General features: G+C 42.1%; 4 protein-coding genes across 5 annotated transcripts; all 4 read right to left on the minus strand.

Annotated features, from left to right (window-relative positions):
- Positions 1-26,696: 26,696 nt before the first annotated feature.
- Positions 26,697-30,152, minus strand: LOC140120625 (protein kinase C-like 1B). 2 transcript variants are annotated; one of them, XR_011853915.1, is made up of 3 exons: positions 29,435-30,152; positions 27,294-28,714; positions 26,697-26,876 (listed from the first exon to the last, which is right to left on the minus strand). XR_011853915.1 is itself a non-coding variant. In XM_072139590.1 (2 exons), the coding sequence occupies exons 1-2, from the start codon at positions 30,144-30,146 to the stop codon at positions 27,441-27,443; spliced, it is 1,986 nt and encodes a 661-aa protein (XP_071995691.1). In that variant the 5' UTR covers positions 30,147-30,152; the 3' UTR covers positions 26,908-27,440. The 2 variants fall into 2 exon arrangements, 1 of the variants encoding a protein (XP_071995691.1); XM_072139590.1 differs by lacking the exon at positions 26,697-26,876 and having other exon boundaries at positions 26,908-28,714.
- An 8,365-nt stretch (positions 30,153-38,517) lies between these two features.
- Positions 38,518-42,326, minus strand: LOC140120626 (protein kinase C-like 1B). Its single transcript, XM_072139591.1, has 3 exons — positions 41,580-42,326; positions 39,440-40,860; positions 38,518-39,022 (listed from the first exon to the last, which is right to left on the minus strand). The coding sequence occupies exons 1-2, from the start codon at positions 42,310-42,312 to the stop codon at positions 39,587-39,589; spliced, it is 2,007 nt and encodes a 668-aa protein (XP_071995692.1). The 5' UTR covers positions 42,313-42,326; the 3' UTR covers positions 38,518-39,022; positions 39,440-39,586.
- Positions 42,327-51,224: 8,898 nt separating this feature from the next.
- LOC140120627 (protein kinase C-like 1B) lies at positions 51,225-55,550 on the minus strand. Its single transcript, XM_072139592.1, has 3 exons — positions 54,804-55,550; positions 52,664-54,084; positions 51,225-52,246 (listed from the first exon to the last, which is right to left on the minus strand). Exons 1-2 carry the CDS (start codon positions 55,534-55,536, stop codon positions 52,811-52,813), a joined length of 2,007 nt encoding a protein of 668 aa, XP_071995693.1. The 5' UTR covers positions 55,537-55,550; the 3' UTR covers positions 51,225-52,246; positions 52,664-52,810.
- A 7,373-nt stretch (positions 55,551-62,923) lies between these two features.
- LOC140122329 (uncharacterized) lies at positions 62,924-68,762 on the minus strand. The gene is made up of 3 exons (XM_072143082.1): positions 68,016-68,762; positions 65,876-67,296; positions 62,924-65,458 (listed from the first exon to the last, which is right to left on the minus strand). The coding sequence occupies exons 1-2, from the start codon at positions 68,746-68,748 to the stop codon at positions 66,023-66,025; spliced, it is 2,007 nt and encodes a 668-aa protein (XP_071999183.1). The 5' UTR covers positions 68,749-68,762; the 3' UTR covers positions 62,924-65,458; positions 65,876-66,022.
- Positions 68,763-72,089: the final 3,327 nt, after the last annotated feature.

A 72,089-nucleotide genomic window follows, 5' to 3' on the forward strand; every position in this document is an offset into this window, starting at 1 on the left:
TATCTGATTACTCTTTGTCTTACGATTCTGTACCTCCTTGTCATCTTGATTTGAGCCAGTTATCCTGATTTCGCTTGCACCTACCTGTCTAATTGTCTTTCTCTGTTTGTTTGTCATTTGGTCTAAGCATAAGTCAAACCAGTTGTCCTTGTGGGTTAGAGCAGGGCCTGGGAAGAGGTAGTTGGTTAGTTTATTGAATGCACCTTTTTCTCTGTCTTGACATTTAGGTTTAAAGAAACAAGAAAAAATATTTTTACCAATCCAAAGGGCCTTGTAATGGAGACATAATAAAGTAAGATCTAAAAATATTTTGTATGAGGTGTAATGCCATTTTATACAATGTAATAACTTTTTATTCTTCCCTACAATTTAGACATATTAGGGCTTTCTTTTGCTGAACCTTTTGTACATTTTAATGACACCATTTTAGACTATATGAAAGCCATTGATTACATTTTATAAAATGTTTCTGCGAAGAAGTGGGAAAAAACGCAAAAGCTGTTAATGATGAAGTTGGAAATATTCAACATGAAGAATAAAAAACTAAATCTTTATTTTCAAGGTTAATATTATTATGGCAATACCAAGATGTTGATTTTTATTCTTAGATTTATTCCCGAGCTAAGCTCAATATACTGTAATTAATTTTTATAAAAAAAGAAAATTTATTTCTGGGTCATCTCCTTTCAAGACCCATAACATTTTTATTTTTCCATTCGTGAAGCTGTATGAGGGCTTGGTTTTTTTGCTGAGTGAGTTTTTATTGGTTCTATTTTATGAGCGCCTAATAGGTTAAAGGTTTTTTGAAGGTAGATGCATAACAAATCCAAAATCTTGCAGTTTTTTTCTAATTATTTTACTTCTTAAGCAACCCCTTAAGCAAAAAAAAGGATTCTTTTTTTGTAATAACACTAATCAACCTGGCAAGACTACAATAAATACATGAATGGAATCGCTTAGGCCTCCTGTGCACAAACAACTGTAATATCAGATATCAAACAACAGACAAACAGCAGACATGTGATTTATTGTTTGTGACCCAAGTATCATCAGCATGTGAGGTAAAAAAGGCTCCATGAGCTGCAAACACCTGCTCTATAATTTAGAGATCTGTCAGTTTTTACAAGGAACTAAAACTTGGTGCAGGAGCCTGTGATGCAATGTCAATCAGCTGCCTCTAAAGCCAGCAAGATCTTGTCATGTATCAAAAGTGTCATGGGTTCTCTGGATAGGGATGTAATATTACTACTGTACAAGGCATCGGTTCAACCTCGCCTGGAATGTGCCTTCCACTTCTGCCTATTTGTTTTTTCATTTTCATTTTTTACTCCCCATGATCAAAAATCCATAACTTTTTTATTTTTCCATGTAAAGAGCTGTGTGACGGCTTATTTTCTGCGTAACAAATTGCACTTCATAGAGATGGTATTGAATATTCCATGCCGTGTACTAGGAAGTGGGAAAAAAATTCCAAATGCAGTGAAATTGGTAAAAAAACGCATTTGTGCCGTCTTCTTGTGGGCTTGGATCTTACGGATTTCACTGTGCGCCAAAAATTACATGTCTACTTTATTCTTTGGGTCTGTACGATTACGGTGATACCAAATTTGTATAGGTGTTATTATGTTTTCATACATTTAAAAAAATTAAAACCGCCTGTACAAAAAATTTTTGGGGGATTTTGCCATCTTCTGGCGCTAATAACTTTTTTATACTTTGGTGTACTGAGCTGTGGGTGGTGTAGTTTTTTGCGAATTTTGATGACGTTTACAATGTTATCAATTTTAGGACTGTTCGACCTTGTGATCACTTTTTATAAAATTTTTTAATTTTTTTAAATGACAAAAAAGTACCATTTTCGACTTTGGGCGCGATTTTCCGTTACGGGATTAAACGCAGTGAAAAACGGTTATCATATTTTGATAGATCGGGCATTTTCGGACGCGGCGATACCTAATGTGTTTATGATTTTTACTGCTTATTTATATTTATATCAGTTCTAGGGAAAGGGGGGTGATTTGAGTTTTTAGGGTTTTTTATTATAATTTTTTTTTTTTTAACTTTTTTTTATTTTTAGTACTTTTCAGACTCCCTAGGGTACTTTAACCCTAGGGTGTCTGCACGATCCTATCATATACTGCCATACTACGTGAGACCCGAGGTTACCATGGCGACGGATCGCCGCTCCCCGATGACGTCACGGGGAGCGGCGATCCTCGAAAAGATGGCGGCGCCCACGCACCTCCATCCTTTTGAAGCCGCCGGCAGCATTGCCGGTGGCAATCGAGTTGAAAACACCCGCGATCGGTGCTAGCAATATGCAGCAAAGACTTACCGGCTATGGAGAGGGCTCAGCGCGTGAGCCCTCTCCATGCACCCCCGGCCGACCCGTGAAAATTGTGCCGGGTATACGTTCATTTAGCCCTAAAATTTACACATTTCCAAAAGATAAAAATAGAAAACCCACCATACAATTTGTTCTGCAATTTCTCACAAGTACAGACACCCCCCCACGTTTGTTTTATGGACACACAGCAAGGCGGGAAGCTGCCAGGATTTTAGTTTTCTCGTTCCCTCCTTTTGTAGGCTATAAAACTTTCGCTTTTTTGTTATTGGGGCCATGTGATGGCATTTTTTTTTTGTGGGATGATATATTTTTCCAGTGTTGTCATTTTGGGGTTGGTATCACCTATTGTTGAAAATTTAGGAACTCATTTTTGAGGGCAGGAGTAGAAAAGCATCAATTCTGTACTGGATTTTTGACTTTTTTTTTTTTTTCGTGTTCACCGTTTAGCCTAATAATCATGTTATCTTTATTCTATGGGTCGATAAGATTATGGGGATACCAGACTTGATTATATTTTCTTACATTTTACTAAATTTGTCAAATTAAACCTGTAATGTGGGGAAAAATCTATCATTTTTGCATTGCCGTTTTCCAAGTGGCATAACATTTTTACTTTTTTGGCTATGGAGCTGGTTGTTTTTTTTTATCACTTTTTTTTTACAATTTTTGTAAGATTGAATAGGTAAAAATGATAATTTTTGGTGGGTTTTCAACAGTTTTTTTTTACGGCGTTCATCGTACAGGTTCAATAATGATTTACTTTTATTCTACCGGTTGTTACGGACGCGCTGATAATATATATGTGGGATTTTTGTTATGATTTAGACTTTTGTTGGGGATATATTTAGCTTTATATGTTATGGGGCTTATGGGCATTTTTATTGATTTATTACTTTTTTACTTTTTCACTTGTTCCACCATGGGACATGAACAAGCAATCATCTGATTATTTCCCTTGCTTAGGCTGGTACTGTGCCAGAGCTCACTCCGATCGCGGGTGTTACACTGGGGTACCAGCTATTAGTTACAGCCGGCACCCCGTGTTTCCCGATGCCGGTTCGGCTCCGATCCCAAGCTGAGCCGGCATCAGCTCCGTGGAGGATATATCCGCCACTGAGAGCTAAGGGGTTAAACATATTGCAGAAATGTGTGCTTTTTACATGTTCGGCTGGTTTGATTGTGATTTTCTTCATCGCTAGAAGTGTAAGCAGCTGCATTAACATTGTTACAGCAGCTAAAAGCGCTTTTAAACATGTAAAATGTTTGATCGCACCCTGAAATTACTAAACCTGGAAATTACAACTTTCATGAACAAATGCATTTGAGCAACAAAACAAATAATTGAAAGCAAGCTGAATTTAGAAGTAACCAATACATTTCAATGGACTATGAATGCAAAAATGTTTAAATTTTTTAAAAAAGGGGCAGCACAAACTTTCAAAGTCTGGCAGGTTTGTGTGCATAAGTTTAAATATTTAAAGCATGTGAATTAATTACAATTTACATACTGTCCAATGAAAACATGCTGTGCAGCTGTATTTCAGTAGTGCACACAATCCTTCCTCTGTACCTGCTGTAAACAAGGTGCAGATTTGTGCGTGAAAAGTCACAAAAAATAAAGAACAAAAATGATACATAAGACACTGCACAAAGTGCAGACTAAAGTGTATTTGAGGAACAACAGCAAAAGTGGCAGTGAAAAGTAGCAAAATAACTTAATGTCTCAAAAATAAAGGGAAAAAATCAAAGCAGGAATAAACATACATGTAGGGAGATTTACCATTACTTTTCTTTTAACCCCTTCCCGACATTTGACATACTATTACTGCATGGCGGGAGGTGCGTTCGGAGATTTCACAAAAATGTTCCAAAAAGTGATAAAAAAAAGTTATGTACACCAAAATGGTACCACTGAAAAGGACAACTCAACACGTAAAAAATAAGCCTTAAACCAACTCTGTCAACCAAAAAATATTAAAGTTATATCTCCGAAAAGATGGCGATGCAAAAACAAATGAGATTTTCTTTATATTTGTTTTTTTCCTGTAAAATTGTAAAATATATTAAAAAAAACTATATAAATGAGGTATCACTGTAATCATAGTGATCTATAGAATAAAAATATTATAGTATTTTTAGTGTATGGTGTACGACCCCCAAAATTGACAAATTTCTTTTCCTTCATACATTAAAGAGTTAATAAAATTTCATCAAAACGCTACAGACCCACTAAAATGAAGTATTTGTAAAGTGCATCTCATGTCACAAAAAATAAGCCCTTATATGTCCAAATTGCCAAAAAAATAAAGATTGTATAGCCAATAAAAGGTGACAATGTGCAACCTGCTCTGAATGGCGCAGCTTCCCCCTTAATCCCCTGGAGTGTGCCCATACAGCAGGTTACCACCACATATAAGGTATTATTATACACGGGAGAGATTGGGTATCAAATTTTATGGAGCATTTTGGTATTTTATCCACTGAGAATTTGTACATTTTATGAAAAACACATTAATTTAGTAAAAAAAAAAAATAATTTCAAAATTGCATCCGATTTTGTTTTAACCCCTGTAAACCAATTAAAGGGTTAACAAACTTCATAAAAGTTGTTTTACATACGTTTAGGGGTGTAGTTTCTATAATGTAATTTATGGGGTTTTACTTTTATATAGCCCTCTCAAAGTGACTTCAAACCTGAGCAGGTCCCTCAATAGCAGGATTTTGCTTTTTTTATGAAAATGGGAAAAATTGCACCTTACGTTCAAAGCCCCATAACATCTTACAAAAATGATAGTATGTATAAAAAACCATGGAGGTATAAAGTAGACATTTGATGAATGTTAGTTATTATGTTTTTTGGTGTTATGACTCATGTGCGTAAAAAGTAGAACATTTTGAATTTCGAAAATTGAGAATTTTTCCAAATTTTCACCAAATATCTGATTTTCTCATAAATAAATGCAAAACATACCACCAAAATTTTTTAACTAACATGAAGTACAATGTGTCACGAGAAAACAATTTCAAAATCACTTGGATATGTTAAAGCGTTCCAAAGTTATAACCACTTATAGTGACACAGGGCAGATTTGAAAAAATGGGCCGTGTCAGGAGGGTGAAAAGTGGCATCGGCGTTAAGGTGTTAAATGTTGGTGCAAAAATGTCTTATATTTGTGAGCAGTGATTTTTTTGCACATTTTCCACCACATTTGCACCACAACTCCTGGTGCACTGTTTTTTTTATGGATTTGCTGTATTTATCTAATGAATTTAGATGTTTATATCCCACAAATTAATTTAAAATATAATTTAATGTTTGGCATATAAAACAATATATCAGTGTGAAATCACAATTGCATTGAGTCTAAATATGAATCTAGTTGTTTAGACTAAAGTTAGCTTTATTGGCCATATGCAACTTTTTTAAAAAAAATAACAAAGTTGTGCAGAAGCTCGTCTGGTCTTGGGTGGCAAATTAAAAAAATTAAAAAAAGTCACATTCACCACACCAGCCATTAATTTTAGACTAAGGGGGATGCCACATGTCACTTTTTTGGACCGTTTTAAAGCATGCATTCTCAGTCATTTAAAAACGGATGTGTTTTTGAATGTTTACCATGCGTTTGGCTGGTTTTAATCTGTTCCACGCTGCCTATGTTTCTAGCAATGAAGATAGGTTCAAAGCAGCCAAATGCATGGTAAACATACAAAAACGCATGCGTTTTAACAAGGCATCCGTTTTGAAACTGACTGAAAACGCATGTTTTAAAATGGTCCAGAAATGTGACAGGCAAAGGTGCAATTTAACGTAAGGAAGATATCCTCCTAATACAAAGTAGACTAATAAACAAGACAAATAAGGAACTAGAATGACTGGAAAACTAGAAAAAGTAAATATAAATCTCCCCCATATTATTATACCATGAGGAGATTAATCTTTTGTCTATCTAGTTTTTAGTTGTCTAGTTCCTTTTTGTGTTGTCTCTTAGTCTAAGGCCCGTTTTAGACTTGCGAGTGTGATGCGATGTGACATGCTGAGTTCAGTCCCGATTTGCAGCGTTCGGGCCGGGAGATCCTGGCAGCACACGCTGCAAGTGTGATGCACGTTCATCACATCACATTTTCAAGTGTAGAACAGGCCTTAATTTTCTGGATTCTCTTTGTGTTAAATTGCACTTGTGTCTGTTAGTCTAACATTGCTCCCTAGTGTGGAAGATGCAACCTAAAAAAAGTGCTAATTTTTTCACAAAGAATTCTCACAGATCCTATAAATCTCCCTTTATATAATGTTTTGGTTATATTGTCTGCATATTTCAGCTGCAAGACAGTTCACTGGCAGGGTTTTATTGTGTAAAAATAAAAAAGTCTTTCCACAAAAAAAGAATTGCAGTTTTGTCCATTTATCCAAATTTGCATAACTTTTTATGTTTCTAAAAAATGCATTTTAGATTCAAAGTGATTTTTATGGCATTGACATTGAAATAAAATTTAAACCTTCATTTTAGCAATCTGAAATATTTTGTGTTTTTGAAAAAAAAAAATGTAGTCTAAAAGACTTTAGCCTAAACAACTGGATTTGTAAGATAAATACAATGAATCCATTGAAAAATAGTGAATCAAAGTTGTGGTGGAAATGCGAAAAGAAGCTTCAAAAATCTATGCCTTTTTGGTTTTAACATTTTCAAGAAAGGTAGTGACAAATCCCCCCCCCCCCCGATAAGTTTATAATAAAACATCACAAAACCTTCTTATTTTTATGTCCAGGAAACAGAAACGTTCTGTAAATCAAGAGAAAATGTATAACTCTTTGATTCAACACAACATAAAAAATAACAGTGGCAGAATTACTGCTCCCCCACACACAAAAACCCCAAAAGCATAAAAGTTAATCAATCACTTAGAGCGACCACAAATTGGCAAATATGGAAAATAGAACACATTCCGTCAAAAAGCAATCTCTGAGAAATAGAAAATAAAAAGGCTCTTGAAATACAAGGATGAATAAAAAAAAATTCTGTATACATATATCACAAAAAGCAAAAATATGTCACATATTAGTAAAATAAAAACAATTGCATCAAGGAGTTTGGCTGATATAATGATAATGGGATTTTCGCTAAATATACCATATAATGTAGTGTGCCCTATTATGATGAATGTTCCACCCCTGTTTCAAAATGAAACGTCTCCTTTTTCCTTTGTAGAATTTCATTCCTACAACAGGATTGATGAATGTGCCCCATTATGTTCAATAATCAGGCATGACGAAGACATCTAATGTGTTTTGAAAGCTTGTATTTACTCTGCCAATAGAAGATATCGCTTTCACAACCATCGCTGTTATAACTCAGCTTTTGTTTCTACTGAAATAAGTGTATTGAGTACTTTTCCTTTGAAACCACAGAATCCCAACACTCTTAAGTATTCTGTGATTTACTAAAACGCTGCATCCTTGACAAATGCTGCAAACCACAATGGTCACATTATGCAGTGTACTGTATGAATGGGGATTGATACATTATCTGGAACTAATATTGCAAATCTCTCCAGTGAAAATGTTGCATGTAAACAGAACAGTTTTCATTTTTTTCTAATAAATACTTAAAGGGGTATTCCAGGAATCAGCATAATTCATATACAACCTGGTACTTAAAATATAAGCTACTAAGTAAATTAGCTGTTATTTTAAAATTTTGCTCCCCTTAGCAGGCATACAATCTAATTAAGAATTAAAATGCTACTGGCCCCTCAATCAGTCTGTTGATTTTCTCCACGTGGAGAAGACACAGGACAGAAGATTGCCACTGGTCACATGTCCACATCACATGGCCTGCCCCTGCCTGGGCAGCCCATGTGATCACCACTATGTTTGGCTGTAGTGGGTTGGTTGCAGTGCATCCAGTATGGCCAGTGTTGTGGTGAGACGTCATCTTAGTGCGGAAATGTGCAGTGATGGCAGTTACACATCATTACTATAGTAACAATGCAGGACAGTCTTGTACATCATCACTGGCAGCAGAGCATAAGAGGGAGGAGCAGTTACTGAGAACTAAAGGATCATGGGTAGTTTCCAGTGGCTGCCATCCTGGTAATAACTTCACCTACTTTAGAAAGGCCATAACATTTTGTGTATCACAAAAACAAACTATTTAAGCTCCATTTTGTGACTTATGACATTGAGTTGTGTTATATTCATTAATTTATAGCATTATGGGACACTCCTATTCTCGGAATACCCCTTTAAGGGTCATTTATTTTTTCAGGACATTTGTGTATGGAACATGTCTTCCGGCAGAAATCTGCATTGAATAACAGTGTTTTTCTCAGATAGAGAACATTACAGGAAATCTAACATCAAAATAAAGCATGATAAGCCGGGGTCCTTTAGCACCGTGACTGTGGTAATCTTCATATATTTCTAACATTTAGAAGAAAGGTAGTGGTAAATATCCCCCAATATCGCTTGATTCCTTTTAAAAATAATGTAATCTTCATTGATCAACAATTTTTGTCGTTCATCTGTAATACCTGCTGCTGGAGGGTTTCAGTCTTTTTGGAACAGCACAAATAGGGTTTGTCAGATAATTAAGGATATCAGCACCAGATGCCAGATTGACACCAACAACTTAAATTTATTTAAAAATTTTCTTTAATATTGATTGGAGTTCTTTTTTCATTAGTTTTATTAGCATTTTTGATCTGTGCTTCAGACTATGTACAATTTGTGAAATAAGTATTGTTTTTCTTTTATTAATGTAAGGATATATTCACATAGTACTACACAAGGACCTTCAAATGTAGGAAATTGTGTGTTCTCTAATTGTGGTCTACAGTTTATATGTGGTCATTCAGTTGTTATTCTGTGAATTACAACCTTTAAAGGGATTTGTAACTCCAGGACTGCTGTGGCATGGGGTATGTGACAAAAGGTACTTTCCTCACTACGACTCTTCACCTCCAGCTGGCTTAGAAGTTTCGGCAATCATGTGTTACATGATGCCAATCCGTGTCCCACAGAGAAAGAACAGTGATGTTATTGCTGTACATTACTATTCTCACTCCCGTGGTTGACTCTATATGGGATGCACCATGGGAACAGGAAGCCATAGTGAAGTAACCTTTATTTAGTTTTATTTGCCAATGCTTCCAATGCCCTGCTAAAGCACCTACCTAAAATTGCATTGTCATAAGCCGTGGTGACTTATTAGTTATATCAATCACTCACTATCAACTTTCAATATTCTTTGGTAGTTTCTTTTCCAACTACAAATAAATACCAATTTTACTGATGAAAACTGACTAGTGAATGTTTTCCTTTTTTGTAAACAGGAACAAATAGACGCAAAACAATTGAAAGTTGTTTGTTTTTGCGCACAATAACAGTTTCACACCGACTTCAACCTCAGCTTTACATGAAAGCCACTTTCTTTCTCTAAAGTATGCAGGACATGCAGCGCTGCCCTTATTTCGCTTAGAAGTCAGGATCACAAAAACATGCAAAACAAAGCTTTCTTTTATATTGCTGACATGATAACTACAGACACATTTATAACAGCAACTTTGTATTGTCTACTGGAGAAACACTGAGTTCTAAATCATTAATACAGAATGAAATAAGCTTTACTTTATGTCTCGTTTAGTCCTGAATGAGGCACAGACCAGAGCTGCTGTAAAAGTGCAAAATGGCAAAAATTATTTAACATTTCGCTATCTTTTGCAAATTAAACTTTTTGATTTATGGAACATACACTACTACTTAGAGGGAACCCAAATGCATTATAACAGCACCTTATGCACGCCCACCATTAATGCGCCTTAGTATTAGCACAAAATAAGTGTTGAGGATGCCAGTAAGACACCGCCCAAAAAGCCTCAACCAATTCTCTTATTACAGAAGTACCTTAATTTTTAACACCTTATCCACCAACCATGAACACTATTACTATGTTTTAAATTCCCATGCATTGTGATAAATAGAGGTCGCCATATTACAATCTTATCACCTTGTGGGCATTTATCATTGAGAAACTGTCCATTTGGGTCGATCCCAGACCACGTGTATTATTTTATATGGGATCAACCTTCTTATAAAGGAAATAGTTTAGACACAGGACAAAATAGAAGGAAAAATATAAAGTAAAACCAAAAAAATTTAATTATTTCATGATAAAATTTGATGTGATCCCATACAAAATAATATGGTGATAATTTTTGGACTGTTACTCACAGTCCTCATACCAAATCTGTGATGTAGGAGATAATGCAATTACTTGGATTCATTTTATCTGTTTGATAGAAATTCATAAAGAGCTGTAAGTGATTTTCGAGTATTACCATAAGCTGAGCCTTTGCCATGAGTATGGATGCAAATTGTGTCATCTGGTGTTTTGTGGCAGCATAAAGAAAAAGGAAAAAAAAGAAAAAATGGGAAACACAGAGGACGGCGCCTCGTGTGATAACGTTTATCAACAGTGCTGCAAGAGTAATATCCAGTATTTGTTCATCTTATGAACTCTTAAGGTTTTTTATGTACTATGTTTATATTTATCTTTGCATTTACGTTCCATTAACCCTTATATCAATTAACTTATGGAGATATATATTTCCTATATACATGTATATACTGTTTACACACACACACACACACATATATATATATATATATATATATATATATATATATATATATATATACATTTTATACACATATTTTAATGTCATCCACAGGACTTGAATAATTGCATATTTATGGTTCGAGGTATTTATGTATTGCTTGAGTTTCCTCTTATATATGTGTATATGTATATTGTAAGTACAGCCCTTATTCTAGCGGTTGTGTACAATTGTTACTATGGCTACCATTCACTCACTCCCCTGCACACCACTGGCGTTACTTCCCTGGACGTTACAGCGGCTATATACATTGTTACAATGGCTACCCGTTCCACACTTTGCTACCTCACTATATTGCCAGTTCCCATGCATCTTCTATTTGTCGCGATCTATTACACACACTTACATTGTGGGTAATACGCAGCACCGGCCACTGCCACGTGCCACTCTTTAGTGCGCATGCGCACAACCAACTTATTGCAAGGTACTGTCCGTACGCGTTGTTTATCTTTCAGGGCGCAGGCGCGAGACCCGACAACAGTAACCACGAGCGCTTTGCGCACCTATACTTCTAGTCTTCCAACATTCTCTCTTGTCTTGTCCTTCAATTGACGCCAGACCGACCAATCGGCATACACCCTGTAGGAGACTCCACCCTCTGTTTCTTTGATTGGTCAGAATTTTAGATATAAGGCCAGCAGCAATACCACAGTACATTTGGTCCATATTTTGAGAAAGGGTCTACGACCCAAAACGCGTTAATAGGACTGTAATATATGCTACCACATTGTAATGTAAGTCTTAATATGTTTTATTTTTATTTTACATTAGAAAGAAATAGGATTTTTTAGACACATTTTGGCTCGCACTTGATTGCACCTATAGCACTCCATCAGTGCTCATTTTTTTCTTTATCCTTGATACATCTGGTGTTTTGTGGAAATTAGAATAAATAGAATATTCTGTGGTTTCACATAGTGCTGTCTAAGGTCTAGGATTTGTAGTACACATGAAAATTCCTGGTAAAAGTACTCACCCAAGTTCTATGGTTTGTGTAATTTCAGATTTTGCTCTCCTTTTTATGTAACATAATACAGATGCTATTACTGTAAACGTAAAACATTATAAAACACTGTTGCAAAAAAGAGAGCTTTGTGGTCATAATCCAGCATGCTAAAGCAAGTTATCAGAGTTAGATTAATATCTATAAGTATCACATGAATGATAGGATGGATACACCAGCTAAGATTGGCAGCTGAGATAAAGAGACAGAGCCATCAAGTCTAACCTATACATCTACCACATTGATGCCTTCCTGACTCCAAATATGGAAGGATAAATCCTGGAATCCACATCCAAACAAATAAAATTTAGTTTCTGGGACGTGTTGTGTTTGTTCTCATAAAAACATCAAGGTCCCCTTTGAACATGTAGAATACATGAACCATCACTTTATCCTGTAACAGAGAGTTCCACAGTCTTTCTGCTCTTACAGTAGAGAATCCCTGTCCATAGCAATGGTATATGATGCCATTAGCCAACTCCTCAACAGATCTAGTAACATTGCAATATACTGTATAAGTGACCAGACCCCTTGGATTCAAGTACCTAGGGGGTCTAGAAATACAGTAAATAAAGAATAAAGCAAAAGTTAAGAACTTGAATCCAAGTAGAAGTTAAAATCAGACCCCTTTCCCTAGAACACAAATAATAAGAAACTAACATAAACATGTTAGGTACAGAGGTGTACCAAAAGTCTCACTCTATCAAATAATAAAACCATAAAATTGCTAAAATGTATTGATTTAAGTACAAGCCTTGGGTGTGAAATGCAACTACTCTTTAATGAAATGTCCAGCAGAAGAGCCGTCATTAATAATTAAATGTCCAGCATAAGAACCCCCCTTAATGTCCAGCAGCAGAGCCCCTCTGTTCAGTAGCAGAGCACTCTTTAAAAATAATAATTAGTACTTACCTCAAGCACTCACCCCCGGCATCCTCTTCTCCTCGTAGCTTATCTTCTCCCTTCATCTCCGGCTTCCCGGCAGTGCATGCAGAGGCACTATGATGTAATCAGGGGGCAAAACGATGCGTCATAGTGTGTGTCCTGGCTGAGAGCATAGACATGCCTCTGTTCTAACTGCCGGGTAGCCAAATATGCAGGGAGAAGCCTCGAGGAGAAGAGGAAGCCAGGGTTGAGCTCCAGAGGGTATGTATTCAAGTTTATTATTTTATAAACTGAAGTATAAACCAAGATGTTTTTTTTCAGCACATTGTGGCAAAAACCTCAGCTTATACTCGAGTATATACACTACTCATTCACTATATTATGGTAATCCAGCGTTCCTTCTTTATTCTATTCATCATTTTTGTTGATTCATTTATTTATGTCATACATTGAGAAATACCTTTCTTTAAATTCTCTGACACTGCTGTCCAGTTTTTCTCATTTGCATTTTTTTTATTAACATTTGTTTGTTGTGAATAAATTAAAGAGACAGCCCATTTTAAAGTTACATGACTTTGCAAGCAGCATGTAAGGGATAACACCTGTGATAGGTGCCAGTACAGATCGTGGATGTTTGGATTCAGGTTTGTGAGCGGACCCATACAAGATAGGTTCCATATGTTTGTTCTTAAGTCGAAACTATATTTTTTAATTGTGGCTCCAGACAAGAAATTTTTTTGCCCCAGTGACAATTGGAGTTTCAAAATTTTTGCCATAATGTGACCAATGATTATCAATAAAACTTTACAAACACTTTACAGCTGATTATTGCAGCCTGGGTCTAAATTAACATACAGAGAGCTTCACCAGAGATCACAGTGGGCAGAGGGGTCCGTATTTAACTAGGGGTAGTCTGTAAACCAGGTCTCCTTAAGTAGGGGACTGTCTGTATACTTTCTAAGTGATTTAGAAAATTCAACTATTTTCATAATGTTCTGTTTCTAGAAGAACTTAGAAAACTGGAAAACTGAGATCTGTGAAATAAGTTTTTCCTTAAATGTGAATATTTGAATAATAATATGGGGCATCACAGGTTACATGCAGTAGTCAAAGCACACACCAGATAATGTACTGATGTCTGATAATGGACTTATGCTTTTAACACTGAAGACTGCTATTTCTTTGCATGGAAAAGTGCACAGAACAATTGCTATCTTGTTAGCATTTTGCTATTTGACATCTCTGGCTCTGCTCTCAATCTGTGATGTGACTTGGTGACACCTATTATTGTAATTGTGTACATATCATTAGCATTCCCCTCAAATACGCTTTTCCCATTGGCAATTTCACTTTTATTCTCTTCCCCTACCCTGAAAATACATTGTAACCCTTGTCATTCTTTGATGTTCACACTTTTACTATCAGCTATGTAAATACTGCAGAGCTGCTTCAGTATGATAAGTGGATGCCCAACATTTTCTACAAGTTATCAGGTCTGTGTGATTGATGACTTGAAAGAGGAGATGGGGAATATGTATGGGACATGTTTCACTCACTTTCATTGCTTCCTCCATTCATAGAGCTAGAATTCATTTCCTTGCCTTTGAATCCTGCTGTTTCATATTTTGCGATATTACTTTAATTCCAAAGAGCGTGTCTCCCACTTCTCACCTTACCTAATATCTCTGGATGCAAAATAATCCTCACACTACTGCGATTTTCTAAAATGCCACCAAGCATGTAGACTAAGCGTCTGTTACTTTTCTTTAGACAATTTTTAGCAAGACTTTGTCAAGGTTATATATAATTTCTGATAATTACACATTAGTGAAGATTTTTAATGTTAATGCACAAGCAAAAAAAATACTTATTAACACACAACTCACAAGTAATAACTACTGTTCTCTTGATTCTTCAAATGAGTAAATTGAAACATACAAAGATGTTTCTGACATCCAAAGATGTTTCTGATACTGTTTCTGACAAACAGAAAAAATAAAATTATTCATTCTCTGCTAAAAAGATACAACCTTATGGATAGAATACAGCAGAGGTCCCCAAACTTTTTACATAGGGGACCGTTCACTGTCCTTCTCAGACCATTGGAGCCCTGGACTAAAGTTTTAAAATTAATTATTTAATATACTTCAACCCCTTGTAAACTATTTTATATATTGACCAAATGAATTAATTAATTTTGACCCCTTTCCATTAATTATTGAATATGCTGCCCCACCATTAATTACTAGACTGCCCCTCATAATTAATTATTTCCTATGCCCCCAACCGTTAATTATTTCCTATGCTGCCCCGCTACCATTAATTATTTTCTATGCTGCCCCCACCATTAATTATTTCATATGCTTTCCCCCACCATTAGTTATTTCATATGCTGCCCCTCATAATTATTTCATGTGCTACCCCTCATAATTAATTATTTCCTATTCTGCCCTCCACTATTAATTATTGAATATGCTACCCCCACCATTAATTATTTCATATGCTGCCCCTTATCATTAATAATTTCCTATGCTTCCCATCCACCACTAATTATTTCCTATGCTGCCCCCCATCATTAATTATTTCATATGCTGCCCCTCCACCATTAGATATTTCATATGCTGCTCCCCATCATTAATTATTTCCTATGCTTCCCCCCACCATTAATTATTTCCTATGCTGGCCCCCACCTTAATTATTTCATATGCTGCCCCCACCATTAACTATTTCATATGCTGCCCCCCACCATTAATTATTTCTTATACCCCCCCACCATTAATTATTTCCTATGCTACCCCTCATAAATAATTTTTCCTATGCTGTCCCTCATAATTAATTATTTCCTCTGCTTTCCCCTACCATTATTTTCTATGCTGCCCCTCCACCATTAATTATTTTCTATGCTTTCCCTCCACCGTTAATTATGTACTATGCTGCCCCCATAATTAATTATGTCATATATTAGGGCCCCCGGCCATCAAAATCTTTTTACTGCTGTTTTTTTTAAAAAAAAATCCTATACTCACCTCTGGCATTAGCTCCCGCGTCTTCTTTCTTCTGGCTGCTGCCGGACAGGAAGGGGTGCGCGGCCGCGTGATGATGTCATCATGCGGCCGCACATCCAGGTTCAAAGAGTAATGTGCTCCGGGTTTGTCTTCTGGCCACATAGCTTCACCTTCATCGTTTCACCAGTTGCTGTGAGTCTGCCTACACACCTCACTTGTTTTTCGGCTAGCTGATGTTTAATGTGGGATGTAGAATATCAGCAAAAGCATTGTTGTTTATTGAGGATCCAGTGATTTTAGCCTCTAACATTCACTGGCTCTCCTTCCTCTCATGGAGGTAGTCAGTACTTAGGGTCAACTTCACCACTGAATCCACTTCACCTCTCACTATCCATCAAAGTCACTTGTTCTAAACATTTATCTACCTAGTCAATTGAAGGTGATAATTGGCTAGTAACTCAGTGCCCACTCCAAAAGCATTCAAATTCTGATGACACAAACTGTATTTAAAACTTAACATAGCCCCCTCCAAACATGTTTCACTACCTTATGTGGTGTCTTCAGGGGTGCTCCGGCTGGCCCAAATTGTCATTTATTAATCATTCATCACACAAGAAATTATATTAAACTAGATCAAAAAGCTTAATGAACCCCAAATGTGAACAGATATCCAGTAGTATTTATTTATTCACATTAGGGGTTCATAAAGCTTTTTAATCTCATTTAATATAATATTTTAGTGTGATGGATAATTAAAAAATCTTGTGTCTTTCTTATTATCTTTATAAAATCAATCAAAAGACTTTTTAAATACTATGGGTATTTAGGCAAAAAGTTTAAAGTGTTACACGCCAGAGAAGGAAAGGAGCTTGTCGGAGAAGCAATTAGACAGAGCACACTCTCAGATGTGCCCAAAATACACTATAAAATAAATGAATAGTTCAGTCTGAACAATCAGAAATATGAAGACCTTTGGCGTTGCTTCGTATATTAGTCTCAATATATGATCCTTAAAGTCAGGCATCAATCCACCTTCATGTCCGAAACCGGTGATGGATCCTATTTAAAAGAAACAAATAGATTGTGCAGATCGCCCAAGTATAAAGATGATAGTAAACCTGGGATGTGGTGTTAACCGCAAAGTTCTTGCGTGTTAAAACACCGGGGGGAAAAGCAAAAAAGAAGCCCAGTCCCCAGCAACAAGTGCTGATCACTTACCTCCCTTCAAAACATCCTCCGCAGTTACCCTTCAAGTTGTTCACATTTTTGTCCTTCCACGCGATCCGTAGCTAGTACTACCAGCTGAGACACGCGTCACTACCAACCTGTCATCCCTGCAACGGAGCTTCCCTATACCGGAGGGCATCCTCTTCCCATCAAGGTTCCTTTTAGGGATTTCTTCTATTTTCAAACATTTTAATCACTTCCTTTTAACTTTTAACCTCATGGTGGTATATGTAAATATCCAGATTCCAACATCAGGGAGTATGGGGATTACCACCTCCCGCTCCCTCCATATAACTGCTCATCTACATTCTTCATTTATCCATTTAACCCAACATATCCTTTTCTATATGTGTTTATACTTTATAATGAGTATGCTACCAAAACAAAACAAAAAAAAAATAAATTTTTTTTTTTCATTGTCACATTTTTTAAATAAATAATAAAAAAAAAAAGGGGAACGTGACGTCATCACGGCATCCGGTTTAGCGCCCTTTTTAATGTATATATTGTGTATGTTTTGGATTCATTGTTATGCCTGATGAAAGCCCCAGTACGGGGCTGAAACACGTCGCAAGAATAAAGCTCTTCAATTGGAACCAGATTGTCCGGTATCATACACCGAACGAGCGCCTGTCCGCCCATCACTCACTCCACGGGATACCGTATTCCAAGTATAAAGATAAAAATGTTTATTCTTGTACTCAAAAAGTAGGTTAAAAGTTGTGCATATATATCTTAAAAATGTCAAATGCCTCGCCCAACCTCAGGTTTTGCCTCTTCAGGCTTTTTCTGGGGCAATTTCATTATATAATTATATAATAATATAATAACAATAATATAATGATATCATTACTATAATTCCATCATACAAATGAAGGTCATGTAAAAAGAAAAAATTGGTATTGCTGTATCTGTATTGAGCCAGCGAAAAAAAATGTTTATGTTTTTTAGGTTCCACAATAAATGTAGAAAATTTTAATGAGTAAAAGCAATATCAGATTTGTGTCCTCTTGAAAGATACTCTACAGTAAGAGTTAATAAAAGCTTCATAGTAGGACATACCCAAAATCGTGCTGTAAAAAACTACATTTTGTCCCAAAAAAAGCAAGACACCCTACAGCTAAGGTGACTAGAAAAAGGTAGGTTTTGTAAAATAATATTCTGGAGATTAATGTGGAAAATAGGTACAGAGGGGTTAAGTATATTACAATGTTTACTATCATCTGCTCTATTCATTACTTAAATTTTAAAATAATTGCTTCAAAGGTTTATATGTATTTTATATGTCGGGGCTGGGAGGTCAATGTAAGGCTATACTACTGTTGTGATTTCTTTAAACATATCTTCCAACTGAACCAAATGGATCTTGTAGTGATGTCCATTATCTAACAATGAAATTGTGACAATGCTTTGGGAGAGGTCAAAACTGCTTTTGGGCCCCCTAGTCTGCAATCACTAATAACCACTCATCTCCAGTTAGTAGAGATGAGCGAGCACTAAAATGCTCGGGTGCTCGTTATTCGAGACAAACTTTTCCCGATGCTCGAGTGCTCGTCTCGAATAACGAACCCCATTGAAGTCAATGGGAGACTCGAGCATTTTTCAAGGGGACCAAGGGTCTGCACAGGGAAGCTTGGCCAAACACCTGGAAACCTCAGAAAATGACGGAAACACCACGGAAATGGACAAGAAACAGCAGGGCAGCATGCATGGATGCCTCTGAGGCTGCTTAATCGCACTATTATGCCAAAATTATGGGCAACAGCATGGCCATGACAGAGTGACCGAATGAGGCTAGATAGCATCTAAAACATCCAATAATTGACCCTGACACTATAGAAGACGGCATGCAGAGGCAGCAGCAACAGCGGCAGGCTAGAGAGTGTCATGGCGACATACCCTAAATGGACTCAGGCTTCAAACCAATGGGTGGCAGAGAGGAACCAAAGGAAGTGAGCAAGAAGCTCTGAAATGATTTCCTATGTGAACACAAGGTTGACGGTATATTTAGTCGATAACACAGCATGGTGGCGACATAGTGACCAAGTTCCATAACGTATCTGGTGAAACACCCGAAAAATGAGCCTGACACAGCTCGTTTGATAAGGGGAAGACATGTGGAGGCAGCCATGGAGATGACTTCCATGATTAAGAGCGACAGTATGGGGCATTCATATTGCGCTGCTATTATTGCAACTTCAGGTCTCCAGCATGGCGACGACAGATGCGCCGAGTTCCATTATGTATCTGGTGAAACACCCAAAAATTCTGCCTGACACAGCTCGTTTGATAAGGGGATGATGTGCTGTATATCCTCTTGTGCTCCAGCGTTTGGGGTATAGAGAGTTGAAAGTTGCGCATGGAGACATTGGTGGATGCAGTGGAGGATCGTGGAGGCGAAATGGACAGGAAACAGGGGCAGCATGCATGGATGCCTCTGAGGCTGCCTAAACTTGGGATGGAGCTGGCGGTCCGCTGCCAGGCGAGCTTTCGCTTGTCCAAGCCCCTGTCTCTCGGCTCCTCCCCACCCAAAATGGGCCTGGGGGCCAGAAGCGTTTACATTGAAAAAAATTATAATTTTCAAAGCAGGCGGAGTCGTTTGAATATTTCATCTAGGAATAATGGAATAGCATAGCGCAGTGATGGCGTACCTTTTAGAGACCGAGTGCCCAAACTGCAACCCAAAACCTAATTACTTATCGCAAAGTGCCAGTATGACAATTTAACCAGAAAACTGACGGTTTAGTTTAGAATCAATTTACACAGGACTGTCTGAGCTCGGATGACAGCAGTCCTATACACACTGAAACGCCACTTTTACACCATTTTACATCACATAAAAGAGTAATAAAAAGTTATCACAAGGTCACGCAGTCCTCAAAATGGTATCAATGAAAACAACGGCTCATTAAGCAAAAAAATCACACCTCCCCAGCTCCGTGCACTAAAGTTATTAGCGTCACTATATGGTGACACCATTTTCTTTTTCGTACACTGTTTTAATTATTTAAAAAGTATTAAAACACAATAAAACCTACAAATCACTGTGATTTTACCGAACCAAAGAATAAAGGAGACAAATGATTTGGAGCGCACAGACAAAGTATTAAAATCCAGCTTCCCAGTACACGACATGGAATAATAAATGAGAAGTAAAATATGTTACGCAAAAAATAAGCCCTCACACAAATATAAATCTATAAAAGCACATATAAATATATAATATAATATGTATCTGGTGAAACACCCGAAAATTCTGCCTGACACAGCTCGTTTGATAAGGGGACGATGTATGGAGGCAGTAAAGTAGTAGTAGATTAAAGGTGCTGCAGTTAAAACTATGTTAGTTGGATCTTGGGATGGAGCTGGCGCTCCGCTGCCAGGCGAGCTTTCGCCAATCCAAGCCCCTGTCTCTCGGCTCCTCCCCAAACAGCACTTCAATGGCAAGGTGCTCCATCATGCTGGAAAAGGCATTCTTGATCACCAAACTGCTCTTGGACGGTTGGGAGAAGTTGCTCTTGGAGGACATTCTGGTACCATTCTTTATTCATGGATGTGTTTTTAGGCAAAACTGTGAGAGAGCCGATTCCCTTGGCTAAGAAGCAACCCCACACATGAATGGTTGCAGAATGCTTTACAGTTGGCATGAGACAAGACTGGTGGTATCGCTCACCTTGTCTTCTCCGAACAAGCTGTTTTCCAGATGTTCCAACCAATCGGAAAGGGGATTCATCAGAGAAAATGACTTTACCCCAGTCCTCAGCAGTCCACTCCCTGTACCTTTTGCAGAATATCAGTCTGTCCCTGAGGTGGCTTCTTTGCTGCCCTCCTTGACACCAGGCCTTTCTCCAAGAGTCTCTGCCTCACAGTGCATGAGGAGCAACAATGGAACCTCTCTCCTTGAATTCCTTGATGATGCGATAGATTGTTGACTGAGGTGCAATCTTTCTAGCTGCGATACTCTTCCCTGTTAGGCCAGTTTTGTGCAGTGCAATGATGACTGCACGTGTTTCTTTAGAGATAACCATGGTTAACAGAAGAGAAACAATGATGCCAAGCACCAGCCTCCTTTTAAAGTGTCCAGTGGTGTGATTCTTACTTAATCATGACAGATTGATCTCCAGCCCTGTCCTCATCAACACCCACACCCGTGTTACTGGAGCAATCACTGAAACGATGTCAGTTGCTCCTTTTATGGCAGGATTGAAATGAAGTTGAAATGTGTTTTGGGGGAAAAATTTCATTTTCTAGGCAAATATTGACTTTGTATTGAATTGCTGTTGACCTCATTCCTAATGGGAGCTGTGATTTTTTTATGGTGGAGACTCTTGGGTGCTCCCATACAACAACCTCCATTACTTGAATGTAATCCACTACCCAGCTGATGTTTGCTATGCGATTTGCCCACCTGTTGGCAGTCCATTTGCCATCAGCTGTCAGCTGCTCCTTTTAAGGCAGGACTGCAATGAAGTTGAAGTGTGTTTTGGGGGAAAAAGTTCATTTTCTAGGCAAATATTGACTTTGCAATGAATTGCTGTTAAGCTGATCACTCTTCATAACATTCTGGAATATATGCAAATTGCCATTATAAAACCTGATGCAGTAATTTTTGTAAAAATTAAACATTTGTATCATTCTCAAAACTTATGGCCATGACTGTATATTAGCTACTCTATCTATTATAATCTGCCCTTATGAAAACATCTATTCTGCATATAAGAACAATAAGGGCAGCAAGAACTGAATCTACAGTCTCATTGTGTACATAGAAGATGGGCCATTAGCATCAGCTCCTCTGGGGAGCCTGAGACACTGAGAACAATCATATGAATAGGCTGTAATGTACTCTATGGATGGTCAGCCTGCTTCAAGAGGAGAATGTGGACAAATGCCGCTTTTTCTTCATTTTTCCTCTTGCCACTTACTCTAAAATCAGGGCCTCTATCCCCACAGAGGGCCCCTGCCACTGCTATTTAGAGAAATCCATGTTGGTAGAACAATTGATGTGGGGGCTAAAATAATTCTTTGCATCGGCTTAAGAAAGATATAGATATGATTGGTGACGGTAGGGGCATGGCAGAGGTCCTTTCTCTACTTGATACAGAAGACATGATGGCATTTAATTTATTATATAATTTTGACCCACACCGTCAAATTATATGTAATATAATATATGAAGGGGATGCAGTGTATAAAAAAAGAGGCATTTGATATAAAATAATTCAATGAGGGTATATTAAATATGATATAATTCAAAATGGGGGTTGCAATATATAAAATAATTTGTAAGCAGTTCAGAAAATGTAATTGATTACTGGGTGCATACATATAATTTATTCCGGGAGAAAAGTGGATTGTTTTATAGGATAAGTAGTGAATATTGAAATACATATTGAGGGGGAAACCAAGGGCAAAATATGTCTTTATATACATGTAGGGTGCTCAGTGTGGTCCGTGTAATGAAAGGACCATTTCTTATTTAGGAGCACAGTGTGGATATATTTGTTATCCAGGGACTCTATACTGCAAGTGAGTGTGGTATTTTTAGGGGAGCAGTATGGAAATGTGCTGCAAATAGCTGATAACATCTGGAGGCAAATGGTGAAGGCATTTCTATCACGGCTGGCAAATGTCATCATGCAGTTCTGGTCAAGCAAAATACCTACTTCCAAGATGATGACTTCCACATCTGACAATCCACGCACCAAAGGACGCACCAAAAGTAAAGGTGACATGGGGGGAAAAGATTGGTTCATGTTGACCTCATTCCTAATGGGAGCTGTGATTTTTTATGGTGGAGACTCTTGGGTGCTCCCATACAACAACCTCCATTACTTGAATGTAATCCACTACCCAGCTGATGTTTGCTATACGATTTGCCCACCTGTTGGCAGTCCATTTGTGGTGGGTGAAGGAGCCAGAGGCTATTCTCTTCTGATTCCAATTCATGCCGGGGAGTGTGGGTAAAGCGGAGGCCACCATTACAGAGCGCAGCAGGAGAAACAGTGTCTGAAGGATTTAGCCATGTTTACGCCAGGCCCAGGAAAGACAGTTTCCAAGAAATAAAGAGGTCATGAATATCAGTGACTTTGTTGCATATAGAACGAACATTCCATAATGCTCTACAGAGAGAGGGTGGAGGAGGTGGTGGAGAACGGGTGCATAGTTTGTAGATTAGAGAGGTTACAAGATTTGGATGAGCTCTATGGCGGAAGGCTGGAGGAACAGTGGGGATATGTTTGAAAGGCCCTGGATTGGTGGAAATATCACCAGCAGCAAGGAGTATCAGATATAGAGATAGCAGGTGAGAGAAGGATAGAGGATGTGGTGGTTGCTCCTTTTTGCAAAGTAGGTATGTAGCAGTCAGGTAAGCAAGCATCAGCAGCAACCATTAAATGAGAGGCCAGAAGAGATGTTGATATAGAGAATTCATTAGTAGGTGGTAGAATATTGGGATAATGGTGGAGATATGAGAATAGGGCAAAGATGAAGATGTGTTACTTACATATAGTATGATCTGTTCAAATCCGGTTCAATCCTGGTTTAATTCTGCTCATTGCAGGAAATGCAAGATGCTACACTACCTGTTTGCAGTCCATTTAAGGTGGGTAAAAGAGCCAGAGGCTACCTTCAGAACGTCTCTGCCTTTCTCCAGTTTCTCACATGACACCATCCAGCCAACCCCACATTTAACTTCTTTATTTAAAGAAGATGTAAATGTCATATACCTTACTCCTATACAATACATTTGTTTTACATGATACCTTTATATTGAACCTCTCAGATGCTGAAGAGCAGCTTTGTCTCTTCTAGCCTAAGCTCTATGGACACATATAGTAGTGAATGATCTGGTTAATGAATGACAGAAATCATCAATTGTATTTAAAATCATCAAATGTATCTTTTATTTTATGATGGATCTATCTCCTGCTGCTGCTGGTGTTGTGCAGGGACGACCATCATTAATGTTTGGGACAATTTGGAGAGAAGCCAATTAACCTATCAGTATATTTTTGGGATGTGGGAGGAAACCGGAGTGCCCGGAGGAAACCCACGCAAACACAGGGAGAATATACAAACTCCATGCAGAGCTGTCCATGAGCTATCTGGACCCAGATGCTGCAAGGCCCCAGTGCAAACCACTGAGCCTCTGTGTTGCCCAAGGAAGGATTAGAAGATGTCTTGGTGGAAAATACCGCAGGTCTTTATGACTTCTTCATCTGCTACCTTCTTGACTGGGTCTATGCTCTCGCCGATGGTAGAGCCTGATGGTCACTGATGGAGGTTTTCATGAATGCTAGGCAAACATACAAGATGATTCCTGATGGCATTCCATTTGCGGTGTGTGAAGGAGCCAGAGGCTACCTTCAGAAGGTCTATGAACGCTAGGCAGACATACGAGATGCTACCTCTTGGCAGTCCATTTGTGGTGGATGAAGGAGCCAGAGGCTACCTTCAGAGGGTCTATGGACGCTAGGCAAACATGCGAGATGCTACCTAGTGGCCGTCCATTTGCGGTGGTTGAAGGAGCCAGGGGCTACCTTCAAAATGTCTATGGACGCCAGGCAAACATGCAAGATGCTACCTCTTGGCAGTCCATTTGCGGTGGGTGAAGGAGCCAGAGGCTACCTTCAGAAGGTCTATGAACGCTAGGCAGACATACGAGATGCTACCACTTGGCAGTCCATTTGTGGTGGATGAAGGAGCCAGAGGCTACCTTCAGAGGGTCTATGGACGCTAGGCAAACATGCGAGATGCTACCTAGTGGCCGTCCATTTGCGGTGGTTGAAGGAGCCAGGGGCTACCTTCAAAATGTCTATGGACGCCAGGCAAACATGCAAGATGCTACCTCTTGGCAGTCCATTTGCGGTGGGTGAAGGAGCCAGAGGCTACCTTCAGTAGGTCTATGGACGCTAGGCAAACATGCGAGATGCTACCTGTTGGCAGTCCATTTTCGGTGGGTGAAGGAGCCAGAGGCTACCTTCAGAAGGTCTATGAACGCTAGGCAAACATGGGAAATGCTACCTCTTGGCAGTCCATTTGTGGTGGGTGAAGGAGCCAGTGGCTACCTTCAGAGGGTCTATGGACGCTAGGCAAACATGTGAGATGCTACCTAGTGGCTAGGCAAACATGCAAGATGCTACCTAGTTGCAGTCCATTTGCGGTGGTTGAAGGAGCCAGGGGCTACCTTCAAAATGTCTATGGACACCAGGCAAACATGCTAGATGCTACCTGTTGGCAGTCCATTTGCGGTAGGTGAAGGAGCCAGAGGCTACCTTCAGTAGGTCTATGGACGCTAGGCAAACATGCCAGATGCTACCTGTTGGCAGTCCATTTGCAGCGGGTGAAGGAGCCAGAGGCTACCTCAGAAGGTCTATGGACGCTAGGCAAACATGCGAGATGCTACCTCTTGGCAGTCCATTTGTGTTAGGTGAAGGAGCTAGAGGCTACCTTCAGAGGGTCTATGGACGCTAGGCAAACATGCGAGATGCTACCTAGTGGCAGTCCACTTGCGGTGGGTAAAGGAGCCAGGGGCTACCTTCAAGAGGTCTATGGACACCAGGAAAACATGCAAGATGCTACCTAGTGGCAGTCCATTTGCGATGGTTGAAGGAGCAAGGGACTACCTTCAAAATGTCTATGGACGCCAGGCAAACATGTGAGATGCTACCTGTTGGCCGTCCATTTGCAGTGGGTGAAGGAGCCAGAGGCTACCTTCAGAAGGTCTATGGACGCTAGGCAAACATGCGAGATGCTACCTCTTGGCAGTCCATTTGTGGTGGGTGAAGGAGCCAGAGGCTACCTTCAGAGGGTCTATGGACGCTAGGCAAACATGCGAGATGCTACCTAGTGGCTAAGCAAACATGCAAGATTCTATCTAGTTGCAGTCCATTTGCGGTGGTTGAAGGAGCCAGGGGCTACCTTCAAAATGTCTATGGACGCCAGGCAAACATGCTAGATGCTACCTGTTGGCAGTCCATTTGCGGTAGGTGAAGGAGCCAGAGGCTACCTTCAGTAGGTCTATGGACGCTAGGCAAACATGCAAGATGCTACCTGTTGGCAGTCCATTTGCAGTGGGTGAAGGAGCCAGAGGCTACCTTCAGAAGGTCTATGGACACTAGGCAAACATGCGAGATGCTACCTCTTGGCAGTCCATTTGTGGTAGGTGAAGGAGCCAGAGGCTACCTTCAGAGGGTCTATGGACGCTAGGCAAACATGCGAGATGCTACCTAGTGGCAGTCCATTTGCGGTGGGTGAAGGAGCCAGGGGCTACCTTCAAGAGGTCTATGGACACCAGGCAAACATGCAAGATGCTACCTAGTGGCAGTCCATTTGCGATGGTTGAAGGAGCCAGGGACTACCTTCAAAATGTCTATGGACGCCAGGCAAACATGCGAGATGCTACCTGTTGGCAGTCCATTTGCGGTGGGTGAAGGAGCCAGAGGCTACCTTCAGAAGGTCTATGGACGCTAGGCAAACATGCGAGATGCTACCTCTTGGCAGTCCATTTGCGGTTAATGAAGGAGCCAGAGGCTACCTTCGGAAGGTCTATGGACTCTAGGCAAACATGCTAGATGCTACCTTTCGGCAGTCCATTTGCGGTATGTGAAGTAGCAAGTCGCAACCTTCAGGTGAAATCCAGGGGGTGAAGGCGCAAGACGCAACCTGCAGGTCGAGTTCGGTAAATGTCATACATCATGGAGGATACAGCGAGGCCTTGATCTGGAGCGGTGATCTACAGAAACAAAAGAAAATGTATGTAAGTGATTATGACTAAACATGGAGCTCAGGATACAAATATTCATGACACATCTTCTGCTACCATACAAATCCGGAGACCTCATAATTGATTAATTGAAGGCTCTGCTCATTCTAGATTTGGGATTTCAGTAGAGGATTCTAAATCACTAGTTAATTCTATGCACATTTATATAGCAATGGCTATGGACACCTATCATTTCATATTATACATCTTACAGGCAGGAGACTCATCTTATTGAGTGGTTACCCTCTGCCTGTCAGTGTGTTAAAATAAGGCGGCAGCAGATTATACACATTAATACACAACCTGAAGAAAAATCATTCATTATATACACATCATTGCCCTGCGCACTACAATGAGAAGAGTAATGGATGTCGTCCTACTACTTACCTGCTCCATTGATTATACTATACTGGTGGTCAAGCTGCAAGCTACATGGGCCTCTACATGGGGTTATGGAGGGATTAGGAGATTGGGATGAAGAATTAGGCTGGGAGCAATGGGCCATCCACCACCATTGTCCTTGGGTTGTTCTTACTATTTGGAAGACCATCTGCTAAAGACTGTGGCCACCCAGTTCCTGGTGATGACAGGGTGATACTGTGTTGACCATTCTGGACATACAAAGCTGAACTGGTTGAACATTTTTTGGTACTTAGATTTTATGTAGTGTGGTGGTTCAGCATAGTCCATAGTATCTTCCACATTGAGGTCAATGGCTTCTGACCTCAGGATCTCTGGTGGTGGCATCTTCCTAGCTTCCACATCTTCCCAGTTTATATCAGAGAAGAATTGATGTTCCCTGATGTCTCCTTTGACTCCAAGGCGATGGAACTGGTCTTTGCACAACAGTCCTTGTAAAATGCTGACTGTGTCAGGTGGAAGAGACTCTGGGAAGTGTGGTTCATGATTGAGGACCGATTGCTCCAAATCTCTTGGTCTTTCTCCAGGGAATGGATACCTTGCTGTCACCAGCCCATAGAGGATGACGCCAATGGCAAAATAATCCACGGCTCTCCCATGTGGTAAGCCAAGAATCATTTCTGGGGCTGCAAATCCTGCTGTCCCCCTACAGTCATCTGTAATCCTCTTAGCAACGCCTTTCACAGCCAGGCCAAAATCAGTGATTTTGATATGGCCTTCCGTGGTCAGAAGCAGATTTTCTGGCTTTAGATCCCGATGAAGAATCCCTTTGCTGTGGAGGAATTCTGTGCCACAGACCACTTCTGCTATGATGAATCTTACAGTCGCTGTATCAAGAGGACACATTTCTAGGATAAAATCAAGCAGGTCCCCTCTAGTGGCCACTTCCATCACGTAATACACAAAGTTAACCGTGTGGAAGGCACCCAGCCCATGGATGAGAAATGGGCTGGCATGGGAGAGTTGAAGGATGTCACGCTCTACAAAGCTGTAGCCAGATTCAGTGTAATCCCTTTTATCGATGACCTTGATGGCGACACGCTCTCTGCGAATCCTATCTGTCGCCAGGTAGACTTGAGCAAAGCCTCCTTGACCCAGTGAGCGGTGGAACGTGAAGGACTCCAGTGATAGGGGCACGGTGGCAGCGGATGCTTGGGCAGAGGTGCCGGCTTCTACCACAGAGGTTTCAGCTGTGGTGTCCTGGTATCCGCTGCTCGAAGATGACTGTGCAGACCTGGGGAGCTCCTCTCTGGTAGTAGGGTCAATAGAGCTGGGGTCACGGCGGACATCCTGCACAGATCTACAAGTATCCATCTTCTTTTTGCTAGATTGTATGGTGTGCTGTTTCTCTTCATCATCCTTCTGGTCTTCTGTATGTGACATACAGGCTGTAAAAAAGCATATATATATATCGTGTCAGTGGAATGAGACATGGCATATTATCACGATTTGTATCCAATGCGTGTCACTATGCATAAATGTATATATACTGTCAACCAATCATTGCTTCTTTTAATCAGTGCAGTGGTCACATGGTGTGAACCAGTGATGGCAAACCTTTTGGAGACCGATTGCCCAAACTACAACCAAAATCCACTTATTTACCGTGAAGAGCCAACATGGCATTTTAAGCAGTAACTTATTGCTGCCTGTTCTTCCACATCTTTCAATTGTATCGGCTGCCTGAGACCACCAATACAGTTGAAAGAAGGAAGGAAAATTTAGTCTCTCGTTGTAGCTTCCCTCCAGGGTCTCTCTGTAGAGAAAGAATGGTGGGTCCAGCAGGATGAGCTTCAAAGATAATGCAGTTCTGTAAACACCTTCTCACTTTTCCCGCATTTCCAAACAGCCAATGAAGTGTGGCTTAAGTTGCCTGGGAATGCAGGAAGATTTGGTCCTATTTAGTGAACTCTGTCCTGGGACGATTGTCGGAGTGCCCACAGAAACGGCTCTGAGTGACATCTCTGGCACCCATGCCATATGTTTGCCACCACTGGTCTAAACACTTCAGCCAACAGATTAAATATCCATATGTACTACATACACCGATCGCGCTATGTGCAATAAACACTTCTTTTACATAGAAATGATCCTTAGTAATTTCCTACCTTTGCTGTTGGCCATACTGTCCTCCATGTTGATACGACTGGGTCCAGGGATCACATTAGAAGGTTCCTCATTGACGATATAGGTCCCTCTGTGTTTGAGACCAGCAATCCACCTCTGTGGTCTCCGGAACAGGGCTAAAAAGCGGCTTCCTGCCTCTATTTCTTCATCCTCTGAGATTTTATTCTCCAGTTGTTCACCATTTTTGCTGTCCTCATTCTGTTTGCTGCAGTATTTGATGTACTCTTCATCCAGGCTGTGGAGCTGCTCCTGGATCTGGTTATATTCTTTCAGGATGACTTGCTCCACCATGTTGCCTGTCTGACGATCCATGTTGTTTCTGAAATTCCTACCTTTGGTGTCGGCCATACTGTCCTCCAAGTTGATATGACTGGGTCCAGGGATCTCATTAGAAGGTTCCTCATTGACGATATAGGTTCCTCTGTGTTTGAGACCAGCAATCCACCTCCGTGGTCTCCGGAGCAGGGCTAAAAAGCGGTTTCTTGGTCTACCCATAGCAATCTCCAGTTTCTTTGGTGCCTGTGGTTGCATTTCTGCCTCTATTTCTTCATCCTCTGAGATTTTATTCTCCAGTTGTTCCCCATTTTTGCTGTCCTCATCCTGTTTGCTGTAGTATTGTATGTACTCTTTATCCAGGCTGTGGAGCTGCTCCTGAATCTGGTTATATCCTTTCAGGATGACCTGCTCCACCATGTTGCCTGTCTGATGATCCATGTTGTCTCTGACCACCTGACTGCGGGTGCTGCCTTTTATACCTTAGCCAGGGGGCGGGACTGCACTATCTTGCTCCGGATTGGTCAATTTTCAATGGGCGTGGCTACTTTCCTGCCTCCTGATTGGACAGTCAGCTGGAATTGATCTGGCATTATGATGTCATCAGCCATTGGGGGAGATTCTCTGTCATTGTGACATCATCATTCATGTCCTTTACAGTATGTTTACTGCATTTGGATTTATGTATGTGTGTACATACTGCATACACTATGTATATGTTACATGGTATATTAATATTGTGTATGTCCTGGTTTGGTTCCATGCACATCACACACACATCACCTTCAGAAGAATACATTGAGAGAATTATCCCCAAATTATCTTCCCCTTTGGCTGTAATTTATCTCACTATGTAGCCACTAATTAAAGCTATAATGAGAAAGGGTGTAACATACCGAATCTTTGCCAGTTTTGGAATAAACTCTTCTTCTTTTTTTCCTGTTTGGATCTGGAGTGCTGCTTCTTTTTTGGATTTTATGGATAGATTAAAGTCAGTAGGTACATGGGAATTTTATACTGAATATTACAAACGCCATTATGTTTATTAAACATCCAGCAAGTGAACACAGCCTAATATGGCGCTCATACTTATCACCACATTCTTTCACTATATTTACATCAAACTGACCTTCTATAAATACATTTGGGCTCATTTACTAAGGGTCCGCGGACCTCATTTTTGTCGGGTTTTCCGACGATTTCCGAGTTAAATGGCACCACTAAAAAGTACAATTTGTCCCACAGATAACAAGCCCTAACACATCTCTGTTAACGTAAGAATATAAAAGTTATTGCTTTTGGAATGAGGGCAGTAAAAAACAGAAATGCAAAATCGAAAATGAGCTGAATCCTGTAAGGGTTAATAGAAAAAGATGGTATAAGATTCAAATCACTGTCACGCAAAGAAGGCAATGGGGGACATGGGAACTTTATTTGTGCTTGTTGTTTTCTTTTTCTATTTGCTTTTTTTGCGACTTTTGCTATTGTACACCTTTGTGTGCACCTTGCGCGTTGTGCCTCACTTATCCTTTTTTCCAGGTATTCCGTGCAACTTTTCACTTATGTGTCTTTTTTTGTTCTTTTTGGGACTTTTTCCAGGGCAGGTGTATTGGAAGGATTTTTTTTCATGGAACCTGTTTTAACATGCACATTGTAAGTATTTCACAATGCTTTAAATCTTTAAAATTTTGCACTTAAACCTGATGGGCATTGAAAGTTTGGGCTGTTTATTTCTATAAATTTATACATTTTTGCATTCATATTTTATTGAAATTCATTGGCTGCTTCTTATGGTGCAGTCACACATGGTGTTTGAGATGCGTTTTTTAAGCATTGAAGAAGCGCATGTTTTTTACATTTTACCATGCGTTTGGCTGGTTAGAAAGCGTTTTTTCTTCATTGCTGGATGTTTAAAATGTAAAATTGCTGTGAAAATGTTAGCACTTCCAACAATGAAGAGAAACGCTTTCAAACCAACCAAAAGAATGGCAAAATGTAAAAAGGAATGAGTTCTGCGATGCTTTTAAAAAGGATTACAAACCACCCTCATATGTTGTCATCTGCATGGTGTGTGACTAGAGTGCTTAAAAATGAAGGTCAGGGCCTCAAATCCAAAATTTACAGGAGTGTCCACTTGGTTATCCCTTATCGCCACAGCCCTTTTACGTTTTTGCGTTTCCATTTTTTACTCTCAACCTTCATAAATCTATAACAATGTAAAGAGCTATATTAGGGCTTGTTTTCTGCGTAACAAATTGCACTTCATAGTGACGTATATAATATTCCATGTTGTGTACTGAGAAGCAGGAAAAAATTCCAAATGAATTCTAAATAACGCATTTGCACCATTTTCTTGTGGGCTTGGATTTTGCGGCTTTCACTGTGCGCCCCAAATGACATGTCTACTTTATTCTTTGGGTTGGTGCCATCAGGAGGATAACAAATTTATTTAGGTTTTATAATGTTTTTAAACATTTACAAAAATGAAAACCTCCTGGACAAAAAAAAATTCATTTCGCCATTTTCTGACGCTAATAACTTTTTCATACTTCAGCGTACAGAGTTGTGAGTGGTGTCATTTTTGCGGCTCTTGATGATGTTTTCAATGATACCATACTAAGAACTGTACAGCCTTTTGATTAATTTTCATTGAATTTTTTCAAAATGGCAAAAAGTGCTATTTTCGATTACGGATCTAAACCCCGGAAATAACCGGCGTTATAATATTTTGATAGATCGGAAATTCAGAAACATATTTATGTTGTTTGTTGATTTTTACTGTTTATCTATATTTAAATCAGTTCTAGGGAGGGGGGGGGTGAATTTTTAGCCCCCCCCCCCCCCCTAGGGTACTTTAACTAGGTATGGTAGTATATCGGGATTTATCACATCATAGTATATTAATATATTCTTTTAATATCTAAAGTCATGGCCATAAGTTTTGAGAATGACACAAATATTATATTTTCACATGATCTGTTGCCCTCTGGTTTTTATTTGTGTTTGTCAGATGATTTTATCACATACAGAAATACAAGTGCAATCATATTATGAGTAACAAAAGTTTTTATTGACAGTTAGAATGAGTTAATGCAGCAAGTCATTATTTGCAGTGTTGACCCTTCTTCTTCAGGACCTCTGCAATTCTTCCTGCAGCTCTCAATCTACTTCTGGACCAAATCCTGACTGATAGCAGTCCATTCTTGCACAATCAATGCTTGCATTTTGTCACAATTTGTTGGTTTTTGTTTGTCCACCCGTCTCTTGATGATTGACCACAAGTTCTCAAAGGGATTAAGATCTGGGGAGTTTCCAGGCCATGGACCCAAAATCTCTATGTCTTGTTCCCTGAGCCATTTAGTTATCACCTTTGCTTTATGGCAAGGTGCTCCATCATGCTGGAAAAGTCATTGTTGATCACCAAACTGCTCTTGGACGGTTGGGAGAAGTTGCTCTTGGAGGATATTCTGGTACCATTCTTTATTCATGGATGTGTTTTTAGGCAAAACTGTGAGAGAGCCGATTCCCTTGGCTGAGAAGCAACCCCACACATGAATGGTTGCAGGATGCTTTACAGTTGGCATGAGACAAGACTGGTGGTATCGCTCACCTTGTCTTCTCCGAACAAGCTGTTTTCCAGATGTTCCAACCAATTGGAAAGGGGATTCATCAGCGAAAATGACTTTACCCCAGTCCTCAGCAGTCCACTCCCTGTACCTTTTGCAGAATATCAGTCTGTCCCTGATGTTTTTTTCTGGAGAGAAGTGGCTTCTTTGCTGCCCTCCTTGACACCAGGCCTTGCTCCAAGAGTGTCTGCCTCACAGTGCGTGAGGAGCAACAATGGAACCTCTCTCCTTGAATTCCTTAATGATGCGATAGATTGTTGACTGAGGTGCAATCTTTCTAGCTGCGATACTCTTCCCTGTTAGGCCAGTTTTGTGCAGTGGAATGATGACTGCATGTGTTTCTTTAGAGATAACCATGGTTAACAGAAGAGAAACAATGATGCCAAGCACCAGCCTCCTTTTAAAGTGTCCAGTGGTGTGATTCTTACTTAATCATGACAGATTGATCTCCAGCCCTGTCCTCATCAACACCCACACCCGTGTTACTGGAGCAATCACTGAAACGATGTCAGTTGCTCCTTTTAAGGCAGGACTGCAATGAAGTTGAAGTGTGTTTTGGGGGAAAAATTTAATTTTCTAGGCAAATATTGACTTTGCAATGAATTGCTGTTGACCTCATTCCTAATGGGAGCTGTGATTTTTTTATGGTGGAGACTCTTGGGTGCTCCCATACAACAACCTCCATTACTTGAATGTAATCCACTACCCAGCTGATGTTTGCTATGCGATTTGCCCACCTGTTGGCAGTCCATTTGCCATCAGCTGTCAGCTGCTCCTTTTAAGGCAGGACTGCAATGAAGTTGAAATGTGTTTTGGGGGAAAAAGTTCATTTTCTAGGCAAATATTGACTTTGCAATGCATTGCTGTTAAGCTGATCACTCTTTATAACATTCTGGAAAATATGCAAATTGCCATTATAAAACCTGATGCAGTAAACTTTGTAAGAACTTAACATTTGTATCATTCTCAAAACTTATGGCCATGACTGTATATTAGCTACTCTATCTATTATAATCTGCCCTTATGAAAACATCTATTCTGCATATAAGAACAACAAGGGCAGCAAGAACTGAATCTACAGTATCATTGTGTACATAGAAGATGAGCCCTTAGCATCAGCTCCTCTGGGGAGCATGAGACACTGAGAACAATCATATGAATAGGCTGTAATGTACTCTATGGATGGTCAGCCTGCTTCAAGAGGAGAATGTGGACAAATGCCGCTTTTTCTTCATTTTTCCTCTTGCCACTTACTCTAAAATCAGGGCCTCTATCCCCACAGAGGGCCCCTGCCACTGCTAGTTATAGAAATCCATGTTGGTAGAACTATTGATGTGGGGGCTAAAATAATTCTTTGCATCGGCTTAAGAAAGATATAGATATGATTGGTGACGGTAGGGGCATGGCAGAGGTCCTTTCTCTACTTGATACAGAAGACATGATGGCATTTAATTTATTATATAATTTTGACCCACACCGTCAAATTATATGTAATATAATATATGAAGGGGATGCAGTGTATAAAAAAAGAGGCATTTGATATAAAATAATTCAATGAGGGTATATTAAATATGATATAATTCAAAATGGGGGTTGCAATATATAAAATAATTTGTAAGCAGTTCAGAAAATGTAATTGATTACTGGGTGCATTACATATAATTTATTCCGGGAGAAAAGTGGATTGTTTTATAGGATAAGTAGTGAATATTGAAATACATATTGAGGGGGAAACCAAGGGCAAAATATGTCTTTATATACATGTAGGGTGCTCAGTGTGGTCCGTGTATTGAAAGGACCATTTCTTAATTAGGAGCACAGTGTGGATATATTTGTTATCCAGGGACTCTATACTGCAAGTGAGTGTGGTATTTTTAGGGGAGCAGTATGGAAATGTGCTGCAAATAGCTGATAACATCTGGAGGCAAATGGTGAAGGCATTTCTATCACGGCTGGCAAATGTCATCATGCAGTTCTGGTCAAGCAAAATACCTACTTCCAAGATGATGACTTCCACATCTGACAATCCACGCACCAAAGGACGCACCAAAAGTAAAGGTGACATGGGGGGAAAAGATTGGTTCATGTTGACCTCATTCCTAATGGAAGCTGTGATTTTTTATGGTGGAGACTCTTGGGTGCTCCCATACAACAACCTCCATTACTTGAATGTAATCCACTACCCAGCTGATGTTTGCAAAAAAAATAGCAGGAGAGCAGCACTCCGTGTTGAGTAGTGTTTATTCAAGCACCAGTGGCAAAGACATTCCCAGCTGATGTTTGCTATACGATTTGCCCACCTGTTGGCAGTCCATTTGCGGTGGGTGAAGGAGCCAGAGGCTATTCTCTTCCGATTCCTATTTATGCCGGGGAGTGTGGGTAAAGCGGAGGCCACCATTACAGAGCGCAGCAGGGGAAACAGTGTCTGAAGGATTTAGCCATGTTTCCGCCAGGCCCAGGAAAGACAGTTTCCAAGAAATAAAGAGGTCATGAATATCAGTGACTTTGTTGCATATGGAACGAACATTCCATAATGCTCTACAGAGAGAGGGGGGAGGAGGTGGTGGAGAGCGGGTGCATAGTTTGTAGATTAGAGTGGTTACAAGATTTGGATGAGCTCTATGGCGGAAGGCTGGAGGAACAGTGGGGATATGTTTGAAAGGCCCTGGATTGGTGGAAATATCACCAGCAGCAAGGAGTATCAGAGATAGAGATAGCAGGTGAGAGAAGGATAGAGGATGCGGTGGTTGCTCCTTTTTGCAAAGTAGGTATGTAGCACTCAGGTAAGCAAGCATCAGCAGCAACCATTAAATGAGAGGGCAGAAGAGATGTTGATATAGAGAATTCATTAGTAGGTGGTAGAATATTGGGATAATGGTGGAGATATGAGAATAGGGGGAAGATGATAGTAATTACTATAAACAGCATTATTTGTGGCCAAGATTAGTGATGTGTTACTTACATATAGTATGATCTGTTCAAATCCGGTTCAATCCTGGTTTATTCTGCTCATTGCAGGAAATGCAAGATGCTACACTACCTGTTTGCAGTCCATTTAAGGTGGGTAAAGGAGCCAGAGGCTACCTTCAGAACGTCTCTGCATTTCTCCTCTATGCATTATCCTCTATTTCTTGGGTATACCCAGATGCTATATTTATAAAGTTGGGCTGGGGACCTGTTTCTCACATGACACCATCCAGCCAACCCCACATTTAACTTCTTTATTTAAAGAAGATGTAAATGTCATATACCTTACTCCTATACAATACATTTGTTTTACATGATACCTTTATATTGAACCTCTCAGATGCTGAAGAGCAGCTTTGTCTCTTCTAGCCTAAGCTCTATGGACACATATAGTAGTGAATGATCTGGATAATGAATGACAGAAATCATCAATTGTATTTAAAATCATCAAATGTATCTTTTATTTTATGATGGTTCTATCTCCTGCTGCTGCTGGTGTTGTGCAGGGACGACCATCATTAATGTTTGGGACAATTTGGAGAGAAGCCAATTAACCTATCAGTATATTTTTGGGATGTGGGAGGAAACCGGAGTGCCCGGAGGAAACCCACGCAAACACAGGGAGAATATACAAACTCCATGCAGAGCTGTCCATGAGCTATCTGGACCCAGATGCTGCAAGGCCCCAGTGCAAACCACTGAGCCTCTGTGTTGCCCAAGGAAGGATTAGAAGACGTCTTGGTGGAAAATACGGCAGGTCTTTATGACTTCTTCATCTGCTACCTTCTTGACTGGGTCTATGCTCTTGCTGATGGTAGAGCCTGATGGTCACTGATGGAGGTTTTCATGAATGCTAGGCAAACATACAAGATGATTCCTGATGGCATACCATTTGCGGTGTGTGAAGGAGCCAGAAGCTACCTTCAGAAGGTCTACGGACACCAGGTAAACATGCAAGATGCTACCTGTTGGCAGTCCATTTGCGGTGGGTGAAGGAGCCAGAGGCTACCTTCAGAAGGTCTATGGACGCTAGGCAAACATGCGAAATGCTACCTAGTGGCAGTCCATTTGCAGTGGGTGAAGGAGCCAGAGGCTACCTTCGAAAGGTCTATGGACGCTAGGCAAACATGCGAGATGCTACCTAGTGGCAGTCCATTTGCAGTGGGTGAAGGAGCCAGGGGCTACCTTCAAAATGTCTATGGACGCCAGGCAAACATGCGAGATGCTACCTGTTGGCAGTCCATTTGCGGTGGGTGAAGGAGCCAGAGGCTACCTTCAGAGGGTCTATGGACGCTAGGCAAACATGCGAGATGCTACCTAGTGGCTGTCCATTTGCGGTGGGTGAAGGAGCCAGGGGCTACCTTCAAGAGGTCTATGGACACCAGGCAAACATGCAAGATGCTACCTAGTGGCAGTCCATTTGCGATGGTCGAAGGAGCCAGGGACTACCTTCAAAATGTCTATGGACGCTAGGCAAACATGCGAGATGCTACCTGTTGGCCGTCCATTTGCGGTGTGTGAAGGAGCCAGAGGCTACCTTCAGAAGGTCTATGGACGCTAGGCAAAAAAGCGAGATGCTACCTAGTGGCAGTCCATTTGCAGTGGGTGAAGGAGCCAGGGGCTACCTTCAAAAGGTCTATGGACGCCAGGCAAACATGCGAGATGCTACCTGTTGGCAGTCCATTTGCGGTGGGTGAAGGAGCCAATGGCTACCTTCAGAAGGTCTATGAACGCTAGGCAAACATGCGAGATGCTACCTCTTGGCAGTCCATTTGTGGTGGGTGAAGGAGCCAGAGGCTACCTTCAGAGGGTCTATGGACGCTAGGCAAACATGCGAGATGCTACCTAGTGGCAGTCCATTTGCGGTGGTTGAAGGAGCCAGGGGCTACCTTCAAAATGTCTATGGACGCCAGGCAAACATGCTAGATGCTACCTGTTGGCAGTCCATTTGCGGTAGGTGAAGGAGCCAGAGGCTACCTTCAGAAGGTCTATGGATGCTAGGCAAACATGCGAGATGCTACCTCTTGGCAGTCCATTTGCGGTGGGTGAAGGAGCCAGAGGCTACCTTCAGAGGGTCTATGGACGCTAGGCAAACATGCGAGATGCTACATAGTGGCTGTCCATTTGCGGTGGGTGAAGGAGCCAGGGGCTACCTTCAAGAGGTCTATGGACACCAGGCAAACATGCAAGATGCTACCTAGTGGCAGTCCATTTGCGATGGTTGAAGGAGCCAGGGACTACCTTCAAAATGTCTATGGACGCCAGGCAAACATGCTAGATGCTACCTGTTGGCAGTCCATTTGCGGTAGGTGAAGGAGCCAGAGGCTACCTTCAGAGGGTCTATGGATGCTAGGGAAACATGCGAGATGCTGCCTGTTGGCAGTCCATTTGCGGTGGGTGAAGGAGCCAGAGGCTACCTTCAGAAGGTCTATGGACGCTAGGCAAACATGCGAGATGCTACCTCTTGGCAGTCCATTTGCGGTTAATGAAGGAGCCAGAGGCTACCTTCAGAAGGTCTATGGACTCTAGGCAAACATGCTAGATGCTACCTTTAGGCAGTCCATTTGCGGTGTGTGAAGTAGCAAGTCGCAACCTTCAGGTGAAATCCAGGGGGTGAAGGCGCAAGACGCAACCTGCAGGTCGAGTTCGGTAAATGTCATACATCAAGGAGGATACAGCGAGGCCTTGATCTGGAGCGGTGATCTACAGAAACAAAAGAAAATGTATGTAAGTGATTATGACTAAACATGGAGCTCAGGATACAAATATTCATGACACATCTTCTGCTAACATACAAATCCGGAGACCTCATAATTGATTAATTGAAGTCTCTGCTCATTCTAGATTTGGGATTTCAGTAGAGGATTCTAAATCACTAGTTAATTCTATGCACATTTATATAGCAATGGCTATGGACACCTATCATTTCATATTATACATCTTACAGGCAGGAGACTCATCTTATTGAGTGGTTACCCTCTGCCTGTCAGTGTGTTAAAATAAGGCGGCAGCAGATTATACACATTAATACACAACCTGAAGAAAAATCATTCATTATATACACATCATTGCCCTGCGCACTACAATGAGAAGAGTAATGGATGTCGTCCTACTACTTACCTGCTCCATTGATTATACTATACTGGTGGTCAAGCTGCAAGCTACATGGGCCTCTACATGGGGTTATGGAGGGATTAGGAGATTGGGATGAAGAATTAGGCTGGGAGCAATGGGCCATCCACCACCATTGTCCTTGGGTTGTTCTTACTATTTGGAAGACCATCTGCTAAAGACTGTGGCCACCCAGTTCCTGGTGATGACAGGGTGATACTGTGTTGACCATTCTGGACATACAAAGCTGAACTGGTTGAACATTTTTTGGTACTTAGATTTTATGTAGTGTGGTGGTTCAGCATAGTCCATAGTATCTTCCACATTGAGGTCAATGGCTTCTGACCTCAGGATCTCTGGTGGTGGCATCTTCCTAGCTTCCACATCTTCCCAGTTTATATCAGAGAAGAATTGATGTTCCCTGATGTCTCCTTTGACTCCAAGGCGATGGAACTGGTCTTTGCACAACAGTCCTTGTAAAATGCTGACTGTGTCAGGTGGAAGAGACTCTGGGAAGTGTGGTTCATGATTGAGGACAGATTGCTCCAAATCTCTTGGTCTTTCTCCAGGGAATGGATACCTTGCTGTCACCAGCCCATAGAGGATGACGCCAATGGCAAAATAATCCATGGCTCTCCCATGTGGTAAGCCAAGGATAATTTCTGGGGCTGCAAATCCTGCTGTCCCCCTACAGTCATCTGTAATCCTCTTAGCAACGCCTTTCACAGCCAGGCCAAAATCAGTGATTTTGATATGGCCTTCCGTGGTCAGAAGCAGATTTTCTGGCTTTAGATCTCGATGAAGAATCCCTTTGCTGTGGAGGAATTCTGTGCCACAGACCACTTCTGCTATGATGAATCTTACAGTTGCTGTATCAAGAGGACACATTTCTAGGATAAAATCAAGCAGGTCCCCTCTAGTGGCCACTTCCATCACGTAATACACAAAGTTAACCGTGTGGAAGGCACCCAGCCCATGGATGAGAAATGGGCTGGCATGGGAGAGTTGAAGGATGTCACGCTCTACAAAGCTGTAGCCAGATTCAGTGTAATCCCTTTTATCGATGACCTTGATGGCGACACGCTCTCTGCGAATCCTATCTGTCGCCAGGTAGACTTGAGCAAAGCCTCCTTGACCCAGTGAGCGGTGGAACGTGAAGGACTCCAGTGATAGGGGCACGGTGGCAGCGGATGCTTGGGCAGAGGTGCCGGCTTCTACCACAGAGGTTTCAGCTGTGGTGTCCTGGTATCCGCTGCTCGAAGATGACTGTGCAGACCTGGGGAGCTCCTCTCTGGTAGTAGGGTCAATAGAGCTGGGGTCACGGCGGACATCCTGCACAGATCTACAAGTATCCATCTTCTTTTTGCTAGATTGTATGGTGTGCTGTTTCTCTTCATCATCCTTCTGGTCTTCTGTATGTGACATACAGGCTGTAAAAAAGCATATATATATATCGTGTCAGTGGAATGAGACATGGCATATTATCACGATTTGTATCCAATACGTGTGACTATGCATAAATGTATATATACTGTCAACCAATCATTGTTCTTTTAATCAGTGCCGTGGTCACATGGTGTAAACCAGTGAAGGCAAACCTTTTGGAGACCGATTGCCCAAACTACAACCAAAATCCACTTATTTACCGTGAATAGCCAACATGGCATTTTAAGCAGTAACTTATTGCTGCCTGTTCTTCCACATCTTTCAATTGTATCGGCTGCCTGAGACCACCAATACAGTTGAAAGAAGGAAGGAAAATTTAGTCTCTCGTTGTTGCTTCCCTCCAGGGTCTCTCTGTAGAGAAAGAATGGTGGGTCCAGCAGGATGAGCTTCAAAGATAATGCAGTTCTGTAAACACCTTCTCACTTTTCCCGCATTTCCAAACAGCCAATGAAGTGTGGCTTAAGTTGCCTGGGAATGCAGGAAGATTTGGTCCTATTTAGTGAACTCTGTCCTGGGACGATTGTCGGAGTGCCCACAGAAACGGCTCTGAGTGACATCTCTGGCACCCGTGCCATATGTTTGCCACCACTGGTCTAAACACTTCAGCCAACAGATTAAATATCCATATGTACTACATACACCGATCGCGCTATGTGCAATAAACACTTCTTTTACATAGAAATGATCCTTAGTAATTTCCTACCTTTGCTGTTGGCCATACTGTCCTCCATGTTGATACGACTGGGTCCAGGGATCACATTAGAAGGTTCCTCATTGACGATATAGGTCCCTCTGTGTTTGAGACCAGCAATCCACCTCTGTGGTCTCCGGAACAGGGCTAAAAAGCGGCTTCCTGTCTCTATTTCTTCATCCTCTGAGATTTTATTCTCCAGTTGTTCACCATTTTTGCTGTCCTCATTCTGTTTGCTGCAGTATTTGATGTACTCTTCATCCAGGCTGTGGAGCTGCTCCTGGATCTGGTTATATTCTTTCAGGATGACTTGCTCCACCATGTTGCCTGTCTGACGATCCATGTTGTTTCTGACCACCTGGCCGACCCTTAGTAAATTCCTACCTTTGGTGTCGGCCATACTGTCCTCCAAGTTGATATGACTGGGTCCAGGGATCTCATTAGAAGGTTCCTCATTGACTATATAGGTTCCTCTGTGTTTGAGACCAGCAATCCACCTCCGTGGTCTCCGGAGCAGGGCTAAAAAGCGGTTTCTTGGTCTACCCATAGCAATCTCCAGTTTCTTTGGTGCCTGTGGTTGCATTTCTGCCTCTATTTCTTCATCCTCTGAGATTTTATTCTCCAGTTGTTCCCCATTTTTGCTGTCCTCATCCTGTTTGCTGTAGTATTGTATGTACTCTTCATCCAGGCTGTGGAGCTGCTCCTGAATCTGGTTATATCCTTTCAGGATGACCTGCTCCACCATGTTGCCTGTCTGATGATCCATGTTGTCTCTGACCACCTGACTGCGTGTGCTGCCTTTTATACCTTAGCCAGGGGGCGGGACTGCACTATCTTGCTCCGGATTGGTCAATTTTCAATGGGCGTGGCTACTTTCCTGCCTCCTGATTGGACAGTCAGCTGGAATTGATCTGGCATTATGATGTCATCAGCCATTGGGGGAGATTCTCTGTCATTGTGACATCATCATTCATGTCCTTTACAGTATGTTTACTGCATTTGGATTTATGTATGTGTGTACATACTGCATACACTATGTATATGTTACATGGTATATTAATATTGTGTATGTCCTGGTTTGGTTCCATGCACATCACACACACATCACCTTCAGAAGAATACATTGAGAGAATTATCCCCAAATTATCTTCCCCTTTGGCTGTAATTTATCTCACTATGTAGCCACTAATTAAAGCTATAATGAGAAAGGGTGTAACATACCGAAACTTTGCCAGTTTTGGAATAAACTCTTCTTCTATTTTTCCTGTTTGGATCTGGAGTGCTGCTTCTTTTTTGGATTTTATGGATAGATTAAAGTCAGTGGGGGTCATTTACTAAGGGCCCGATTCGCGTTTTCCCGACGTGTTACCCGAATATTTCCAATTTGCGCCGCTTGTACATGAATTGCCCCGGGTTTTTGGCGCACGCGATCGGATTGTGGCGCATCGGGGCCGGCATGCGCGCGACAGAAATCGGGGGGGCGTGGCCGAACGAAAACCCGACGTATTCGGAAAAACCGCCGCATTTAAAAACCGAAAATGTGTCGCTTGGGGAGCGCTCACCTTCACCTTCTATGGGATGGTGCATTCCGGGGCGTTAAGATTATTTTCGGCGCCCTTAAATCCCAGCCGGACCCGAATCCTGTGCAGAGAACGCGCCGCTGGATCGCGAATGGGCCGGGTAAGTAAATGTGCCCCAGTAGGTACATGGGAATTTTATACTGTATTTACAAACGCCATTATGTTTATTAAACATCCAGCAAGTGAACACAGCCTAATATGGCGCTTATACTTATCACCACATTCTTTCACTATATTTACATCAAACTGACCTTCTATAAATACATTTGGGCTCTTTAATAAGGGTCCGCGGACCTCATTTTTGTCGGGTTTTCCGTCGATTTCCGAGTTAAATGGCACCACTAAAAAGTACAATTTGTCCCACAGATAACAAGCCCTAACACATCTCTGTTAACGTAAGAATATAAAAGTTATTGCTTTTGGAATGAGGGCAGTAAAAAACAGTAATGCAAAATCGAAAATGGGCTGAATCCTGTAAGGGTTAATAGAAAAAGATGGTATAAGATTCAAATCACTGTCACGCAAAGAAGGCAATGGGGGACATGGGAACTTTATTTGTGCTTGTTGTTTTCTTTTTCTATTTGCTTTTTTTGCGACTTTTGCTATTGTACACCTTTGTGTGCACCTTGCGCGTTGTGCCTCACTTATCCTTTTTTCCAGGTATTCCGTGCAACTTTTCACTTATGTGTCTTTTTTTTGTTCTTTTTGGGACTTTTTCCAGGGCAGGTGTATTGGAAGGATTTTTTTTCATGGAACCTGTTTTAACATGCAAATTGTAAGTATTTCACAATGCTTTAAATCTTTAAAATTTTGCACATAAACCTGATGGGCATTGAAAGTTTGGGCTGTTTATTTCTATAAATTTATACATTTTTGCATTCATATTTTATTGAAATTCATTGGCTGCTTCTTATGGTGCAGTCACACATGGGGGCACATTTACTTACCCGGTCCAGTCGCGATCCAGCGGCGCGTTCTCTGCTCTGGATTCGGGTCCGGCCGGGATTTATGAATATAGTTCTTCCGCCGTCCACCAGGTGGCGCTGCTGCGCTGAAAGTCATCTCATCGCGCCGGAATGCACCACCTCGGACCAGGTGAAGGTAAGCGCTCCCCAAGCGACACTTTTTCGGTTTTTAAATGCGGCGGTTTTTCCGAATACGTCGGGTTTTCGTTCGGCCACGCCCCCCGATTTCCGTCGCGCGCATGCCGGCGCCGATGCGCCACAATCCGATCGCGTGCGCCACAATCCCTGGGCAATTCAGGTACAATCGGCGCAAATCGGAAATATTCGGGTAACACGTCGGGAAAACGCGAATCGGGCCCTTAGTAAATGACCCCCATGGTGTTTGAGATGCATTTTTTAAGCATTGAAGAAGCGCATGTTTTTTACATTTTACCATGCGTTTGGTTGGTTAGAAAGCGTTTTTTCTTCATTGCTGGATGTTTAAAATGTAAAATTGCTGTGAAAATGTTAGCACTTCCAACAATGAAGAGAAACGCTTTCAAACCAACCAAAAGAATGGCAAAATGTAAAAAGGAATGAGTTCTGCGATGCTTTTAAAAAGCATTACAAACCACCCTCATATGTTGTCATCTGCATGGTGTGTGACTAGAGTGCTTAAAAATGAAGGTCAGGGCCTCAAATCCAAAATTTACAGGAGTGTCCACTTGGTTATCCCTTATCGCCACAGCCCTTTTACGTTTTTGCGTTTCCATTTTTTACTCTCAACCTTCATAAATCTATAACAATGTAAAGAGCTATATTAGGGATTGTTTTCTGCGTAACAAATTGCACTTCATAGTGACGTATATAATATTCCATGTTGTGTACTGAGAAGCAGGAAAAAATTCCAAATGAATTCTAAATAACGCATTTGCACCATTTTCTTGTGGGCTTGGATTTTGCGGCTTTCACTGTGCGCCCCAAATGACATGTCTACTTTATTCTTTGGGTTGGTGCCATCAGGAGGATAACAAATTTATTTAGGTTTTATAATGTTTTTAAACATTTACAAAAATGAAAACCTCCTGGACAAAAAAAAATTCATTTCGCCATTTTCTGACGCTAATAACTTTTTCATACTTCAGCGTACAGAGTTGTGAGTGGTGTCATTTTTGCGGCTCTTGATGATGTTTTCAATGATACCATACTAAGAACTGTACAGCCTTTTGATTAATTTTCATTGAATTTTTTCAAAATGGCAAAAAGTGCTATTTTCGATTACGGATTTAAACCCCGGAAATAACCGGCGTTATAATATTTTGATAGATCGGAAATTCAGAAACATATTTATGTTGTTTGTTGATTTTTACTGTTTATCTATATTTAAATCAGTTCTAGGGAGGGGGGGGGGGGTGAATTTTTAGCCCCCCCCCCCCCTAGGGTACTTTAACTAGGTATGGTAGTATATCGGGATTTATCACATCATAGTATATTAATATATTCTTTTAATATCTAAAGTCATGGCCATAAGTTTTGAGAATGACACAAATATTATATTTTCACATGATCTGTTGCCCTCTGGTTTTTATTTGTGTTTGTCAGATGATTTTATCACATACAGAAATACAAGTGCAATCATATTATGAGTAACAAAAGTTTTTATTGACAGTTAGAATGAGTTAATGCAGCAAGTCATTATTTGCAGTGTTGACCCTTCTTCTTCAGGACCTCTGCAATTCTTCCTGCAGCTCTCAATCTACTTCTGGACCAAATCCTGACTGATAGCAGTCCATTCTTGCACAATCAATGCTTGCATTTTGTCACAATTTGTTGGTTTTTGTTTGTCCACCCGTCTCTTGATGATTGACCACAAGTTCTCAATGGGATTAAGATCTGGGGAGTTTCCAGGCCATGGACCCAAAATCTCTATGTCTTGTTCCCTGAGCCATTTAGTTATCACCTTTGCTTTATGGCAAGGTGCTCCATCATGCTGGAAAAGGCATTGTTGATCACCAAACTGCTCTTGGACGGTTGGGAGAAGTTGCTCTTGGAGGATATTCTGGTACCATTCTTTATTCATGGATGTGTTTTTAGGCAAAACTGTGAGAGAGCCGATTCCCTTGGCTGAGAAGCAACCCCACACATGAATGGTTGCAGGATGCTTTACAGTTGGCATGAGACAAGACTGGTGGTATCGCTCACCTTGTCTTCTCCGAACAAGCTGTTTTCCAGATGTTCCAACCAATTGGAAAGGGGATTCATCAGCGAAAATGACTTTACCCCAGTCCTCAGCAGTCCACTCCCTGTACCTTTTGCAGAATATCAGTCTGTCCCTGATGTTTTTTTCTGGAGAGAAGTGGCTTCTTTGCTGCCCTCCTTGACACCAGGCCTTGCTCCAAGAGTGTCTGCCTCACAGTGCGTGAGGAGCAACAATGGAACCTCTCTCCTTGAATTCCTTAATGATGCGATAGATTGTTGACTGAGGTGCAATCTTTCTAGCTGCGATACTCTTCCCTGTTAGGCCAGTTTTGTGCAGTGGAATGATGACTGCATGTGTTTCTTTAGAGATAACCATGGTTAACAGAAGAGAAACAATGATGCCAAGCACCAGCCTCCTTTTAAAGTGTCCAGTGGTGTGATTCTTACTTAATCATGACAGATTGATCTCCAGCCCTGTCCTCATCAACACCCACACCCGTGTTACTGGAGCAATCACTGAAACGATGTCAGTTGCTCCTTTTTAGGCAGGACTGCAATGAAGTTGAAGTGTGTTTTGGGGGAAAAATTTAATTTTCTAGGCAAATATTGACTTTGCAATGAATTGCTGTTGAATTGCTCATTCCTAATGGGAGCTGTGATTTTTTTATGGTGGAGACTCTTGGGTGCTCCCATACAACAACCTCCATTACTTGAATGTAATCCACTACCCAGCTGATGTTTGCTATGCGATTTGCCCACCTGTTGGCAGTCCATTTGCCATCAGCTGTCAGCTGCTCCTTTTAAGGCAGGACTGCAATGAAGTTGAGATGTGTTTTGGGGGAAAAAGTTCATTTTCTAGGCAAATATTGACTTTGCAATGCATTGCTGTTAAGCTGATCACTCTTTATAACATTCTGGAAAATATGCAAATTGCCATTATAAAACCTGATGCAGTAAACTTTGTAAGAACTTAACATTTGTATCATTCTCAAAACTTATGGCCATGACTGTATATTAGCTACTCTATCTATTATAATCTGCCCTTATGAAAACATCTATTCTGCATATAAGAACAACAAGGGCAGCAAGAACTGAATCTACAGTATCATTGTGTACATAGAAGATGAGCCCTTAGCATCAGCTCCTCTGGGGAGCCTGAGACACTGAGAACAATCATATGAATAGGCTGTAATGTACTCTATGGATGGTCAGTCTGCTTCAAGAGGAGAATGTGGACAAATGCCGCTTTTTCTTCATTTTTCCTCTTGCCACTTACTCGAAAATCAGGGCCTCTATCCCCACAGAGGGCCCCTGCCCCTGCTAGTTATAGAAATCCATGTTGGTAGAACAATTGATGTGGGGGCTAAAATAATTCTTTGCATCGGCTTAAGAAAGATATAGATATGATTGGTGACGGTAGGGGCATGGCAGAGGTCCTTTCTCTACTTGATACAGAAGACATGATGGCATTTAATTTATTATATAATTTTGACCCACACCGTCAAATTATATGTAATATAATATATGAAGGGGATGCAGTGTATAAAAAAAGAGGCATTTGATATAAAATAATTCAATGAGGGTATATTAAATATGATATAATTCAAAATGGGGGTTGCAATATATAAAATAATTTGTAAGCAGTTCAGAAAATGTAATTGATTACTGGGTGCATTACATATAATTTATTCCGGGAGAAAAGTGGATTGTTTTATAGGATAAGTAGTGAATATTGAAATACATATTGAGGGGGAAACCAAGGGCAAAATATGTCTTTATATACATGTAGGGTGCTCAGTGTGGTCCGTGTAATGAAAGGACCATTTCTTATTTAGGAGCACAGTGTGGATATATTTGTTATCCAGGGACTCTATACTGCAAGTGAGTGTGGTATTTTTAGGGGAGCAGTATGGAAATGTGCTGCAAATAGCTGATAACATCTGGAGGCAAATGGTGAAGGCATTTCTATCACGGCTGGCAAATGTCATCATGCAGTTCTGGTCAAGCAAAATACCTACTTCCAAGATGATGACTTCCACATCTGACAATCCACGCACCAAAGGACGCACCAAAAGTAAAGGTGACATGGGGGGAAAAGATTGGTTCATGTTGACCTCATTCCTAATGGGAGCTGTGATTTTTTATGGTGGAGACTCTTGGGTGCTCCCATACAACAACCTCCATTACTTGAATGTAATCCACTACCCAGCTGATGTTTGCAAAAGAAATAGCAGGAGAGCAGCACTCCGTGTTGAGTAGTGTTTATTCAAGCACCAGTGGCAAAGACATTCCCAGCTGATGTTTGCTATACGATTTGCCCACCTGTTGGCAGTCCATTTGCGGTGGGTGAAGGAGCCAGAGGCTATTCTCTTCCGATTCCTATTTATGCCGGGGAGTGTGGGTAAAGCGGAGGCCGCCATTACAGAGCGCAGCAGGGGAAACAGTGTCTGAAGGATTTAGCCATGTTTCCGCCAGGCCCAGGAAAGACAGTTTCCAAGAAATAAAGAGGTCATGAATATCAGTGACTTTGTTGCATATGGAACGAACATTCCATAATGCTCTACAGAGAGAGGGGGGAGGAGGTGGTGGAGAGCGGGTGCATAGTTTGTAGATTAGAGTGGTTACAAGATTTGGATGAGCTCTATGGCGGAAGGCTGGAGGAACAGTGGGGATATGTTTGAAAGGCCCTGGATTGGTGGAAATATCACCAGCAGCAAGGAGTATCAGAGATAGAGATAGCAGGTGAGAGAAGGATAGAGGATGCGGTGGTTGCTCCTTTTTGCAAAGTAGGTATGTAGCACTCAGGTAAGCAAGCATCAGCAGCAACCATTAAATGAGAGGGCAGAAGAGATGTTGATATAGAGAATTCATTAGTAGGTGGTAGAATATTGGGATAATGGTGGAGATATGAGAATAGGGGGAAGATGATAGTAATTACTATAAACAGCATTATTTGTGGCCAAGATTAGTGATGTGTTACTTACATATAGTATGATCTGTTCAAATCCGGTTCAATCCTGGTTTATTCTGCTCATTGCAGGAAATGCAAGATGCTACACTACCTGTTTGCAGTCCATTTAAGGTGGGTAAAGGAGCCAGAGGCTACCTTCAGAACGTCTCTGCATTTCTCCTCTATGCATTATCCTCTATTTCTTGGGTATACCCAGATGCTATATTTATAAAGTTGGGCTGGGGACCTGTTTTTCACATGACACCATCCAGCCAACCCCACATTTAACTTCTTTATTTAAAGAAGATGTAAATGTCATATACCTTACTCCTATACAATACATTTGTTTTACATGATACCTTTATATTGAACCTCTCAGATGCTGAAGAGCAGCTTTGTCTCTTCTAGCCTAAGCTCTATGGACACATATAGTAGTGAATGATCTGGATAATGAATGACAGAAATCATCAATTGTATTTAAAATCATCAAATGTATCTTTTATTTTATGATGGTTCTATCTCCTGCTGCTGCTGGTGTTGTGCAGGGACGACCATCATTAATGTTTGGGACAATTTGGAGAGAAGCCAATTAACCTATCAGTATATTTTTGGGATGTGGGAGGAAACCGGAGTGCCCGGAGGAAACCCACGCAAACACAGGGAGAATATACAAACTCCATGCAGAGCTGTCCATGAGCTATCTGGACCCAGATGCTGCAAGGCCCCAGTGCAAACCACTGAGCCTCTGTGTTGCCCAAGGAAGGATTAGAAGACGTCTTGGTGGAAAATACGGCAGGTCTTTATGACTTCTTCATCTGCTACCTTCTTGACTGGGTCTATGCTCTTGCTGATGGTAGAGCCTGATGGTCACTGATGGAGGTTTTCATGAATGCTAGGCAAACATACAAGATGATTCCTGATGGCATTCCATTTGCGGTGTGTGAAGGAGCCAGAAGCTACCTTCAGAAGGTCTACGGACACCAGGTAAACATGCAAGATGCTACCTGTTGGCAGTCCATTTGCGGTGGGTGAAGGAGCCAGAGGCTACCTTCAGAAGGTCTATGGACACTAGGCAAACTTGCGAAATGCTACCTAGTGGCAGTCCATTTGCAGTGGGTGAAGGAGCCAGAGGCTACCTTCGAAAGGTCTATGGAAGCTAGGCAAACATGCGAGATGCTACCTAGTGGCAGTCCATTTGCAGTGGGTGAAGGAGCCAGGGGCTACCTTCAAAATGTCTATGGACGCCAGGCAAACATGCGAGATGCTACCTGTTGGCAGTCCATTTGCGGTGGGTGAAGGAGCCAGAGGCTACCTTCAGAGGGTCTATGGACGCTAGGCAAACATGCGAGATGCTACCTAGTGGCAGTCCATTTGCGGTGGTTGAAGGAGCCAGGGGCTACCTTCAAAATGTCTATGGACGCCAGGCAAACATGCTAGATGCTACCTGTTGGCAGTCCATTTGCGGTAGGTGAAGGAGCCAGAGGCTACCTTCAGAAGGTCTATGGATGCTAGGCAAACATGCGAGATGCTACCTCTTGGCAGTCCATTTGCGGTGGGTGAAGGAGCCAGAGGCTACCTTCAGAGGGTCTATGGACGCTAGGCAAACATGCGAGATGCTACCTAGTGGCAGTCCATTTGCGGTGGGTGAAGGAGCCAGGGGCTACCTTCAAGAGGTCTATGGACACCAGGCAATCATGCAAGATGCTACCTAGTGGCAGTCCATTTGCGATGGTCGAAGGAGCCAGGGACTACCTTCAAAATGTCTATGGACGCTAGGCAAACATGCGAGATGCTACCTGTTGGCAGTCCATGTGCGGTGTGTGAAGGAGCCAGAGGCTACCTTCAGAAGGTCTATGGACGCTAGGCAAACATGCGAGATGCTACCTAGTGGCAGTCCATTTGCAGTGGGTGAAGGAGCCAGGGGCTACCTACAAAAGGTCTATGGACGCCAGGCAAACATGCGAGATGCTACCTGTTGGCAGTCCATTTGCGGTGGGTGAAGGAGCCAATGGCTACCTTCAGAAGGTCTATGAACGCTAGGCAAACATGCGAGATGCTACCTCTTGGCAGTCCATTTGTGGTGGGTGAAGGAGCCAGAGGCTACCTTCAGAGGGTCTATGGACGCTAGGCAAACATGCGAGATGCTGCCTTTTAGCAGTCCATTTGCGGTGGGTGAAGGAGCCAGGGGCTACCTTCAAAATGTCTATGGACGCCAGGCAAACATGCTAGATGCTACCTGTTGGCAGTCCATTTGCGGTAGGTGAAGGAGCCAGAGGCTACCTTCAGAAGGTCTATGGATGCTAGGCAAACATGCGAGATGCTACCTCTTGGCAGTCCATTTGCGGTGTGTGAAGGAGCCAGAGGCTACCTTCAGAGGGTCTATGGACGCTAGGCAAACATGCGAGATGCTACCTAGTGGCTGTCCATTTGCGGTGGGTGAAGGAGCCAGGGGCTACCTTCAAGAGGTCTATGGACACCAGGCAAACATGCAAGATGCTACCTAGTGGCAGTTCATTTGCGATGGTTGAAGGAGCCAGGGACTACCTTCAAAATGTCTATGGACGCCATGCAAACATGCTAGATGCTACCTGTTGGCAGTCCATTTGCTGTAGGTGAAGGAGCCAGAGGCTACCTTCAGAGGGTCTATGGACGCTAGGCAAACATGCGAGATGCTGCCTGTTGGCAGTCCATTTGCGGTTGGTGAAGGAGCCAGAGGCTACCTTCAGAAGGTCTATGGACGCTAGGCAAACATGCGAGATGCTACCTCTTGGCAGTCCATTTGCGGTTAATGAAGGAGCCAGAGGCTACCTTCAGAAGGTCTATGGACTCTAGGCAAACATGCTAGATGCTACCTTTAGGCAGTCCATTTGCGGTGTGTGAAGTAGCAAGTCGCAACCTTCAGGTGAAATCCAGGGGGTGAAGGCGCAAGACGCAACCTGCAGGTCGAGTTCGGTAAATGTCATACATCAAGGAGGATACAGCGAGGCCTTGATCTGGAGCGGTGATCTACAGAAACAAAAGAAAATGTATGTAAGTGATTATGACTAAACATGGAGCTCAGGATACAAATATTCATGACACATCTTCTGCTAACATACAAATCCGGAGACCTCATAATTGATTAATTGAAGTCTCTGCTCATTCTAGATTTGGGATTTCAGTAGAGGATTCTAAATCACTAGTTAATTCTATGCACATTTATATAGCAATGGCTATGGACACCTATCATTTCATATTATACATCTTACAGGCAGGAGACTCATCTTATTGAGTGGTTACCATCTGCCTGTCAGTGTGTTAAAATAAGGCGGCAGCAGATTATACACATTAATACACAACCTGAAGAAAAATCATTCATTATATACACATCATTGCCCTGCGCACTACAATGAGAAGAGTAATGGATGTCGTCCTACTACTTACCTGCTCCATTGATTATACTATACTGGTGGTCAAGCTGCAAGCTACATGGGCCTCTACATGGGGTTATGGAGGGATTAGGAGATTGGGATGAAGAATTAGGCTGGGAGCAATGGGCCATCCACCACCATTGTCCTTGGGTTGTTCTTACTATTTGGATGACCATCTGCTAAAGACTGTGGCCACCCAGTTCCTGGTGATGACAGGGTGATACTGTGTTGACCATTCTGGACATACAAAGCTGAACTGGTTGAACATTTTTTGGTACTTAGATTTTATGTAGTGTGGTGGTTCAGCATAGTCCATAGTATCTTCCACATTGAGGTCAATGGCTTCTGACCTCAGGATCTCTGGTGGTGGCATCTTCCTAGCTTCCACATCTTCCCAGTTTATATCAGAGAAGAATTGATGTTCCCTGATGTCTCCTTTGACTCCAAGGCGATGGAACTGGTCTTTGCACAACAGTCCTTGTAAAATGCTGACTGTGTCAGGTGGAAGAGACTCTGGGAAGTGTGGTTCATGATTGAGGACAGATTGCTCCAAATCTCTTGGTCTTTCTCCAGGGAATGGATACCTTGCTGTCACCAGCCCATAGAGGATGACGCCAATGGCAAAATAATCCACGGCTCTCCCATGTGGTAAGCCAAGGATAATTTCTGGGGCTGCAAATCCTGCTGTCCCCCTACAGTCATCTGTAATCCTCTTAGCAACGCCTTTCACAGCCAGGCCAAAATCAGTGATTTTGATATGGCCTTCCGTGGTCAGAAGCAGATTTTCTGGCTTTAGATCTCGATGAAGAATCCCTTTGCTGTGGAGGAATTCTGTGCCACAGACCACTTCTGCTATGATGAATCTTACAGTTGCTGTATCAAGAGGACACATTTCTAGGATAAAATCAAGCAGGTCCCCTCTAGTGGCCACTTCCATCACGTAATACACAAAGTTAACCGTGTGGAAGGCACCCAGCCCATGGATGAGAAATGGGCTGGCATGGGAGAGTTGAAGGATGTCACGCTCTACAAAGCTGTAGCCAGATTCAGTGTAATCCCTTTTATCGATGACCTTGATGGCGACACGCTCTCTGCGAATCCTATCTGTCGCCAGGTAGACTTGAGCAAAGCCTCCTTGACCCAGTGAGCGGTGGAACGTGAAGGACTCCAGTGATAGGGGCACGGTGGCAGCGGATGCTTGGGCAGAGGTGCCGGCTTCTACCACAGAGGTTTCAGCTGTGGTGTCCTGGTATCCGCTGCTCGAAGATGACTGTGCAGACCTGGGGAGCTCCTCTCTGGTAGTAGGGTCAATAGAGCTGGGGTCACGGCGGACATCCTGCACAGATCTACAAGTATCCATCTTCTTTTTGCTAGATTGTATGGTGTGCTGTTTCTCTTCATCATCCTTCTGGTCTTCTGTATGTGACATACAGGCTGTAAAAAAGCATATATATATATCGTGTCAGTGGAATGAGACATGGCATATTATCACGATTTGTATCCAATACGTGTGACTATGCATAAATGTATATATACTGTCAACCAATCATTGTTCTTTTAATCAGTGCCGTGGTCACATGGTGTAAACCAGTGAAGGCAAACCTTTTGGAGACCGATTGCCCAAACTACAACCAAAATCCACTTATTTACCGTGAATAGCCAACATGGCATTTTAAGCAGTAACTTATTGCTGCCTGTTCTTCCACATCTTTCAATTGTATCGGCTGCCTGAGACCACCAATACAGTTGAAAGAAGGAAGGAAAATTTAGTCTCTCGTTGTAGCTTCCCTCCAGGGTCTCTCTGTAGAGAAAGAATGGTGGGTCCAGCAGGATGAGCTTCAAAGATAATGCAGTTCTGTAAACACCTTCTCACTTTTCCCGCATTTCCAAACAGCCAATGAAGTGTGGCTTAAGTTGCCTGGGAATGCAGGAAGATTTGGTCCTATTTAGTGAACTCTGTCCTGGGACGATTGTCGGAGTGCCCACAGAAACGGCTCTGAGTGACATCTCTGGCACCCGTGCCATATGTTTGCCACCACTGGTCTAAACACTTCAGCCAACAGATTAAATATCCATATGTACTACATACACCGATCGCGCTATGTGCAATAAACACTTCTTTTACATAGAAATGATCCTTAGTAATTTCCTACCTTTGCTGTTGGCCATACTGTCCTCCATGTTGATACGACTGGGTCCAGGGATCACATTAGAAGGTTCCTCATTGACGATATAGGTCCCTCTGTGTTTGAGACCAGCAATCCACCTCTGTGGTCTCCGGAACAGGGCTAAAAAGCGGCTTCCTGTCTCTATTTCTTCATCCTCTGAGATTTTATTCTCCAGTTGTTCACCATTTTTGCTGTCCTCATTCTGTTTGCTGCAGTATTTGATGTACTCTTCATCCAGGCTGTGGAGCTGCTCCTGGATCTGGTTATATTCTTTCAGGATGACTTGCTCCACCATGTTGCCTGTCTGACGATCCATGTTGTTTCTGACCACCTGGCCGACCCTTAGTAAATTCCTACCTTTGGTGTCGGCCATACTGTCCTCCAAGTTGATATGACTGGGTCCAGGGATCTCATTAGAAGGTTCCTCATTGACTATATAGGTTCCTCTGTGTTTGAGACCAGCAATCCACCTCCGTGGTCTCCGGAGCAGGGCTAAAAAGCGGTTTCTTGGTCTACCCATAGCAATCTCCAGTTTCTTTGGTGCCTGTGGTTGCATTTCTGCCTCTATTTCTTCATCCTCTGAGATTTTATTCTCCAGTTGTTCCCCATTTTTGCTGTCCTCATCCTGTTTGCTGTAGTATTGTATGTACTCTTCATCCAGGCTGTGGAGCTGCTCCTGAATCTGGTTATATCCTTTCAGGATGACCTGCTCCACCATGTTGCCTGTCTGATGATCCATGTTGTCTCTGACCACCTGACTGCGTGTGCTGCCTTTTATACCTTAGCCAGGGGGCGGGACTGCACTATCTTGCTCCGGATTGGTCAATTTTCAATGGGCGTGGCTACTTTCCTGCCTCCTGATTGGACAGTCAGCTGGAATTGATCTGGCATTATGATGTCATCAGCCATTGGGGGAGATTCTCTGTCATTGTGACATCATCATTCATGTCCTTTACAGTATGTTTACTGCATTTGGATTTATGTATGTGTGTACATACTGCATACACTATGTATATGTTACATGGTATATTAATATTGTGTATGTCCTGGTTTGGTTCCATGCACATCACACACACATCACCTTCAGAAGAATACATTGAGAGAATTATCCCCAAATTATCTTCCCCTTTGGCTGTAATTTATCTCACTATGTAGCCACTAATTAAAGCTATAATGAGAAAGGGTGTAACATACCGAAACTTTGCCAGTTTTGGAATAAACTCTTCTTCTATTTTTCCTGTTTGGATCTGGAGTGCTGCTTCTTTTTTGGATTTTATGGATAGATTAAAGTCAGTGGGGGTCATTTACTAAGGGCCCGATTCGCGTTTTCCCGACGTGTTACCCGAATATTTCCAATTTGCGCCGCTTGTACATGAATTGCCCCGGGTTTTTGGCGCACGCGATCGGATTGTGGCGCATCGGGGCCGGCATGCGCGCGACAGAAATCGGGGGGGCGTGGCCGAACGAAAACCCGACGTATTCGGAAAAACCGCCGCATTTAAAAACCGAAAATGTGTCGCTTGGGGAGCGCTCACCTTCACCTTCTATGGGATGGTGCATTCTGGGGCGTTAAGATTATTTTCGGCGCCCTTAAATCCCAGCCGGACCCGAATCCTGTGCAGAGAACGCGCCGCTGGATCGCGAATGGGCCGGGTAAGTAAATGTGCCCCAGTAGGTACATGGGAATTTTATACTGTATTTACAAACGCCATTATGTTTATTAAACATCCAGCAAGTGAACACAGCCTAATATGGCGCTTATACTTATCACCACATTCTTTCACTATATTTACATCAAACTGACCTTCTATAAATACATTTGGGCTCTTTAATAAGGGTCCGCGGACCTCATTTTTGTCGGGTTTTCCGTCGATTTCCGAGTTAAATGGCACCACTAAAAAGTACAATTTGTCCCACAGATAACAAGCCCTAACACATCTCTGTTAACGTAAGAATATAAAAGTTATTGCTTTTGGAATGAGGGCAGTAAAAAACAGTAATGCAAAATCGAAAATGGGCTGAATCCTGTAAGGGTTAATAGAAAAAGATGGTATAAGATTCAAATCACTGTCACGCAAAGAAGGCAATGGGGGACATGGGAACTTTATTTGTGCTTGTTGTTTTCTTTTTCTATTTGCTTTTTTTGCGACTTTTGCTATTGTACACCTTTGTGTGCACCTTGCGCGTTGTGCCTCACTTATCCTTTTTTCCAGGTATTCCGTGCAACTTTTCACTTATGTGTCTTTTTTTTGTTCTTTTTGGGACTTTTTCCAGGGCAGGTGTATTGGAAGGATTTTTTTTCATGGAACCTGTTTTAACATGCAAATTGTAAGTATTTCACAATGCTTTCAATCTTTAAAATTTTGCACATAAACCTGATGGGCATTGAAAGTTTGGGCTGTTTATTTCTATAAATTTATACATTTTTGCATTCATATTTTATTGAAATTCATTGGCTGCTTCTTATGGTGCAGTCACACATGGGGGCACATTTACTTACCCGGTCCAGTCGCGATCCAGCGGCGCGTTCTCTGCTCTGGATTCGGGTCCGGCCGGGATTTATGAATATAGTTCTTCCGCCGTCCACCAGGTGGCGCTGCTGCGCTGAAAGTCATCTCATCGCGCCGGAATGCACCACCTCGGACCAGGTGAAGGTAAGCGCTCCCCAAGCGACACTTTTTCGGTTTTTAAATGCGGCGGTTTTTCCGAATACGTCGGGTTTTCGTTCGGCCACGCCCCCCGATTTCCGTCGCGCTCATGTCGGCGCCGATGCGCCACAATCCGATCGCGTGCGCCACAATCCCTGGGCAATTCAGGTACAATCGGCGCAAATCGGAAATATTCAGGTAACACGTCGGGAAAACGGCCCTTAGTAAATGACCCCCATGGTGTTTGAGATGCATTTTTTAAGCATTGAAGAAGCGCATGTTTTTTACATTTTACCATGCGTTTGGTTGGTTAGAAAGCGTTTTTTCTTCATTGCTGGATGTTTAAAATGTAAAATTGCTGTGAAAATGTTAGCACTTCCAACAATGAAGAGAAACGCTTTCAAACCAACCAAAAGAATGGCAAAATGTAAAAAGGAATGAGTTCTGCGATGCTTTTAAAAAGCATTACAAACCACCCTCATATGTTGTCATCTGCATGGTGTGTGACTAGAGTGCTTAAAAATGAAGGTCAGGGCCTCAAATCCAAAATTTACAGGAGTGTCCACTTGGTTATCCCTTATCGCCACAGCCCTTTTACGTTTTTGCGTTTCCATTTTTTACTCTCAACCTTCATAAATCTATAACAATGTAAAGAGCTATATTAGGGCTTGTTTTCTGCGTAACAAATTGCACTTCATAGTGACGTATATAATATTCCATGTTGTGTACTGAGAAGCAGGAAAAAATTCCAAATGAATTCTAAATAACGCATTTGCACCATTTTCTTGTGGGCTTGGATTTTGCGGCTTTCACTGTGCGCCCCAAATGACATGTCTACTTTATTCTTTGGGTTGGTGCCATCAGGAGGATAACAAATTTATTTAGGTTTTATAATGTTTTTAAACATTTACAAAAATGAAAACCTCCTGGACAAAAAAAAATTGTTTTCGCCATTTTCTGACGCTAATAACTTTTTCATACTTCAGCGTACAGAGTTGTGAGTGGTGTCATTTTTGCGGCTCTTGATGATGTTTTCAATGATACCATACTAAGAACTGTACAGCCTTTTGATTAATTTTTATTGAATTTTTTCAAAATGGCAAAAAGTGCTATTTTCGATTACGGATTTAAACCCCGGAAATAACCGGCGTTATAATATTTTGATAGATCGGAAATTCAGAAACATATTTATGTTGTTTGTTGATTTTTACTGTTTATCTATATTTAAATCAGTTCTAGGGAGGGGGGGGGTGAATTTTTAGCCCCCCCCCCCCCTAGGGTACTTTAACTAGGTATGGTAGTATATCGGGATTTATCACATCATAGTATATTAATATATTCTTTTAATATCTAAAGTCATGGCCATAAGTTTTGAGAATGACACAAATATTATATTTTCACATGATCTGTTGCCCTCTGGTTTTTATTTGTGTTTGTCAGATGATTTTATCACATACAGAAATACAAGTGCAATCATATTATGAGTAACAAAAGTTTTTATTGACAGTTAGAATGAGTTAATGCAGCAAGTCATTATTTGCAGTGTTGACCCTTCTTCTTCAGGACCTCTGCAATTCTTCCTGCAGCTCTCAATCTACTTCTGGACCAAATCCTGACTGATAGCAGTCCATTCTTGCACAATCAATGCTTGCATTTTGTCACAATTTGTTGGTTTTTGTTTGTCCACCCGTCTCTTGATGATTGACCACAAGTTCTCAATGGGATTAAGATCTGGGGAGTTTCCAGGCCATGGACCCAAAATCTCTATGTCTTGTTCCCTGAGCCATTTAGTTATCACCTTTGCTTTATGGCAAGGTGCTCCATCATGCTGGAAAAGGCATTGTTGATCACCAAACTGCTCTTGGACGGTTGGGAGAAGTTGCTCTTGGAGGATATTCTGGTACCATTCTTTATTCATGGATGTGTTTTTAGGCAAAACTGTGAGAGAGCCGATTCCCTTGGCTGAGAAGCAACCCCACACATGAATGGTTGCAGGATGCTTTACAGTTGGCATGAGACAAGACTGGTGGTATCGCTCACCTTGTCTTCTCCGAACAAGCTGTTTTCCAGATGTTCCAACCAATTGGAAAGGGGATTCATCAGCGAAAATGACTTTACCCCAGTCCTCAGCAGTCCACTCCCTGTACCTTTTGCAGAATATCAGTCTGTCCCTGATGTTTTTTTCTGGAGAGAAGTGGCTTCTTTGCTGCCCTCCTTGACACCAGGCCTTGCTCCAAGAGTGTCTGCCTCACAGTGCGTGAGGAGCAACAATGGAACCTCTCTCCTTGAATTCCTTAATGATGCGATAGATTGTTGACTGAGGTGCAATCTTTCTAGCTGCGATACTCTTCCCTGTTAGGCCAGTTTTGTGCAGTGGAATGATGACTGCATGTGTTTCTTTAGAGATAACCATGGTTAACAGAAGAGAAACAATGATGCCAAGCACCAGCCTCCTTTTAAAGTGTCCAGTGGTGTGATTCTTACTTAATCATGACAGATTGATCTCCAGCCCTGTCCTCATCAACACCCACACCCGTGTTACTGGAGCAATCACTGAAACGATGTCAGTTGCTCCTTTTTAGGCAGGACTGCAATGAAGTTGAAGTGTGTTTTGGGGGAAAAATTTTATTTTCTAGGCAAATATTGACTTTGCAATGAATTGCTGTTGAATTGCTCATTCCTAATGGGAGCTGTGATTTTTTTATGGTGGAGACTCTTGGGTGCTCCCATACAACAACCTCCATTACTTGAATGTAATCCACTACCCAGCTGATGTTTGCTATGCGATTTGCCCACCTGTTGGCAGTCCATTTGCCATCAGCTGTCAGCTGCTCCTTTTAAGGCAGGACTGCAATGAAGTTGAGATGTGTTTTGGGGGAAAAAGTTCATTTTCTAGGCAAATATTGACTTTGCAATGCATTGCTGTTAAGCTGATCACTCTTTATAACATTCTGGAAAATATGCAAATTGCCATTATAAAACCTGATGCAGTAAACTTTGTAAGAACTTAACATTTGTATCATTCTCAAAACTTATGGCCATGACTGTATATTAGCTACTCTATCTATTATAATCTGCCCTTATGAAAACATCTATTCTGCATATAAGAACAACAAGGGCAGCAAGAACTGAATCTACAGTATCATTGTGTACATAGAAGATGAGCCCTTAGCATCAGCTCCTCTGGGGAGCCTGAGACACTGAGAACAATCATATGAATAGGCTGTAATGTACTCTATGGATGGTCAGTCTGCTTCAAGAGGAGAATGTGGACAAATGCCGCTTTTTCTTCATTTTTCCTCTTGCCACTTACTCGAAAATCAGGGCCTCTATCCCCACAGAGGGCCCCTGCCCCTGCTAGTTATAGAAATCCATGTTGGTAGAACAATTGATGTGGGGGCTAAAATAATTCTTTGCATCGGCTTAAGAAAGATATAGATATGATTGGTGACGGTAGGGGCATGGCAGAGGTCCTTTCTCTACTTGATACAGAAGACATGATGGCATTTAATTTATTATATAATTTTGACCCACACCGTCAAATTATATGTAATATAATATATGAAGGGGATGCAGTGTATAAAAAAAGAGGCATTTGATATAAAATAATTCAATGAGGGTATATTAAATATGATATAATTCAAAATGGGGGTTGCAATATATAAAATAATTTGTAAGCAGTTCAGAAAATGTAATTGATTACTGGGTGCATTACATATAATTTATTCCGGGAGAAAAGTGGATTGTTTTATAGGATAAGTAGTGAATATTGAAATACATATTGAGGGGGAAACCAAGGGCAAAATATGTCTTTATATACATGTAGGGTGCTCAGTGTGGTCCGTGTAATGAAAGGACCATTTCTTATTTAGGAGCACAGTGTGGATATATTTGTTATCCAGGGACTCTATACTGCAAGTGAGTGTGGTATTTTTAGGGGAGCAGTATGGAAATGTGCTGCAAATAGCTGATAACATCTGGAGGCAAATGGTGAAGGCATTTCTATCACGGCTGGCAAATGTCATCATGCAGTTCTGGTCAAGCAAAATACCTACTTCCAAGATGATGACTTCCACATCTGACAATCCACGCACCAAAGGACGCACCAAAAGTAAAGGTGACATGGGGGGAAAAGATTGGTTCATGTTGACCTCATTCCTAATGGGAGCTGTGATTTTTTATGGTGGAGACTCTTGGGTGCTCCCATACAACAACCTCCATTACTTGAATGTAATCCACTACCCAGCTGATGTTTGCAAAAGAAATAGCAGGAGAGCAGCACTCCGTGTTGAGTAGTGTTTATTCAAGCACCAGTGGCAAAGACATTCCCAGCTGATGTTTGCTATACGATTTGCCCACCTGTTGGCAGTCCATTTGCGGTGGGTGAAGGAGCCAGAGGCTATTCTCTTCCGATTCCTATTTATGCCGGGGAGTGTGGGTAAAGCGGAGGCCACCATTACAGAGCGCAGCAGGGGAAACAGTGTCTGAAGGATTAGCCATGTTTCCGCCAGGCCCAGGAAAGACAGTTTCCAAGAAATAAAGAGGTCATGAATATCAGTGACTTTGTTGCATATGGAACGAACATTCCATAATGCTCTACAGAGAGAGGGGGGAGGAGGTGGTGGAGAGCGGGTGCATAGTTTGTAGATTAGAGTGGTTACAAGATTTGGATGAGCTCTATGGCGGAAGGCTGGAGGAACAGTGGGGATATGTTTGAAAGGCCCTGGATTGGTGGAAATATCACCAGCAGCAAGGAGTATCAGAGATAGAGATAGCAGGTGAGAGAAGGATAGAGGATGCGGTGGTTGCTCCTTTTTGCAAAGTAGGTATGTAGCACTCAGGTAAGCAAGCATCAGCAGCAACCATTAAATGAGAGGGCAGAAGAGATGTTGATATAGAGAATTCATTAGTAGGTGGTAGAATATTGGGATAATGGTGGAGATATGAGAATAGGGGGAAGATGATAGTAATTACTATAAACAGCATTATTTGTGGCCAAGATTAGTGATGTGTTACTTACATATAGTATGATCTGTTCAAATCCGGTTCAATCCTGGTTTATTCTGCTCATTGCAGGAAATGCAAGATGCTACACTACCTGTTTGCAGTCCATTTAAGGTGGGTAAAGGAGCCAGAGGCTACCTTCAGAACGTCTCTGCATTTCTCCTCTATGCATTATCCTCTATTTCTTGGGTATACCCAGATGCTATATTTATAAAGTTGGGCTGGGGACCTGTTTTTCACATGACACCATCCAGCCAACCCCACATTTAACTTCTTTATTTAAAGAAGATGTAAATGTCATATACCTTACTCCTATACAATACATTTGTTTTACATGATACCTTTATATTGAACCTCTCAGATGCTGAAGAGCAGCTTTGTCTCTTCTAGCCTAAGCTCTATGGACACATATAGTAGTGAATGATCTGGATAATGAATGACAGAAATCATCAATTGTATTTAAAATCATCAAATGTATCTTTTATTTTATGATGGTTCTATCTCCTGCTGCTGCTGGTGTTGTGCAGGGACGACCATCATTAATGTTTGGGACAATTTGGAGAGAAGCCAATTAACCTATCAGTATATTTTTGGGATGTGGGAGGAAACCGGAGTGCCCGGAGGAAACCCACGCAAACACAGGGAGAATATACAAACTCCATGCAGAGCTGTCCATGAGCTATCTGGACCCAGATGCTGCAAGGCCCCAGTGCAAACCACTGAGCCTCTGTGTTGCCCAAGGAAGGATTAGAAGACGTCTTGGTGGAAAATACGGCAGGTCTTTATGACTTCTTCATCTGCTACCTTCTTGACTGGGTCTATGCTCTTGCTGATGGTAGAGCCTGATGGTCACTGATGGAGGTTTTCATGAATGCTAGGCAAACATACAAGATGATTCCTGATGGCATTCCATTTGCGGTGTGTGAAGGAGCCAGAAGCTACCTTCAGAAGGTCTACGGACACCAGGTAAACATGCAAGATGCTACCTGTTGGCAGTCCATTTGCGGTGGGTGAAGGAGCCAGAGGCTACCTTCAGAAGGTCTATGGACGCTAGGCAAACATGCGAAATGCTACCTAGTGGCAGTCCATTTGCAGTGGGTGAAGGAGCCAGAGGCTACCTTCGAAAGGTCTATGGAAGCTAGGCAAACATGCGAGATGCTACCTAGTGGCAGTCCATTTGCAGTGGGTGAAGGAGCCAGGGGCTACCTTCAAAATGTCTATGGACGCCAGGCAAACATGCGAGATGCTACCTGTTGGCAGTCCATTTGCGGTGGGTGAAGGAGCCAGAGGCTACCTTCAGAGGGTCTATGGACGCTAGGCAAACATGCGAGATGCTACCTAGTGGCAGTCCATTTGCGGTGGTTGAAGGAGCCAGGGGCTACCTTCAAAATGTCTATGGACGCCAGGCAAACATGCTAGATGCTACCTGTTGGCAGTCCATTTGCGGTAGGTGAAGGAGCCAGAGGCTACCTTCAGAAGGTCTATGGATGCTAGGCAAACATGCGAGATGCTACCTCTTGGCAGTCCATTTGCGGTGGGTGAAGGAGCCAATGGCTACCTTCAGAGGGTCTATGGACACTAGGCAAACATGCGAGATGCTACCTAGTGGCAGTCCATTTGCGGTGGGTGAAGGAGCCAGGGGCTACCTTCAAGAGGTCTATGGACACCAGGCAATCATGCAAGATGCTACCTAGTGGCAGTCCATTTGCGATGGTCGAAGGAGCCAGGGACTACCTTCAAAATGTCTATGGACGCTAGGCAAACATGCGAGATGCTACCTGTTGGCAGTCCATTTGCGGTGTGTGAAGGAGCCAGAGGCTACCTTCAGAAGGTCTATGGACGCTAGGCAAACATGCGAGATGCTACCTAGTGGCAGTCCATTTGCAGTGGGTGAAGGAGCCAGGGGCTACCTTCAAAAGGTCTATGGACGCCAGGCAAACATGCGAGATGCTACCTGTTGGCAGTCCATTTGCGGTGGGTGAAGGAGCCAATGGCTACCTTCAGAAAGTCTATGAACGCTAGGCAAACATGCGAGATGCTACCTCTTGGCAGTCCATTTGTGGTGGGTGAAGGAGCCAGAGGCTACCTTCAGAGGGTCTATGGACGCTAGGCAAACATGCGAGATGCTGCCTGTTAGCAGTCCATTTGCGGTGGGTGAAGGAGCCAGGGGCTACCTTCAAAATGTCTATGGACGCCAGGCAAACATGCTAGATGCTACCTGTTGGCAGTCCATTTGCGGTAGGTGAAGGAGCCAGAGGCTACCTTCAGAAGGTCTATGGATGCTAGGCAAACATGCGAGATGCTACCTCTTGGCAGTCCATTTGCGGTGTGTGAAGGAGCCAGAGGCTACCTTCAGAGGGTCTATGGACGCTAGGCAAACATGCGAGATGCTACCTAGTGGCTGTCCATTTGCGGTGGGTGAAGGAGCCAGGGGCTACCTTCAAGAGGTCTATGGACACCAGGCAAACATGCAAGATGCTACCTAGTGGCAGTCCATTTGCGATGGTTGAAGGAGCCAGGGACTACCTTCAAAATGTCTATGGACGCCATGCAAACATGCTAGATGCTACCTGTTGGCAGTCCATTTGCTGTAGGTGAAGGAGCCAGAGGCTACCTTCAGAGGGTCTATGGACGCTAGGCAAACATGCGAGATGCTGCCTGTTGGCAGTCCATTTGCGGTTGGTGAAGGAGCCAGTGGCTACCTTCAGAAGGTCTATGGACGCTAGGCAAACATGCGAGATGCTACCTCTTGGCAGTCCATTTGCGGTTAATGAAGGAGCCAGAGGCTACCTTCAGAAGGTCTATGGACTCTAGGCAAACATGCTAGATGCTACCTTTAGGCAGTCCATTTGCGGTGTGTGAAGTAGCAAGTCGCAACCTTCAGGTGAAATCCAGGGGGTGAAGGCGCAAGACGCAACCTGCAGGTCGAGTTCGGTAAATGTCATACATCAAGGAGGATACAGCGAGGCCTTGATCTGGAGCGGTGATCTACAGAAACAAAAGAAAATGTATGTAAGTGATTATGACTAAACATGGAGCTCAGGATACAAATATTCATGACACATCTTCTGCTAACATACAAATCCGGAGACCTCATAATTGATTAATTGAAGTCTCTGCTCATTCTAGATTTGGGATTTCAGTAGAGGATTCTAAATCACTAGTTAATTCTATGCACACTTATATAGCAATGGCTATGGACACCTATCATTTCATATTATACATCTTACAGGCAGGAGACTCATCTTATTGAGTGGTTACCATCTGCCTGTCAGTGTGTTAAAATAAGGCGGCAGCAGATTATACACATTAATACACAACCTGAAGAAAAATCATTCATTATATACACATCATTGCCCTGCGCACTACAATGAGAAGAGTAATGGATGTCGTCCTACTACTTACCTGCTCCATTGATTATACTATACTGGTGGTCAAGCTGCAAGCTACATGGGCCTCTACATGGGGTTATGGAGGGATTAGGAGATTGGGATGAAGAATTAGGCTGGGAGCAATGGGCCATCCACCACCATTGTCCTTGGGTTGTTCTTACTATTTGGATGACCATCTGCTAAAGACTGTGGCCACCCAGTTCCTGGTGATGACAGGGTGATACTGTGTTGACCATTCTGGACATACAAAGCTGAACTGGTTGAACATTTTTTGGTACTTAGATTTTATGTAGTGTGGTGGTTCAGCATAGTCCATAGTATCTTCCACATTGAGGTCAATGGCTTCTGACCTCAGGATCTCTGGTGGTGGCATCTTCCTAGCTTCCACATCTTCCCAGTTTATATCAGAGAAGAATTGATGTTCCCTGATGTCTCCTTTGACTCCAAGGCGATGGAACTGGTCTTTGCACAACAGTCCTTGTAAAATGCTGACTGTGTCAGGTGGAAGAGACTCTGGGAAGTGTGGTTCATGATTGAGGACAGATTGCTCCAAATCTCTTGGTCTTTCTCCAGGGAATGGATACCTTGCTGTCACCAGCCCATAGAGGATGACGCCAATGGCAAAATAATCCACGGCTCTCCCATGTGGTAAGCCAAGGATAATTTCTGGGGCTGCAAATCCTGCTGTCCCCCTACAGTCATCTGTAATCCTCTTAGCAACGCCTTTCACAGCCAGGCCAAAATCAGTGATTTTGATATGGCCTTCCGTGGTCAGAAGCAGATTTTCTGGCTTTAGATCTCGATGAAGAATCCCTTTGCTGTGGAGGAATTCTGTGCCACAGACCACTTCTGCTATGATGAATCTTACAGATGCTGTATCAAGAGGACACATTTCTAGGATAAAATCAAGCAGGTCCCCTCTAGTGGCCACTTCCATCACGTAATACACAAAGTTAACCGTGTGGAAGGCACCCAGCCCATGGATGAGAAATGGGCTGGCATGGGAGAGTTGAAGGATGTCACGCTCTACAAAGCTGTAGCCAGATTCAGTGTAATCCCTTTTATCGATGACCTTGATGGCGACACGCTCTCTGCGAATCCTATCTGTCGCCAGGTAGACTTGAGCAAAGCCTCCTTGACCCAGTGAGCGGTGGAACGTGAAGGACTCCAGTGATAGGGGCACGGTGGCAGCGGATGCTTGGGCAGAGGTGCCGGCTTCTACCACAGAGGTTTCAGCTGTGGTGTCCTGGTATCCGCTGCTCGAAGATAACTGTGCAGACCTGGGGAGCTCCTCTCTGGTAGTAGGGTCAATAGAGCTGGGGTCACGGCGGACATCCTGCACAGATCTACAAGTATCCATCTTCTTTTTGCTAGATTGTATGGTGTGCTGTTTCTCTTCATCATCCTTCTGGTCTTCTGTATGTGACATACAGGCTGTAAAAAAGCATATATATATATCGTGTCAGTGGAATGAGACATGGCATATTATCACGATTTGTATCCAATACGTGTGACTATGCATAAATGTATATATACTGTCAACCAATCATTGTTCTTTTAATCAGTGCAGTGGTCACATGGTGTAAACCAGTGAAGGCAAACCTTTTGGAGACCGATTGCCCAAACTACAACCAAAATCCACTTATTTACCGTGAAGAGCCAACATGGCATTTTAAGCAGTAACTTATTGCTGCCTGTTCTTTCACATCTTTCAATTGTATCGGCTGCCTGAGACCACCAATACAGTTGAAAGAAGGAAGGAAAATTTAGTCTCTCGTTGTAGCTTCCCTCCAGGGTCTCTCTGTAGAGAAAGAATGGTGGGTCCAGCAGGATGAGCTTCAAAGATAATGCAGTTCTGTAAACACCTTCTCACTTTTCCCGCATTTCCAAACAGCCAATGAAGTGTGGCTTAAGTTGCCTGGGAATGCAGGAAGATTTGGTCCTATTTAGTGAACTCTGTCCTGGGACGATTGTCGGAGTGCCCACAGAAACGGCTCTGAGTGACATCTCTGGCACCCGTGCCATATGTTTGCCACCACTGGTCTAAACACTTCAGCCAACAGATTAAATATCCATATGTACTACATACACCGATCGCGCTATGTGCAATAAACACTTCTTTTACATAGAAATGATCCTTAGTAATTTCCTACCTTTGCTGTTGGCCATACTGTCCTCCATGTTGATACGACTGGGTCCAGGGATCACATTAGAAGGTTCCTCATTGACGATATAGGTCCCTCTGTGTTTGAGACCAGCAATCCACCTCTGTGGTCTCCGGAACAGGGCTAAAAAGCGGCTTCCTGCCTCTATTTCTTCATCCTCTGAGATTTTATTCTCCAGTTGTTCACCATTTTTGCTGTCCTCATTCTGTTTGCTGCAGTATTTGATGTACTCTTCATCCAGGCTGTGGAGCTGCTCCTGGATCTGGTTATATTCTTTCAGGATGACTTGCTCCACCATGTTGCCTGTCTGACGATCCATGTTGTTTCTGACCACCTGGCCGACCCTTAGTAAATTCCTACCTTTGGTGTCGGCCATACTGTCCTCCAAGTTGATATGACTGGGTCCAGGGATCTCATTAGAAGGTTCCTCATTGACTATATAGGTTCCTCTGTGTTTGAGACCAGCAATCCACCTCCGTGGTCTCCGGAGCAGGGCTAAAAAGCGGTTTCTTGGTCTACCCATAGCAATCTCCAGTTTCTTTGGTGCCTGTGGTTGCATTTCTGCCTCTATTTCTTCATCCTCTGAGATTTTATTCTCCAGTTGTTCCCCATTTTTGCTGTCCTCATCCTGTTTGCTGTAGTATTGTATGTACTCTTCATCCAGGCTGTGGAGCTGCTCCTGAATCTGGTTATATCCTTTCAGGATGACCTGCTCCACCATGTTGCCTGTCTGATGATCCATGTTGTCTCTGACCACCTGACTGCGTGTGCTGCCTTTTATACCTTAGCCAGGGGGCGGGACTGCACTATCTTGCTCCGGATTGGTCAATTTTCAATGGGCGTGGCTACTTTCCTGCCTCCTGATTGGACAGTCAGCTGGAATTGATCTGGCATTATGATGTCATCAGCCATTGGGGGAGATTCTCTGTCATTGTGACATCATCATTCATGTCCTTTACAGTATGTTTACTGCATTTGGATTTATGTATGTGTGTACATACTGCATACACTATGTATATGTTACATGGTATATTAATATTGTGTATGTCCTGGTTTGGTTCCATGCACATCACACACACATCACCTTCAGAAGAATACATTGAGAGAATTATCCCCAAATTATCTTCCCCTTTGGCTGTAATTTATCTCACTATGTAGCCACTAATTAAAGCTATAATGAGAAAGGGTGTAACATACCGAAACTTTGCCAGTTTTGGAATAAACTCTTCTTCTATTTTTCCTGTTTGGATCTGGAGTGCTGCTTCTTTTTTGGATTTTATGGATAGATTAAAGTCAGTGGGGGTCATTTACTAAGGGCCCGATTCGCGTTTTCCCGACGTGTTACCCGAATATTTCCAATTTGCGCCGCTTGTACATGAATTGCCCCGGGTTTTTGGCGCACGCGATCGGATTGTGGCGCATCGGGGCCGGCATGCGCGCGACAGAAATCGGGGGGGCGTGGCCGAACGAAAACCCGACGTATTCGGAAAAACCGCCGCATTTAAAAACCGAAAATGTGTCGCTTGGGGAGCGCTCACCTTCACCTTCTATGGGATGGTGCATTCCGGGGCGTTAAGATTATTTTCGGCGCCCTTAAATCCCAGCCGGACCCGAATCCTGTGCAGAGAACGCGCCGCTGGATCGCGAATGGGCCGGGTAAGTAAATGTGCCCCAGTAGGTACATGGGAATTTTATACTGTATTTACAAACGCCATTATGTTTATTAAACATCCAGCAAGTGAACACAGCCTAATATGGCGCTTATACTTATCACCACATTCTTTCACTATATTTACATCAAACTGACCTTCTATAAATACATTTGGGCTCTTTAATAAGGGTCCGCGGACCTCATTTTTGTCGGGTTTTCCGTCGATTTCCGAGTTAAATGGCACCACTAAAAAGTACAATTTGTCCCACAGATAACAAGCCCTAACACATCTCTGTTAACGTAAGAATATAAAAGTTATTGCTTTTGGAATGAGGGCAGTAAAAAACAGTAATGCAAAATCGAAAATGGGCTGAATCCTGTAAGGGTTAATAGAAAAAGATGGTATAAGATTCAAATCACTGTCACGCAAAGAAGGCAATGGGGGACATGGGAACTTTATTTGTGCTTGTTGTTTTCTTTTTCTATTTGCTTTTTTTGCGACTTTTGCTATTGTACACCTTTGTGTGCACCTTGCGCGTTGTGCCTCACTTATCCTTTTTTCCAGGTATTCCGTGCAACTTTTCACTTATGTGTCTTTTTTTTGTTCTTTTTGGGACTTTTTCCAGGGCAGGTGTATTGGAAGGATTTTTTTTCATGGAACCTGTTTTAACATGCAAATTGTAAGTATTTCACAATGCTTTCAATCTTTAAAATTTTGCACATAAACCTGATGGGCATTGAAAGTTTGGGCTGTTTATTTCTATAAATTTATACATTTTTGCATTCATATTTTATTGAAATTCATTGGCTGCTTCTTATGGTGCAGTCACACATGGGGGCACATTTACTTACCCGGTCCAGTCGCGATCCAGCGGCGCGTTCTCTGCTCTGGATTCGGGTCCGGCCGGGATTTATGAATATAGTTCTTCCGCCGTCCACCAGGTGGCGCTGCTGCGCTGAAAGTCATCTCATCGCGCCGGAATGCACCACCTCGGACCAGGTGAAGGTAAGCGCTCCCCAAGCGACACTTTTTCGGTTTTTAAATGCGGCGGTTTTTCCGAATACGTCGGGTTTTCGTTCGGCCACGCCCCCCGATTTCCGTCGCGCTCATGCCGGCGCCGATGCGCCACAATCCGATCGCGTGCGCCACAATCCCTGGGCAATTCAGGTACAATCGGCGCAAATCGGAAATATTCGGGTAACACGTCGGGAAAACGCGAATCGGGCCCTTAGTAAATGACCCCCATGGTGTTTGAGATGCATTTTTTAAGCATTGAAGAAGCGCATGTTTTTTACATTTTACCATGCGTTTGGTTGGTTAGAAAGCGTTTTTTCTTCATTGCTGGATGTTTAAAATGTAAAATTGCTGTGAAAATGTTAGCACTTCCAACAATGAAGAGAAACGCTTTCAAACCAACCAAAAGAATGGCAAAATGTAAAAAGGAATGAGTTCTGCGATGCTTTTAAAAAGCATTACAAACCACCCTCATATGTTGTCATCTGCATGGTGTGTGACTAGAGTGCTTAAAAATGAAGGTCAGGGCCTCAAATCCAAAATTTACAGGAGTGTCCACTTGGTTATCCCTTATCGCCACAGCCCTTTTACGTTTTTGCGTTTCCATTTTTTACTCTCAACCTTCATAAATCTATAACAATGTAAAGAGCTATATTAGGGCTTGTTTTCTGCGTAACAAATTGCACTTCATAGTGACGTATATAATATTCCATGTTGTGTACTGAGAAGCAGGAAAAAATTCCAAATGAATTCTAAATAACGCATTTGCACCATTTTCTTGTGGGCTTGGATTTTGCGGCTTTCACTGTGCGCCCCAAATGACATGTCTACTTTATTCTTTGGGTTGGTGCCATCAGGAGGATAACAAATTTATTTAGGTTTTATAATGTTTTTAAACATTTACAAAAATGAAAACCTCCTGGACAAAAAAAAATTAATTTCGCCATTTTCTGACGCTAATAACTTTTTCATACTTCAGCGTACAGAGTTGTGAGTGGTGTCATTTTTGCGGCTCTTGATGATGTTTTCAATGATACCATACTAAGAACTGTACAGCCTTTTGATTAATTTTCATTGAATTTTTTCAAAATGGCAAAAAGTGCTATTTTCGATTACGGATTTAAACCCCGGAAATAACCGGCGTTATAATATTTTGATAGATCGGAAATTCAGAAACATATTTATGTTGTTTGTTGATTTTTACTGTTTATCTATATTTAAATCAGTTCTAGGGAGGGGGGGGGGTGAATTTTTAGCCCCCCCCCCCCCCTAGGGTACTTTAACTAGGTATGGTAGTATATCGGGATTTATCACATCATAGTATATTAATATATTCTTTTAATATCAAAAGTCATGGCCATAAGTTTTGAGAATGACACAAATATTATATTTTCAC

The sequence above is a fragment of the Engystomops pustulosus genome, chromosome 3 (genome assembly GCF_040894005.1).
Source record: "Engystomops pustulosus chromosome 3, aEngPut4.maternal, whole genome shotgun sequence".
Classification (NCBI taxonomy): Eukaryota; Metazoa; Chordata; class Amphibia; order Anura; family Leptodactylidae; genus Engystomops; species Engystomops pustulosus.

Bases quoted from the DNA above. Each gene is read 5' to 3' on its own strand.
- LOC140120626 (XM_072139591.1), bottom strand. From the start codon at position 42,312: ATGGTGGAGCAGGTCATCCTGAAAGGATATAACCAGATTCAGGAGCAG. The intron at 40,861-41,579 runs GTAGGAAATTAC...GCTTTTTTACAG, and splicing joins CAGTATGGCCAACAGCAAAG to CCTGTATGTCACATACAGAA.
- LOC140120627 (XM_072139592.1), bottom strand. From the start codon at position 55,536: ATGGTGGAGCAGGTCATCCTGAAAGGATATAACCAGATTCAGGAGCAG. The intron at 54,085-54,803 runs GTAGGAAATTAC...GCTTTTTTACAG, and splicing joins CAGTATGGCCAACAGCAAAG to CCTGTATGTCACATACAGAA.
- LOC140120625 (XM_072139590.1), bottom strand. From the start codon at position 30,146: ATGGTGGAGCAGGTCATCCTGAAAGGATATAACCAGATTCAGGAGCAG. The intron at 28,715-29,434 runs GTAGGAAATTAC...GCTTTTTTACAG, and splicing joins CAGTATGGCCAACAGCAAAG to CCTGTATGTCACATACAGAA.
- LOC140122329 (XM_072143082.1), bottom strand. From the start codon at position 68,748: ATGGTGGAGCAGGTCATCCTGAAAGGATATAACCAGATTCAGGAGCAG. The intron at 67,297-68,015 runs GTAGGAAATTAC...GCTTTTTTACAG, and splicing joins CAGTATGGCCAACAGCAAAG to CCTGTATGTCACATACAGAA.